Genomic DNA, 72,089 nt, shown 5'->3' with positions numbered 1-72,089 from the left:
GCCGTGCGGGCGTCATATTTATACTTTGACGCACGGCGGCGCAAACAACAGGTGGGAGTCATTTTATTTGATGCACACCGCAGCGTCAAGTCGTAAAGGAAAACGAAGTTAAAGCGACGGAAATGACTGTGGGTCGATTTACGACACCGCAAACCGATAAGCGCCGTTTTTTTTATTGCAATAGCATAAAAAAACACAGCAAACACATACATTTCACAACAGGAGAGCCAAAATGGATCCCAGATGCCACTACAGACCCCAGGAAGATTACAGCAGACCAGGAACCAGCCAGAAGGACCCACACAAGAACCAGGACACTTTTAAGAAGAAAAGAAAGTGTCGCTTTAGTGCAGAGGAGCAGGAAATTCTGGTTAAAGAGGTGACGGAACACCAGCACCAACTGTTTGTCACATCAAAGTTGCCAATCAGTAGGAGAGAGGCTATATGGCAACAAATTGTCGACAAGATTAACAGTGTGGCTGAAGAACGCAGAACTGTCATCGAGTGCAAGAAACGCTGGCATGACTGCAAACGCAGGACCAAGGAAAAGATGGCCAGGAACAGGAGGGCAGCACTGCAGACTGGAGGTGGGAGTCCAGCACACCAGGAGGCCCTGGACCACATGGAGGAGATGGTCGCAGCCGTCATCCTTGTGGAGATCGTCACAGGGATTCAAGGACACGACAGCGCAGACTACCAGGAGACAACGCACATGCAGGGTAAGTTGCATGGGGAATTAAAATGCACAAATGTTAACTGCAAGCGGGGGGATACCGACCACAAAAAGCATGGAAGTCATCATATACATGGAGTGGCATGGGTAAAGGGGCATGGCATGGGGGCATGGCCTGCACAGACAGAAGCTGGGGCACACCATTACACTACACCAACAACAGTCCCATGGGGGCATGCTGTCATGCCAACGATGGAGCAAAGGGAAAGCCACGCCAGGAGGGAAGGCCACTACGTCAAACTGACATCCTGGCACTCGTCAGCCATCATACCCCCTACATTAACTAGGGCCCTATTAGCAATCCTCTAGCCAAACCGACAACTGCAATGTAACTGCGACAACAGTTGCCACTACCACCTCTGCTCTGTGTGCAGGTCAAGCAGCCAATGGCAGTAACCTCCCCATGGATCATACACACCTAAATTAGGGGGTGAGGATGACAACTGCAACAATCCCCAGAAATAGGACAAAGGCCCCAGTACTCTCAAATGACAATGCCCATAGTTATCACAAACATCAGCCAATGTAAACAACATAGGAGCCACACAGCACTAAGGACACACCCATGCTGCATATGTCAGGGTCCATCCTGTGCCTGGGTAACAAGGCAACATCCCAAATGTCATACTGCTCAGACAACAGCACTGAGGAGGGGACACATGTAACTGGTCACTGAAATACACCTGCACAGTCAGAGGACGAAATAGGACACTGATACGACTATCAGGGCAATCCAATGTAACACACATTCCCCAACATCATCAGGACATATTAATAATGTCAACATCCATATCGGATCATAACATTGCCATGCATAGGATATGCCACATGTCAATTACATTTAAGTGGATGTGAACGATCAGGGATTGGGGCAGGTCCAGATTGTTAAGTGTGCTGCCAGGGCCATCAGAACACCCACAGCCAGTGAAAGGTCTCACCATGAGAATGGATGTACACGGAGGGTCGAGTAGGAAAAGAAGGTGTCAATTCTCTATTTGGCAAAAATCAACACCTAGAGGCGATGAGGCTGACAAGTCTGATAACTCAATAACATACATGTGACACACAGGTGGGCCATAGGCCTGAAAGAATGCCCATCTGAAGAACTGGAGAAATTAACACAAAACAAGATCACAAAGTGAATTCATCAAAAGGCAGGCACGCCACATCAAAATTGCCACAACACAGACACACTAATTGTACCCTGTTTCATTGCAGAGGAAGACGGAGCTCCTGCCGATATGCCTGTCCCAGATTTCCCTGATGACATGGATGATGAGCCAATAAACATTCCCCAGGAGACTATCCAAAAGGTCCTTGAAACCCTCCAGACCCCACCTTCTGTCACCAGGAGGAGCACAGAACAAGCAGCCATCGCAGAGGATCCACCCACCACCCCAATTGTAAGACCTGCCAGCTCCAATACAGCTGAGGACTCAGACGACACTGGCACCAGCTTTGAGAGAGCTGTAGTGGGAGTACAGCGGGAGCTGGTCAAGGAGGTGCGGGTGGGGATGCAAAATATGGCAGCCAGCCTAGAGGGGGTGCGTTCGTGCATGATGTCATCTGCAGATCAGGCAGCAGCTATGCAAGCCCTAACATCTGTCTTGCAGGAACTGCAGAAAACCCAGAAGGAAATCAGCACAGCTGTAATACAGTTGACCCAACACCTACAACAGCAATCCTGTCAACGTGTGCACGAATGCAACATTGAACCCCTCAGGGCCGACCTGGCTGCCTACCATCGTGATGTGGCTGCTATTCTCAAGAACCAGCAGGCCCTCCTTGCAGCAGTACTGCCCTTAAGACCTTCACAGGGAGCAGCGACCGGGATGTCCCGAAAATGACCCGGAAGCACTAGTCCCTGCCACATGGCCAACTATTACCAAGGTCCAGCGCTTTGTAACTTGCCAGTCTTGCAACAACTGTACTCAGGCACTGTTCTGCAAACGACTGTATATCTTGTCACCCAGCCCAGTGATTGTCTCTCTCCTACTCATTGGCTAAGTCTGTCCCTCTGCACTGTCTGAAACAGCAACCCCAGCATGACAAAAGCATTTAGGTAAACCCTTGTGTTGGATCACAATGGAAGATATCACTATGATGGACTCACAATCATGGACAATGTACAGATAGCACTACAGCACTTTTCAATAAATAGCACTTACACAACAAATCTGTCTCTGGGTAATGTGACAGATCAACTGTGCAGTAGATAACTGAAATGTGCCTACTGTCAAATTACGTAGCTTTTCAATACAACTGTCCTGATAATATGTAGTTAGAGAAATCTGCACAGTGCCCATGATTGCATCATACTCGGCCCATCCTGAGGGACAAATCTGATGAAGTGAGAATCCATGCACCACCATGCTGTGTTGGACAGAAGAATGCTTCCTCAGGGGATAACTAAGTCATCAAATAGTGGCCGCAAAATGTTTTCACCATGCAAAAATAACACAATAAACATGCCACACTAATCTAAGTAAATACTAAAAAAACTGCACAAATGAAGGTGTCTGAGTTAACATACAAAAAGGTAATCATGCCGAACTGTGTCACAAATGATGTATGAGGGTCATGAAGACAAGAATACAAGATTGCCAATGAGAACTCATCTTATAAGGGTGTGCATGATCATCACACTGCAGTCAGACCTAAAACTGTTTCCCCAATATCAAGTCTTGAAGCACTGTTAGTGACTTTGAAAACACACTTATCAACAGAAACTCATTGGGATCCATATTAACTGTGATTGGTGGTTGCAACAAAGGGTAGACACTTTGCAAGGTAGCTCCGGGCTAGCTGCCAATCGTACAGCTCAGTTGGGATTTGTTTGTAGCATAGGATACAGATGTTATAGTACACAATTGATGTACACTGAATCCAAACCCACCATCAAGTACCATTCAACACATACTATTAAGGGGTAACCAAATATTTATTAAAAGCTAACCATAGATGAGGAAACTGAAGGAAAAATCTTACCTACCTTAATCTACTCTGACTACTCATTACCCACAACTGTCCCTAACTAACCTAAGCTACACTTACTTATCACATGTAACAAAATGTTCTAAACATCTACCCCCCACCCCCCTTATGAGACGGGACACATTGAGGACAACACATACTAACCTAAACACATACTATACTATCCTAAACAAATATATATTTTATTTGTGTTTTTAATTTTTTTTAAATATTTTTTTTAGTTAATTTTTTTTTTACAAACAAGAACCCCAACATAGCCAACACATGTAATAAGTCAAAAAAGAAACAAGCAGGACCCCCCACCCCACACCCCCTAACCCTAACTAAACTAACGGCCTATACTAACCTAACACTAAGCCCGCTAAGCCCACTAACAATAAGAACAAGGAAAGAGGAGGGAAGGGAGGGTATCATGTCCATCAAATCAAGTGTCTAGAGGTTGGCCCTCCGGAGGGTCCTCTTAATATCCTTGACCCGCCGTTTAATGTGCCGCACGTCCCGGCTCAGGTGGCTCACCTTGCGCAGCGCTTTGTCCATCTTATGTTCAAATCTGTTGAAGGCTGAAGGGTCAACAGATAGAGCAGTGGCAGTCTGGGTACCGGTGGAGGAGGTCTGTGTGGGCTGTCCTGCACCAGTGGCAATGCTGGGGCCAGGAAGTCCTGCAGATGTTGGATCAACAGTGGCAGCTGTGGGTGGGGCCACCTGGCTCTGATTGGTGGTTGTTTCTGTGGTGGCTGTGGTGGGCAAAGTAGGCCCACCCTGTGGGAAGGCTCGCCATGCCCTGGAGGCACGTTCATGGCGATATCGCCGGGCCATCCTCCGGAACCCCGACTCCACCATCAGGATGTGCTTGTATCGCATGGCCCGGCGCTGAAATTCACAGACCTGGTCTGGAGTCATGTTCGCTGCTGTGAAGACAAATGCAGATATGCTACATTAGTAACTGCATTGTGTGAAACGGCACAGCAAGTTAATCAGACATTACATCTACTGTACTTGTAACAGCTCATATCACGATACAGAGCATTGAATGTCCCTGAGTAAGTATATGGCAGGCCAGACAACAAAGGTCACATCACACAAAGCACATCCATAACCTACAAGATGGATAACAACTGGCTTTGACTTGCTATCTGACTTCTGACAGTTATCATCTAAGAATCATGCTGCATATCCTCCGCCAAGAGCTGGGCTACAAATGTCAGTGCACGGAAAGCAAAACTAAAGCCACATGGTCTGCAAGTTGTAAACTGACTTTCCAGTATGGTATCAAGTGCCAAACCTGAGTGTGTATACTAGTATGCAACCAAACCGTCACTTATTCACAGGTATGTGTAACATACTGGTAGCATCAGTACTAGGTACCCCATTCACAAACCCATGGCCGTGTTTGAGGGGGGGCGGTGGATACACAACTATAATTTGCCAACAACATGTACACCGAGGAGTGTATAGGCAACTCCACACATGTTTGTCTCTACAGACAGACCACAGGTAAGGTCTATCTACAATTAGGAGTCAGCAAACCCTAGAGAACTCATAGGGTCAGACATGTCAGGAAATGCAGAACTTAGTACACAACATATACTTCCAGTGAGGCCTGACTTACATCAGACCACAGAGTTGCTAGAACACCCATGATCATGAATTACATGCACACCTAGGCCATTACACTCAGGTTCCACAGACTTGATGCACCACATGTGGAAGTACATGCTGCTAGGAGGTTCTACCTACTGTTTCAAACTTACGTAGGTAAATAGGGAAGCAGAGGTCTATTGGAAAGCTATTAGCTCTACCAATCTTAGAGAATGTGGGCCTGACAGGCTGACTAAATAGGGGCTGACTTCCATTGCGACTCTTGGTGATACAAGTGTTATACACATGACTATCCCCTGTACTCACAGTGGGGCCTACAGGGATGGCCTACAAGCCCTACATGATACCATTGGATACGCATTGGCAAACTCAAAACATGTGAGAACTGCATTCCCACTCATGGAACAAGTGAAAAGCTTGCCCAACGCATCACACCGTGCTATGCGTTCAACTCACACGAGTCCATAACCAGCAAACACAACACATAACAGACATATCAACACTTACTGGAGTGGTCAGGGTCCTCAAATGTCGCCACCTCTCCCACAGGTCCACCTGTAAGGTATGAAAGGAAGAAATGTGCTCAAAATCTGTGCACAGTGCAACAATTTCATAAACATATACAATGTGTAGGCTGAATAAGGAAATGGCAGCCATTCAGATATGATGGTACTGCACCTGATATTTCACGGCCAACTTGTACATAGCATCGGTCATCTGTGACAGTTACACACATATTTGCACACATACATTGGCCGTAACTATCATGTGGTTGCAAACATGCCCCATAATTGGTGAGCACTAAAAAATATGAAGTGTAATCGTCTCATCATGTGCATCCAAGAGAAACATCCAACGCCTGGTTACTTGAGGACTGCATTACCAGTCAAACATGCCTTGTGGCCATGACACATTTATTGCACATAGGCCCAATGTACAGAGGGAGGGCCAGGGACTCTTATAAGCCATCCTGTTGTTACAGTATAGTCAATGGATGTGGCCCAGCTATGGTGATTTGCACCAACCATGGAGATGTGAAGCCATGTGCATACACTTGGATTGCCATCCATATTTGGATTGTGGGTCAACTAATTCCAACAAACATCTTAAGATGTTAGCAGAGGGCACCTTACACCTTTTCACAATGTTTTCAAATCAAGAACTGACAGGTATCCAAAAAGATCAAGAAACACAATAATCCCACACATTCATAGTACTTCTGTGAACGCTTTCCTTCCACACTCACCAGACTAACATGAGACCAATGTCTGAGCCACTTTGCTATTATCAATTGACGTGAAGGCAGCATTTATTTTCTGCATCATGTAGTGATTCTAAAGTCAGTCTAGCAATTGCGTCAACATAGTTGGCGTAAATGTTGGTACATATGTACCTCTCTGTCAATAGTACCCTATATAGACATGATTGGCTACTATTTTGTTAGCTGTGCTGACAAAAAGGCCGCACCAATTTCCTTCATGGTAAAGTAACCTGTAAGTTTGCTGAGCACGTGCTACCTGACGGCTAGTAATTGTGATCCTTGCCATAGTGCATCAATGATCCCCTTATATTTCCCCAGCATTACACACAGTCATCAAGTTAGCTGGCAGACATTGCACTAATCCCCTGATGTCACTACAGAGCATTTAATCGTGCACATTAACAATAGTCGTACTCACCAACAGTGCCACCAATCATGATTCCCAGGTGGTCCAAGAGATCCTGCTCCCTGGTGATGAGGTCAGCCCACCGGTGCTTCAGCTGGTGGTCACTCCTCTGGCTGGCATACACATGCTGTAGGTGATGCAGCACCTTTCCCCACCGGATTCTGTGCGCCTCTGTAGGATACTCCTGTATGACCCTGCCCCCTGCCTGGATCATGAGCGGCAAGAAATGTGTCACCAGCCAGATGAAGCCCCCCAACTCCTCTTCCCCCATCCTGCCAAGACGTGGCCTACCAGACATACTTATAGATGACGATAAGGAATAGGGGTAAAAGAAATAGAAAGGGGAAAAGGATGAAAGTAGGGCTAAAAAGACAGAAAAAAAGTAAACCTAAACACTAAAAGAGCCCAACTATCCCCAAACTAACACTACCCACAACAGACTCACACAAACAAGAAAAACACAAGATAAATGGACAAATGTAGACAAAACACAGTACTACAGTATACAAAAAACAATATTTATTTCACAAAAGGACTTTACAGATAGCACACAGGACAAAAACAGCACACAATCTCTAGACAACACTCTCTACACAAACACACAGACTAGAAGGATCATAGACTGCAAAGTGAAAGTGAAAGTACACCCACTGTACATGATCTGTAAACAGGATATCCTATTACACCACTTCCTGTATGAAAAGTCCCGCCTTTTTCGCGTCATGCACAAAACTGTATTTGCGTCATTTTTTTTACGCACAGACATGAATATTAACCCACATCCACATAATGATACATGGACTGTACAAATATCTGGATGCGGGCTAAATTTCACTCCTGTGCGTCAAAAAAAATGACGCAAATACAGTTTTGGTAAACAAAAAATGACGCACACCGCTAGGGACGTCAAAATTACAGTGCATTAACTGGTTTGGAGCATGTTTACTTGATTTTTGGTTAGTTTACATTTGGAACACATCAGAGATTGGCTAATTGAAGACAGTATGGTGTTGATGGTGTATGTTCACATGTGTGACATCATACTGCAGAGGAACATCATCCACTACACCCTTCACAGTATTTTTACAGTTGGCTGACGCAATAGATGGTCATAAGTGTGGCCTACATATAGGTGTGGCACAAATTGTGCATGTTTGGCATAAGGAGAGGATAGCATTGTGACGCACATATGTACAATACCTAAATTCCTTTGGCTCAAAGTGTGTGCTTTGACAACTAATCACATGAAGCATAATTGTACATATGGTTGTATGAATGTGACGTCCATGTGTCCAATCCTATGATGCAAGTCAAATTGAAAATGAGCAAGGGCATGTGTTAGTCGTACATGCAACAACACCCGTAAAGTATACTTCCAAGTTGTAGGGTCACGTAGACACCAGATGTGACATAGCATGCACCAGATGGATGGCAGACGCATGTTCATGTCAATGCTCCACATTTTCTACATCCTATGTCCTAGAGTATTGGTAAGAGCTTCCTAGGCACTAGTTGGTGAATCCCACAGTGAGTCATACACATGCATTGAGGAAGTGGGTACCATGTCGTTTGCACAGACAGACAAGGGTCAATCTCATATGTATGATGAAACCACAGTTGAGGCCATAGAAGTGAGCCCCAGCTATCAAGTGGCTGTGGTGGACAGGATACAAGACAGCACGTGTCCACATATTTCCAGTGATCAATTGCACATAGGTGTCTTGTTCATGTGTGTGGTCCAATGATGATCCTGTAGATTGTTTGGGGGTGTAATTTGTCACAGTTCAGACCAGGACTCATCATGAGTCAGTGGCAGCTATTCCTGTAACTACTGCATATCCTTTGTTGATCAATGTGAGTAAAGTAGATGTGGACATGTGAACCAACATGTGGATGGTCCCACCCTGTCACTAAAGACGTGTAATGAGACAGTCAACAGGGCAACCTTGGTGTGCTGAGTGAGATTATGTCTCAGGTGTCATGTTCCGGCAGGTGTCATTACAGCATTTGTACACAGGTTGGCCTCTGCACTTCCCACTGCATCTGGGAACATCATAGCCTCTGTGCTGTTTATTCTCGCAGCTATTCACCACACACGGCCCATCACTATGTTGTGCGCACTGTGATGCTGTGTGTGAACTGTCATGGTCCTGACATTTGTATATTATTCATGGATATTATCAGGGGTTGCTGGTTGTGCTGAAAGCCCCGTACCCAATCCCTGCCTATGACCCTGGGACACTGTCACACTTTGTCATTCATGCATAAATGCAACCCAGATAAGGGATGGGCCATTAATTTTGCTTTTCCAAGAGGATGTAACTCAAATGGTACAGTTAAAAGGCAGATGATGCTATACAATGTATTTGGGTATGCATGGAAGAAGCCCATGCCCAATGCCCCCTGATGAATGGGAGGTTTGCTTACGCACGTGTGGCACATATGTAGACACAGGGATACTTTAGTGTGACGCACAGACAGTTGCCAGTCAGGCTGACAGAATGCAAGGTGATTCAGAATCCAGTTACTTGACAAGTTACGTAATCAGTGGTCTGACTGAGACTGTATTGAGGACAAAGTTGACAGCTGACATGTCAAACTGTGTACGTCCTGTGTTTTTGAAGGTGACAAATTAACCCAAGGGCTGTGTTACACGGCTTAATTAGTATCAATGGTTGACGGTGTATTTGACATAATGGCAACTCCTATGCTGTTCCAGGCATCATCAGGGGCAGTGCTTTTTTAAATGGGTGGTGTGCATGGTGGTGATCATAGGTGTGGGCTGCATCTGTTTCTCACCAGTCCTGTAGGTGAGACTTGCATTCTAAGGACCAACAGACATTTTCACAAGGGGAAGCAATCTACATTTGCTAACAGGGCTTTGAAACTAGAAGACAGTGTATAAATTGACCTGACGTCCTTGCAGTCAGATGTTCTATGACAATGGCATACCTTAGGAAAGGGTGTAGCACACTGGTTTGCTAATGTTGGTCTGTGTGTGTAGAGGAGGTATTATCAGGGTACACATCTTAGTATTCCAGGGACCTCTTCCGACAGGTGGGTTGTGACCAGGTGCATGGGTGTGTCAGGAGTTAGGAAATGGGCTGACATGTACATGGAATGTCATGTGCGCAATGAATGTCATATGGGTGGCACTTGTGCTGTCTATGTTCTGCTTCTATGGAACTCTAGTCACAGATAGTCCTTGTGTGAGAAAACAGGGCTGATTGCAGAGGCACCCTAACTTTTTGCCCCCATTTTCCACTTTTTGCTGGTGTTTTCCTGACTCTGATGGTGCCCTGGGTACTGCTAACCAGTCCCAGGGCCTGTGCTCTGTGTAAAATCAATATGCAAATTAGGCTAATTATAATTGGCTAAGTTAACCTACCTATAAGTCCCTAGTATATGGTAGGGCATGAAGGTTTAGGGACCACAGTATAGGTAGTGCACCCATAGGTGCACTGCTGAGGTGCCCAGTGTCATTTTAAAGGCAGGCCTGCCTTGCTGGCTGCTTTTAAATTAAAGTTATACGCAAATTCGACTTTGGAATTAAAAGTAGTTCCAAAGTCTTAAACTACCTTATTTTTACATATAAGTCACCCCTAAGGTGTGCCCTATGTGCCCCAGGGCTGGGTGCCATGTAACTATAAGCAGGGACCTTATAAAAATAGTTTTATAAGCTCTGGTGAGGTAAAAACAGCCAAATTTGTTTTTCCCTCATTGTAGTAAATGGCCTTCATAGGCTAGAATGGGGAGACTTTATTTTAATTTTAAAGTCTCTTTAAATGATGCATACCAAGAGTTTGGTATCAAATTAATTGTTGTAATAAATCCTACAACTTCCAGTTGTGGGATTTAATGTAACTTGTTCAGGTAAAGAGTTTTAAACTTTACCTGAAAAGTTGCCAATTTCAGCCCTGCATTGTTTTTGCTGCTGTGCTCTGATTGGCCAGCCTTGAGCAGCCTTGACCAAGCTTCCCTGATGAGGTGTGAAGTGGCCTGGCTTCACACAAAGGAATGTGCCTGTGGGAGGGAATCTCCCCTCAGCAGATGGTGAGGCAGGAAGGGGGAGGGCTGCCAAACTGGTCTTCAAAGGCAGAGAAGGACATTTGGAGCAGCCAGCAACACCCCCACATCCTGCAACCCCAGACAACTAGGTGCCCCCTTGATTAGATTAGGAGAGGGCAGGAGAGGGGTGTGTTTATGTTTTTTAGCCACACCAGTGGGTGGGCTCAGCCAGATGTAACCTCCAAAAATCAGATTCAGCCATGATGGATTTTTTGAGAATGTTGCCTCCTGGGATTGATTTTTGCCACACTTCCCAGGAAGTGGTCATCACAGGGGGAAGGACCCTGCACCTGATTGGAGAACCAGGACCCCCCTGCTTTTCACCCAGGAGCAAGGATAAAACTGTCAGACCTGCACCCACACCTCAGTTCCCTACCACATCCAACAAGGAAGAACTACAGAAGAAGAAGGACTGCCCTGCTGGACCCCTGGCCTACACCTGGAACCTGCACTCAGAAGGACTGCACCAGCTGCACAATTGGGCTTCACCACAAGAAGGACTTTGCCTGGCTTCAACTGGTTCAAGGAGGGACTCCCTGTTTGCTACAGGTGAAAAATTGCTATCCAGAGTCCCCTGCACCAACTCCTAAAGAAAGCGACCAGCTGACCACTGTCCAGTGGCCAAAAATAAGTTTGCGCCAGGTGCATTCTGGGAGTTGTAGTCCGCACCCCCCAAGGACCATCTCAGAACTTCTGGACCCTTGGGGTGAGCTGTGGACCTCAAAAGAACCTTAAAAGGACATCTGGGAGAAGCCCTAGAAGTTTGGCGAAGTTTGGACAACTTTTGTAAAAAAAGCTCCATAGAGGGACCGACCCGCCGCGGCAACTCTAGCCGGCTTGCCTCAACCGCGACCCGGCCTGATTTGCTGGTTCGTCCCGGTAAAGAAAAATCTCCAAAAAAGAGACTAATTCCGAAGGTAAAAAGTTGACCGGGACCTCCCAGCCAGCGTATCCGAGGAGGGCTCCATGGACGTCGGATCAAGATCCAGGTTTACCCCGGTCGAAGGATTTTCACCTCGAAAAAACGACTAAGTCCGAAGGTAAAAATCTCCACCGAGGATTCCTGCATCGCATATCCGGAGAAGGGCTCCAGGAGGTCGGATTGGACTGGCAGGTTCGTCCCGCTGAAGAAAAATCTTCGAAAAAGAGACTAAGGGGGTCATTCTGACCCTGGCGGTCCATGACCGCCATGGCGGAGGGCGACGGAAGCACCGCCAACAGGCTGGCGGTGCTTCCTGGGCGATTCTGACCGTGGCGGTAAAGCCGCGGTCAGAAAAGGGGAGCCGGCGGTTTCCCGCCGGTTTCCCGCCGGTTTCCCGCTGGCCCAGGGTATCCGCCATGGCGGCGCTGCTTGCAGCACCGCCATGGGGATTCCGACCGCCTTCCCGCCAGCCTGTTTCTGGCGGTGTCCACCGCCAGAACCAGGATGGCGGGAACGGGTGCCGTGGGGCCCCTGGGGGCCCCTGCACTGCCCATGCCACTGGCATGGGCAGTGCAGGGGCCCCCTAACAGGGCCCCACAAAGATTTTCACTGTCTGCTTCGCAGACAGTGAAAATCGCGACGGGTGCCACTGCACCCGTCGCACCCCTGCAACTCCGCCGGCTCCATTCCGAGCCGGCTTCATTGTTGAAGGGGCTTTCCCGCTGGGCCGGCCGGCGGTCTTCTGGCGGTCGCCCGCCAGCCCTGCGGGAAAGCCAGAATGGCCGCCGCGGTCTTTCGGCGGGAACCGCTTGGCGGGCGGCGACCGCCGACCGCCGCGGTCAGAATGACCGCCTAAGTGTGAAGGTAAACTTTTAACCGAGGCCTCCCGTGGCCTGTAGCCGAGCAGGGCTCCATCGCGGTCGGCCTTAAACTTTGACTTTGCCCCTGTCGAGGTGCAACCAGATGACCCGATTGGCGCTTTTTGTTTCTAGGTGCTAAAAAAAACCATAATTCTTTAAGAATTCATATCTCCGGTTCCCCTTATCTGATTTTATTCGTTTTGGTGTCATTTTAAAGATAAAAATATACTCTATCTTTATAAATTGGTTTTGGATTTTTAAACTGTTTCCTGTGTTTTATTTAATTACTGTTTTGTGATATTTGAATGCTCTCCTAAGTTAAGCCTTGACGCTCGTTGCCAAGCTACCAAGGGTTGAGCTAGGTTTAATTTACTGAGACCTAACTGGACCTTAGTGGAGGTTAGTGGCCTATTGCTAAGTGTAGGTACCTACCTGCCCTTACCAATAACCCATTTTCCAACACCTCGCAAATATTGGATGCAGTTGGACTAACTGCTGTCAAGGGTCTGGTCAGGCATTCCTGTTAGTGATGCCAAAGCACATTGACTGCCTCATGTATGAGGCTTGTTTTCCCCTTATTGAGTGATGGTGTCATAGTTGTGTGCCATATGCTGCGTTGGACCTTGCTTTCAACATGTATGTGTGAAATAGTTGTGGTCCTCTGCTATTGGCCTTCAAAGGAGATATGTACATGATATATGTCATTAAGAGTGTGTGTGTATGTGACCATTGTATGTTCGGCATCACATTAGCTCTGGGATGTTCCGTGTCCTACTCAGTATCTCAGCAATTCTCCATGAGGCAACACTCTTATTCTGATAAGTAGAGATGAAGGTGTGCAAAAAGGAATAGCCAGACCATGATATGGTGATTATAATAGGTGTTTATTTAAATTTGTTAACTAAAGTGGTGAAGGTGATCATATTCAGAAGAAATTATTTACAATCTGTTGCCGCCTGCATATACCAGCAGCTGTGTTCTGTAGTTCCCCCTCCTCTTGCAGGCCAGCATCCTCCTCTTCCTGCTCTTCAGGCATGTGTGGCTCTGGTTCCAGGAGGGGAATGTTTCTTTTGATACAAATGTTGTGCAATATTGCACATGTGAGGATGATCCTACAGACCATCTCGGGGTAATATAGGAGGCTACCACCAGTGATGTCGAGGCAGCGGATCCTTGACTTGAGGATGCCGAAGGTCCGCTCGACAATGCTGCGTGTCCTCCTATGGGCCTCGTTGTATGCACGCTCTGCAGCAGTACTTGGGTTGCCAAATGGTGTCATAATCCATGGCTGGATGCCATACCCCTGATCAGCTGCAAGAGAAAATGAATGGGATCATGTTGATGTAGCTGGCACTATTGAAAAGACCTTTCATGGCAGTAGTTGTCTTGTGTTGTCTGTGACTCTTTTGTGTACTAATGTGGCATCCTATGCTTGTAGGCTGTACCATCTGCATTGTGTTGTTTCCTTGGCTGAACGAGTGTTTGTCTGCTAACTGTTTGTCAGCAGTATGTTTTGGGATTTGCAGTACAGTGTGCCCTCCCTAGCATTGTGACTTGTGATACAGGTGTCCGTGTGTCTTCACTGGGGGTGAGATGATAGTTCCATGCATAGTTAAAATTGAAAGTGTTGTTAACACGTTCATATCAAAGTACCCTGGACATCCCATACCTTGAAACGTATGCAATGTATTAATGTAAAGGTCATTGGGACACTTACAATTTGCAAGGTGACATTTAGGCAACCACACTCATTGACGTCTTCACATTAGGCTGTACAGTAATTTTCGATGTGTGACAGGTTCAATGGTGACTTAAGAAACATGGCTAGTGATGTCACGACCTCAGTGTGTTCCTGTTGACATGTTGCTGTTGTGGTGTATGTGTTGTGTGTCCTAGAGGGTTGCTGTGCAGTGAGTATATAAGTAAGCTTTTGTACTTACCAACAAGTAGTCCATTGCCATACCGTCCATCCTGGAAGTGTTTATTGATGGTGCAGTGACGGAAGATGAATGAGTCATGTACACTCCCAGGATATTTAGTCACGATGTTGGTGATCAATCCCTGGTGATCGACTATGGCCTGCACTTTGATGGAATGTGTGTGCTTCCTGTTGCGGTAGAGGTGTTCAGTTGCAGCAGGTGGCACAAGGCATACATGTGTGCAGTTGATTGCACCAAGGACGTGTGGGAAGCCACTGATGAGGTAGAACCCCTGTTTTGTTTCCTGCTGCCTCTGCAGTGTGTTAGGGAAGCAGATGTGGCGGGGTGTCAGTCGAATGATGGCATCCAGGACTTTGGGCAAAAAGGCGGAGAATGATGGTTGTGATATTCCGCCAACCAGGGCACCAGTTGTTTGGAAAGAGCCACTTGCCAGCATATGAAGTACGGCAAGCAGCTTTGTTTCTGTTGGGATGGTGCGCGGTGTCACCAAAGTGGGGGCCAACTGCTGTTCAGTGTTGTGCAGCAGCTGCTGAATGGCCTGCCAGTTCAACCAGTACCTCTGTATGATGTTGTGTTCCCTGAGGCCCTGAAGGGTTGTTCTTGGGTGGAATATCCTCTCCTGCTTTCTGCACTGCCTTTGGGGTCCCTGCTGGTGTTGTTGTAGCTGCTATTGTTGCTGCTGGGCTCGGCGTCTGCATGCACGCTGGATTAGTATCACCTCCATGGCTCCCTGTTGCTGCTCTGCTGCTCTGCTGTTTGTTCTGATTAAATACAGGTGTGTTTTCCCCATTTTAACGCCTGCCCTGACCCAGGCGTTAATTTTTGAAGCAAATCGGGCTGTGCGTCATTTTCTGGCTCCGCCTCCCGGCCGCGCGTAATTTTTGCCCGAAAGCATGAATACGACGCACGCCCCTTTAAGCCATTTTTTGGACGGGAACGCCTACCTTGCATATAATTAACGCAAGGCGGGTTGCCACATCCCAAAAATGACGCACACAGTAGAATTTTGTCAGCCGCGGGCTCGGGCGTCAAAGTTTAAATACGGGGAAACGTTTGCACTGATTGTGCGTCAAAAGATTTGACGCACATTCGACGCAGGCGGAGTATAGATATGCCCCTGGATATTCTTACTGATGAGTGTTTAGCACAACATGGTGAGTTATTTAGCAAATCATCACATTCTGTGTCAAATTCCAACAAAAGAAAAATCTGACACTCCCTAAAGGAGAGGATTAACCTTGTTGCAATCAAGCAGAGAATAATTGATGAAATTCGAAAAAAGATGGTGTGATCTACAAGCAAGGACAAAGGAGAGGTGGCAACCAGGCTTAGTGAGGCCTGTGCAACAGGACGAGAACCCCCCACACTTAACTACTACCAACCCCTCTTGAGGTATTGATTGAGTCAACCGTGGAACCTGAAAGTGTGTCTGGCTTCATCAACATAGACACATCCCCTTCACCAGAAACTTCTAAAAGTAATTTTCACACATTACAGTTCTCTTTTCCTAGCACACGATTCGTAAAATACATGTTTACACATGGGTAAATGTTTAGCAATAAATGTTCCTAATGAAAGTGCAAGGCATAGTGGCAAAACTCTATTACACATTTTCGGTGTACTTTAGTATGGAATTATGGGAGATGTAGTTCAACATAGAAGCCAACGTTTTACAAATTTAAAATTTGTTTAAATTTAAATCTAAAGTCCATGATATACATATCTTCCATACTTCATCAGAGTAACATGAAATTGCATGTTTAAATAGATATCCCTGCACAAAGAGATGATAAATTTGAAAGTGAGAATCATGAAGACACAGAAATGGTCATTGATGAAGGTGATGAATCAGACCCCCCGAAATACCCACCCCAGCCACAAATGGTTGGCACTTGTATACAGTCTGTTGGGGAAGCTGTGCAGGCCAGGCACACAAATGAAAAGGAAGAACCAACAGTGAGGACCACACAACTGCACAGTAGAAGTAGTGTGCAGCATTGCAGTATTTTGAGATTACAATCAATAAGAGCTGTCCTGGGGCAAAATCGTGTCAGAGAACAAAGGGGCATATTTATACTCCGTTTGCGCCGAATTTGCGTCGTTTTTTTTAACGCAAATTCGACGCAAAACTAACTCCATATTTATACTTTGGTGTTAGACGCGTCTAGCGCCAAAGTTCATGGAGTTAGCGTCATTTTTTTGCGTGAACACCTTCCTTGCGTTAATGATATGCAAGGTAGGCGTTCACGTCTTAAAAAATGACTGCGATGCATATGCGTCGTATTTATACTCCCGGGCAAAAATGACGCCCGGGAGTGGGCGGGACTAAAAAACCCGCATTTGCGCCGGATTTTAGCGCCTGGGTCAGGGCAGGCGTTAAGGGACCTGTGGGCTCAGAATGAGCCCAGAGGTGCCCTCCCCTGCCCCCAGGGACACCCCTGCCACCCTTGCCCACCCCAGGAGGACACCCAAGGATGGAGGGACCCACCCCAGGGACATTAAGGTAAGTTGTGGTAAGTATTTTTTTTAAAAAAAAATTGTGGCATAGGGGGGCCTGATTTGTGCCCCCCTACATGCCACTATGCCCAATGACCATGCCCAGGGGACAGAAGTCCCCTGGACATGGCCATTGGGCAAGGGGGTATGACTCCTGTCTTTACTAAGACAGGAGTCATGTTAATGGCGTCTGGGCGCCAAAACAAAATGGCGCAAATCGGGTTAAGACGATTTTTTTGCCTCAGCCTGACTTGCTTCATTTTTGGACGCCCAAACGCCATTTTTCCCTACGCCGGCGCTGCCTGGTGTACGTGTTTTTTTTTCACGCACACCAGGCAGCGCCGGTCGGCTAACGCCGGCTAACGCCATTCAATAAATACGGCGCCCGCATGGCGCTTCAGAATGGCGTCAGCCGGCGCTAATTTTTTTGGTGCAAAACTGCGTTGGCGCAGTTTTGCGTCAAAAAGTATAAATATGGGCCAAAATGTCTGCCATTCCCTGAGGCCTAGGAGACCAGGGAGAAAGTATGGTCCCTTTGCCCTCATATCGCTACTCCACTGACACCCCCCACAAGGGCTTGATCTGCAGCCACCAGAGCACACCATGATGTGCTCCTGGTGACCCCACGACGATGCCACCTGGAGTGTAGCCCGGAGGATTTGAGGTGGCGGGGTCTGCTGCAGCATTTCCCCTACCCAGTCTAACATTAAGGAGACAGGCCAGGAGCGGCCACCTGAATAGGGCCCTAAATCACTTCCCTGGCCTCCTGCTTGGCCCTACCCATCACCGATTCGGCCTTTCTGGCCCTACATTGCTGCAAACTGCCCTTGAGGCTGGGCATGTCACTGAAGAGAGAGGCAGAGATAGGGTGTGAGAAAAGGCCTTTTTTGTCATGGTTAGCCCTCACTATTTTGCCTGGTACTTGATTTAGTCTCAAAGTTGTTAGTGTCTAGGGCACCTGCTAACCAGGTTCCCTGGGCCAGATCTCTTTTCCTAATACTGTTGTGAAACATTGGCACATTTGGTAACACCTTTAGCTGCCACTATGAGTCCCTAGTAAATGGTACTGAGGTACCCAGAGCATGGGGTACTAAGGGTAGTCCCCTGACAGCAGCAGCACAGATTGTGCCACCTTCTAGGGTCATGCACCCAGAAGTGCCCAGCACTTCCATTGCAGACTGAGTATTCTGATGCAATCCTAAAAGGCAAACTTAACATGGCACACAGCCTGTGTGCCCTGTCCACTATACACAGCATGCACTATAGGTAAGTCATCCTTCTGGCAGGGCTTCCTTCCTTAACGCAGGGTGCACTGTGCTAAATGTTAGGGCATAGATGCATGAGCAATATGTCCCCACTGTGCCTCTGACAAACATGGGACATATTAAGTGAACAGAGCAGCCATTTTATTACATGTGCTGGACACTGGCCAATACGAGTTTCACAGCTTTGTGATGACTACTCTGAACCCTGGGTTGTTTGGTATCAAACAAATCAGAATTATAAATCCAAACTGGCACCAGTATTGAATTTATTACAAAATGTTCAGAGGGATCACCTAAGAGATGCTCCTATTAAAGCTACCCTGGTATGCTTGCTGGCCGGTCACAACCAGCCTGCCACCACCAGACAAGATTCTGGAACCCTGGGGTGAGAGATCCAACTCTCTGGGACCTACAACAAACCCCTTCCTGGGCAGAGGTGTTATCACACCTTCCCCCAGCAATGGGCACTGCCCTGCTAGTGGGCTTTAAAGGGCTTACTGCCCTTGAAACTCGACCCCCATGCCTGCTGGTAGCAGCAGATGGCCATCCCAATTGCAAACCCCCACTTTTGGCAGGAAAAAATGTGGGAAACCATACAAAGGACAGGAGGAGTGGTCAGCCCCAGCGTGCACCACCCCTAAGGTATTGCATGCAAGGTGACCCCTCCATTTCATTTTCCTCCATCTTGCATGGAAGGAATATAGCCAATCAGGTGTAGGGAAGTGACCTCTGCCCACTGGAAGTAGTCACTTAGTAGGTGTAGCCTCCCACCGGTGAAAACATCATGTGTAAATTATGTCCCTAAATGCTCATTAAAAATAGTATTTAGCGCACATCCCTAGACAAGAGAATAAAATTCCAAGGACACAAGAAGATCAGCAACAGAGAAGATCCAAGGCTCGAGAACTGAAGTCCTGCTGCACCAAGAAAAAGGTGCCAAACCCTGCCTGTTGCAGCCCAGACTCGACAATCGCCACTGAAGGGTTTCTTGGACATTGAACTGACTCTACCAACCCCCAGAGGACGTCCACACTTCAGAAATTGCCAAAGAGTTCCCTCCAGAATGGAGGCATCACTCTCCTGCAACCAAGACCCAATGAAGGCCACTTCACTGACCAGCTGCCGACCCAGGAATCGGATACCGCAGCCAGACTAGACTCCATCTGACAGACCGTGAGGAAAAACACTGCAAGTTTGGTAGCACTGCACCCCCTCAGTGGTCAAACTATGCAAAAGCCCCAGGTACTGGTCACCTAACGTTGGACACCCAGAAGGACAGTCCGCTCCGAACTGAAAAAAAAGACCAGGAGGTAGCCCCTGTCAAGGGACTTCAGAAGCCACCAGGACCTCCCACCAGATTTCCCCTGCTGACCTGCAAGCAACCTTCTAAGTGACCTAGCTCCTGCTTCCAAGACCACCTTTGCACACAGCTCCTGGCTCATTGATCCGCTCTGCACCTGGTCACCCTGTGCCCTCCACCAAAGATCCAGCTGTGCCCTAAATATCCCCCAGCCCTTGCAACTCTGACACTCCAAGAGGACCCACCGGGCTTACCTTTAAGTCCAGCTGTGCTGTGCTTTTCCAAATGGTCTCCCATAGTGGCCTGGCATCTGCTCCTAGAACTTTCTGCAGCTCTTCCAGCTGAAAACGTGAACTGCCTGAACTTCTTCAGCTGGTCCATAGTGCCCACCGATCACCTCGACATACCTGCGAAAGGAGACATTGATAAATGCATTCCTTGATTTTATATGTATTTTTAAAGTATTTCTCTATTGATTCCGATGGTGCGTAGTTAGGCACAAAAAGACTATTTTTTAGAACTTTAAAAATTCATAACGTAAAAAGTACATACCGGATTTGATGATCTTGGTCTTAACATCTTTATAAAAATCTGAAATAGTTTTGTGAATTGGTCTTGAGTTATTCTTTTGAGTATGTGGTCTTATTTATTGATACTGTGAGTACAACAAATGCTGTGCACTTCTCCAAGATTAGCTTAACTGCTCGACCAAGCTACCATAGAAGTGAAAGCATTAGGTGGTCTAGTTTTTACCAAAGTAAACCAATGTGTAGTGGGCCGGGCCCTCTGCACAGTGTGCCTAGTTTTGCATACTATTTAAATGGCCAGACTCCTACACAGGGTGGCCTTGATCACAGATGGCACTGAGCAGAGGTAGACTTAGCACAGAGGACACTCAATGTCCAGGCTCCTGCCTGCATAAATAGTGGATTCCGGGGAACCCAGGAGCATAGGGATATTGGACACCTCACCTGACCTCTTCTCTGCAGCCTGCCAGCACATCTTAGGCTCAAGAATGTCTGATCTGCTACTCAAGCCTTTTATGCCACCTTGAGCCTTAACCTTGTGATTCATTCAACCTTATATATTTGCTAGGGGGACCTTTCCAATGACCACTTCTAGAATCATCCGCTGCCCTGCCACAACCTGATCTGAGAGGCTATGTGGCTTGGCCCTGTCCTCTTCTTCCTTTGCCTCACTTGTTGTGCCTGACTGCTGTGGCAATGGCTTTGAGCAAATCTTTCCTCCAACCTCTCTTCACAGTGGTCATGAGGCGGCAGAGCAGCACCTGTGGCACTGACACCGATATGCCATTAGACACCATCTTAAAGGAATTTACTTCTATAGGGACCCGTCTGTATACAATGGATTAAGAAATGATGGACCTTGTGTAAGGTGTCAAAAATATCAGGGCCAACATGGGCTCCTTTTAGGCTCAGTTGGATCCTATAGATCAGCGCATGACCACAGTCGAGGCTCAACTGGAAGACCTAAAGGTGCTGGCTTTAGATGTCCAGTTCTTCAAAGGACCGGTCACACTGCAACATTAACCATTTTTATGAATCCCTGGAGTACCTGGAATACAAGGATGTCAATTTGTTCCTCCTGGAGATCATCTCCATTACCACTAGCCTGTCTTTTAACCCCCCACTGGAAATCCAGAGACTACCTCCCATAACAATACTTCCACAGATCACACCCCTTAGTTTTTGGCATAACAAAAGCCAACAGATCACGCCCCTTAGTCAGTGGCATAACAAAAGCTCCTGCAGCCCCCGTGGTGCAGAGTGGGCACCAGCTCCGAGGGGCCCTTGACATGACGTGTCTCTTTTGTCAAGGTAACCTCTGGTAAGATCACCCTTCTCCTTGGCATCTGTTCTCTCCCCCCTGTTATGTTATAGGTTATCAAATCCTATTGGGGCTGCACTGGAAATGTCCAACCTGATCATGTTTATGGTTCCATGACTGCACACGTCCTGGTTCATATAGACGTTTGGGGGTACCCCCATCATGGTGAAGTCCAGCCTTAACTGCCCCTACTCTTCCTATGTGCCACTGGCACATAGGTCTCCCTTCTCCCCCCACCTGGCTCATATATTGATCTGCATGAGTCTCCATTTTTTGCCCCTTTGCACCTAGAGCCCTTGCCCCCCTCCACACAGCTTGACAATGGTTACATCTACCCTTTCTCCTGAAGAGCACTGCAACTACCCCTTGGCACCCTCTGTGTCTCTCTGGTGATTTTGATCTGATGATGACAGTCCCTGTAACTCTGCCTGCCCCTATGTCTCCCCCCCACCTGCCATTGCCTCCATCCGGTCTTGCAGAACCCTTCCCAGCCCATTACTGTATCAGCTTCCAGGACACATCAGTGCATGAGCCTCAAAGTGCCCACTCTATCACTCCTGTGCCCTTCCTGTGTCTAATCCCTCTCCTCCATTCAGGCTCCTTTGTCCAACTCCCCCCTATGTCTCACCAGCCCCACACCCTCCCCCCTTCACACACTGGGATGGCTTCTAGCCTTCCCCCATCCTCTTCCTCATCTTTTCGTACTGCAGATTTTACCAGCCTGGCTCTCCAACGCACATAGACATTGTCTCATGACACCTTACTATTTTCGTGCTTAATGTTAATGGTTTGACCTCTTATGTCAAACATAAAATGGTTTAGTCCATCCTAATCTTTAAGCATACAGACATAGCCCTAAATCAGGAGATGCATTTTCAGCAAAGGAATCAGATAAATTCCAGAGGGAATGGTTGGGGAGAGTTGTTTTTAGCTGCCGATCATTGGCTGGCCCTGCACCTGCAAGGTCCAGCATTGCTGTAGCCAGCTCCAAGAAATTCATAAATCCCCTTTCTGTACAGTCACCCTGACTTGGTTGGATGAAGAGGTCTGATATGTGTTCACCAAACATAGGTCCTAAATTAGACGTCGGCAGATGGGTTACTCCTTCACAACAGTGATGGATATCCCCCCACCGAAATCTAAATCCCATAGGATAGAACAGAAACAGGATATTTACTATTGTTATGATGGAGTAACCTATTTGCTGAGTTCTAAATCAGGCCCTTAGAATCAGCACAAGTTGTTTAGTGAGGGCTCTGTCTATGCCTCAAGTGGCGGTAAGTCTGCTTTATTTGCCCATCTCAATCGTACCATTACAGAACTTTGTAATTCCCACATCATACTGGGAGTCATTGGTAAATGACTGTTTTAGTGGGTGCTTGGGTTAGTAACTATGTGTGCAACTGCCTTTGTTAGTGGTGGACACATAAGTGCTGTGTGGATGTGTGAGTGGATGTGGAAGTGCCTCTGCTGCTGTCTGACTGGGTGTGTGTGTGTGGCTGTATGGTTTTGTAAATAGCTATGTGAGTAGGTGTATGGGAAGGTGACTGGGTTTAATCTGGGTGAAAGGGTGTGTAAGTGCATGTGTAACTGACTGTCTGTGTGCAAGTGGCTTTGTTAGTGGTGGATACATAAGTGTTGTGTGGGTATGTAAGTGCCTCTTTCGTTATCTGACTGGGTGTGAAGTGGCTGTATAGTTTTGTGAATAGGTAGATGTGTGGCTGTATAGGTAGGTGCCTGGGTGTATAACTTGGTGTATGGATGGATAGGTGCATGTGTAACTGACTGTCTGAGTGCTGGGTACTTGAATGGCTGTATAGATGTGTGAGTAGACATGACAGTGCCAGCATGGGTGTGTGATGTATTGGTGAGTAAAAAGGTGGACTTTGCTTCTGGGTGTCTGACGTTGGGGATCTGGTACTCTGGGTAGTGGTACCCCACAGCCCTAGAGAGCCGCAGGACCTCCAAACCTGGCCTGGTGGCAGTTCTTGTCCATAAGGGCTGTTGTTCAGAATTTGGCTGGGCTGCTGGGTCCATGTCATTGGTCAGCAGCTGGTCAGTTTTCTGGACTTTGTGGGTCTCTTGCCTGCAGGGTCCCGGAGAGTAATACCTTCACTCTGAGGGAGGTTCTTGGCAATTTTCAAAAGGCTGGAGGTGCTCTGGGATCTTGTGGAGTCCTTCAGGTTTTTGGGCGACACCTTAGCGGTGATGGTCGAGGCCTTAAAGCAGCAGGCAGGGCTTGGTGCCTTTTTCCTTTTACAGCAGGACTTCAGTTTTCATGCCTTTGGTCTTCCTTCTCCTGGTCTTCTTGTGTCCATTAAATCTGAGGTATTGGTCTAGGGATGCCTTCTAAATACTGCATTTTGGGAGCATTAGAGGAGTACCTTGTAGTTGCCAATGGGCTACCTACCTACCTTACAGTGGCTACACCCACTAAGTGACAGCTTCCTGTGGGAAGGGGTCACATCCCTAATCCTGATTGGCTATTTTCCTACCATCCAAGATGGAGGAAAACGAAATGGTGTAATCATCATGCCTGCAACACCTGAGGGGTGGTGCAGGCTGGGGATAGCCTGCCTCCTCCTCCTGTCTTTGCTAGGTTTCCTGCTGGGTTTCCCACCAAAAGTGGGGGTAAAACCATTGGACAGCCATCTGCTGCTAGCAGGAGGGGTCAGATTTCAAAGACGGCCAAGGTACAGGTACAGCACAGGTACAGCAAACACCTCCGCCCAAGAAAGGCTTTGTGTATTGGTTCCTGCTAGCAAAGGCTCTCACCCCAGGAGTCCAGAATCATGTCTGGTGGTGGCAGGGTGGTTGGGACCAGTCATCAAGCATGGCAGGGTTGTTAGGTTTTTCAGCGGGCACATCTGAGGTGCCCTCAAAGTATATTTCATGATAAATCCAACACTGGCATCAGTGTGGGTTTATTATTCTGAATCGTTCAATACCAGAGAACCCAGGGTTCAGAGAGGCCATCATGTAGCTGGGGAACTCGTAATGAGCAGTGTCCAGCACATGCATTTGGTATGGCTTCCCTTCCCTTTCCATTTACTATGTCTAAGAATTAGCAAAGACACAGTAGGGGCATATTTGCTCATGCACCCATATGCCCTCACATGCATTATAGTGCACCCTGCCTTAAGGCTGCAAGGTCTGCCGGAGAGGTGACTAACTATATCTCATGCAGTGTTAGTGGGCATGGTACTCTTAGTGGGTGCCAGGTCAAGTTTGCAACTTTCGATACACCTTGTCATGAATTTGTAATGGCAGACTGCATGCAGCTGGTGTAGAGCCTCTCAGAATGGCACAATCGGTGCTGCAGCTCTCGGGGCCCACTTCAGTACCCATTCCCTAGGTGCCACAGGTACCATTTACTAGGGATTTACAAAGGTGACTGAAGTGTGACACATAGTACAATTTTGGGGAAAGAGGTCTGGCCATGGGAACTTCTTTAGAAGGGACCCAGGGCAGTCACATTTTAAAACCACATAATTTTCCAGCCAAAACGTGTGAGGCTAACCATGTCAAAAGAGACCCTTTTCACACTATTAATTAACATACCATGAGCAAACACCCACATCTAATTTCAAACACATTTATTTACACTGGCTTAATAAAATAACTATATTTTCAGTATAGCAATTCCTCTTCCTTTTTTGCTGCTCTCTTAATGTTCTCATCTAACTTCACTACTATTTTGCATTTTACTATACTGTCTAGAAGCTGCACACTTCCTTTCAGCTTATATACACTCATAGGCCCTCATTATGACAATGGCAGTAAATGCCCCTTACCATTGCGGTGACGGCCACCAACATACCGCTGCAGTGGCGAACATCCGTTCACCATATTATGACACACACACACACAAAGCCGACAGAATACTGCCACACACACAAATCTGCCAGCCCAAAAGTCAGTGGTAAAGTGTTCGCACAAACACCCATACCATTACGCCAACAAAACAATACCCACCATATTATGACCCACAAATCACCACGTCGGATATTCAATGGCTGCAAATCATTGGTGGTACACACCAGCGCACTCAGAATGGCCAAACAAATACAAAACAACACAACATTGGCCTACATGAAAATCAGACACCTGACACTGAAACACACACCATGCCCACTCACTCATAGCACTATAAAACACATACCCACATTACACACAACCCTTTACGAATACCAATAATCACCACAAGACTAACACAAAGACCACTGAGACAACTACACACACACATTACAAAACCCATCCATCCGTCAGGCACCCCACATCCAACACCCCACCATATCACTTAACAACTGCTGCACAATACACACCACACAACACCCATGTCCCCACTAAGGCACCACTGATTCCCTGATGAGAAGTTGCGGATCATGGTGGAGGAAATATTCAGGGTAGAGCCACAGCTGTTTGGAGCACAGTTACAGCAAATATCCATTGCCAGGAAGATGGAGCTATGGCAGGGAATCATGGATAAGGTGAACGCTGTGGGACAGCATCCAAGAACAAGGGATGACATCAGGAAGAGGTGGAATGGCCTACAGGGGAAGGTACATTCCATGGCAGCAAGGCACCAGCTTGCCATCCAGGGGACTGCTGGTGCACCCCCACCTCCTCCCCCACAGCTCACATCATGGGAGGAGCAAGTCTTGGAAATACTGCATCCTGATGGACTCACTGGAGTAGCTGGAGGACTAGACACTAGTGAGTCAATATTTACTACTCATCACCCCATACCTGCATGCCATCACACACCCTAACCCTCACGCCCATCACTCCACTCCATCCCACACGCTGCACCTACGTATCTGACTAACCCCAATGCCAAGCTCTGCAGGCTATACCAATGCATAGACAGCCCTCCCAGCCCTGCATGTACACCCATCACCAAACCATGCACAACATGGAGAACTAACAGTCCCACAATACAACACAATACACAGACAAAGGTGGCAGGGCAGCAGCAACAATAGAGGGGAAGCTAGGGTTGTCACAGACATGAAGTATAATACATCACTTACATCCCCACTGGTGTCCTAGCCATTCTCAGCTGTGAGGAGGTGCCACGACTATCCAGTCCCCCAACAAAAGATGCCCCCAATGATGACAGTAATTCTGGACTTCAGGATCTGGATGAACTACCTGGCCCATCAGGGACTACTGGTCAGTCAGCCACCCCAGCCCACTCACAGTCCACCACAAAGCCTCCCCCATCAGTATCCAACACCACAGCATCCACCCAACGTCCACACATCTCTGCCCCAGGACACGTCAGTCAGCAGTGTACCCACCTGTACAGGGACCGCAGTCCACACCTCACCCTGAAGACAATCAGGGACCTGGGATCAGTGGCAGTGGGCACACCGTTCAGGGGACAGAGGCATAGGAGAAGAGGGACACTGGGAGGACCGCTGTGTGCCGGGTAGGACAGGCCCAGGGAACAGACTCTCCAAGAGGCACTCACTAATGTCCTGGGTTCTTACCAACAATCCTAGGACAAGATGGGCCAGATCCTTATCAAAATGCAGGAGAACAAGCGGCTGCAGAAGGTACACCATCAGTAGATCAGGGAGGATTTGCAGGCCCTCAATACCACCATGGTCTCCATCGCAGGGGTGTTGGCAGATATGGCCAACCTCATGAGGGAATGGACAGCACACCAGCGGGCCCCTGCCACTAGCCAGTCTACTGACCAGCCCATCACTTCCTCTGCAGCTAGTGGGCAGGAGGCCCTGCCACAGGACCCAGAGGCCACCAGCACCCCTCCATCAACAGAAGGTAAACCACTCCGCAAACATTCCCTGCGACCCAGACAAAAGCCAGAGACACTTGCCAAGACCAAGACCACCGCCAGGAAATGAGACCCTCCTGAATTTCCCCCTTGTGTCCCACCCTGTCACCTTGTCCACTTTGAACTGCCTTTGCTCCCCTTCCTATGGCCCCTTTGACACTGGACCTGTGCTACAAACAGACTGGACCAATATCCTGGACTTTCCTCAACCACCACTCCATTCCATTGCACTTTTCCATCAATTATTTTCACTACAATAAACACCCTTGAACACAACTTGAGTGACAGTGTTTTACGTGATGAAAATGTGATTACATGGAAACAGTCTCATCATGTGCAAATGATCTGAACTCTGTGATAGCATAGATGGAGGCATCTGAACCTGGCCTTCAGGAGGCCGAAGGCTCTTTCAATAACTCTCCTGGTTCACCCATGTACATCAGTATAACGATTCTCAGACCCTATCCTGGCATTCCTCACAGGGGTCAGGAGCCACAATAGGTTTGGGTAGCCAGAGACCTTTGCAAGTATTGAGGGACAAACATTAGCCTTACACAATGGTATGGGGTTAACACCAGAAGGCATACACTGGGTGGGGAGTCAGGTTTACCAATTAGCCACACCTTGTGCCTCTGTAGTTGCGCCATCACATTTGAGATGCAGCTATTCCTTAGGACAAAGGTGTCATGCACGTCCCAGGATACTTGGCAGTGACATGGGAGATGTACTGGTCAGCCAGGCACACCATTTGTACGTTGAGTCAGTGGAAACTTTTCTGATTCCTGAACACCTGTTCGTTCTGGCAGGGGAGACAAACGTAATATGTGTACCGTCAATCGCCCCAATAATATTTGGTGTATGTCCCATTGCATAGAATCCTGCGTTCACAGTGCCCAAATCTTCCACCTGGGGGAAAGCAATGTAGCTGCATATGTGTTTCACCAGGGCAGACAAAACCTTTTGCCAGCACGACTGAGAAAATTGGCTTTGACATTCCTGCTGCTAAGCCCACTGTCACTTGGAAAGAACCAGTTGCCAGGAAAGGGAGCACTGATAGAACCTGCACAAGAGGGGGGATCCCAGTGGAGTGACGGATAGCTGATATCAGATCGGACTCCAATTGAGCACACAGCTCTGTGATTGTGGCCCTGTCCAGTCTATAAGTCAGTATTATGTGCCTGTCCTCCAGTGTAGCCAAGTCCACAAGGGGTCTGTACACAAATTCGTATCTCATCCTCCTCTTCACCAGCAGTGATAGGTATCTAAGGGACACAAGAGTGAGTAGGCTGTCACAATTTGAACAATGGAACCACCTCCTCAGTGCACATTGAGCATTGATGTAATGGGACAATGGGACAATGGGAATGTCAATGTATGTCCAAATTGTAGCAATGACACAGTTATGGATTATCCGAATGTTATCTACCACCATGAAGTGGCAACTGCCTGTCCTCTATCTAGGGACAGGTGGAAGTGAGGTAACTCCGCCAACGTTGGGTCATGGCAGAAGGCGGTCTTGCATCACCGTGCAAATCCTCATTGGATAATATGGTCTGGTGGTAATGTACCTGGTGGGCGCTGGGTGATGTGTGTCCCAATGGAACTGGAAATGGTATTTGTGGACCATATGTTTGACAGGCTGGATTGTATGTGTAATGGTGTCCTCCTGTCTGTGTTTCCTCTGCAGGTCAGCACCCATCATAAGAATGGATTGTGGCGTGACATCGCCAAGGACGTGTGGACCTAGGGGGTCTATAGCAGGTGGAGCACCCACTGCAGGAAACAGTGGGAGAACCTGAGACGCTGGGCCCAGAAGACTGCGGAGGCCCAGAGGGTGGGATGCCCCTCGGAAACTGACCCTCCTGATGGCCCGCATACTGGCGGTGGCCTACTCAGAGCTGGATGGGCACTTGAGGGCATCACAGCAGCCACAAGTGGGTGAGTACAGTTGGCGTTACAACTATAATTGGGAGGTGGAATGGGATCCTGGTTGTGAGTGTCAGTTAGTGGGTGTCCCTTAACCCCAGGTCAGAGATTGCAGAGTGATCCAGCTCAAGGGTAATGGTTGTATTGTTAAATCTGGTAACCTAGCTAGGTTGCATTCCATGTCAGACAGGGCTGCAATTGGTGGGGGATGGCTCACATCTTGCTGTGGTACCTAGCCAATGGAATGCCAGTGTGATACATGGGGCTCAATGCAGATCCCTGTGTGTGGCGATAATGTGTATGCTATCTGTGGTGTTGGTGCTGCCATTGACCCAGTGCTCCATTTCCTTCTCCCCCCCTTTTTGCTTCTGTCATCCTGTATATGTGTGCATTAGCATTATCTGGCGGAGGAGCAGGGGCATCAGCATCAGAGGGAGCTGCATCCCACAGGACACAGGAGGCAGAGTCCACTGAGGGAACCAGTGGGATGGAGGACTAGGGGAGCACCACAGCAGAAACAGAAGGTGACAACACTGACTCTGATTCCTCCTCCGATGGAAGCTCCTTGGTGGTGGTGGACACCTCTGGGGCCACCTCAGGTACAGGTGTATACGCCACCCCTGTACCATAACCCCCCTCCCAGTAGCCCCTCACTGAGTTGCCCGTGCCCGCTCACCCAGGAGGGTGGGCATCTCCTTCGCCTGGGCACCACAGGCCCTGCCCCAGTGAGCCCTGCTGCCCTCAGTGAGGAGGCTTTTGGCCTCCTGAGATCCATCTCTGTAGGGCAGTCAACCATTGTGAATGCCATCCAGGGAATGGCATCATAGATGCAGCAATGCAATGCATTCCTGGAGGGCATTCACAGTGTATTAGTGGCCCAACAGAGATCGTTCCAGGCTCTGACCTCCCCTTTGATGGCAGCCATTGTCCCTGTTCCTACTGTCCCCCCTCCAACTACTACTTCCCAATCCCAATCTCCTCAACTCCAACCCACCCCTTGCACACATACAGACAAGCATGCACACAAAACATCACACAAGAATGGCAGAGACAAACACAGGCAACACACTTCAAGCCACAAGCACTCACACAAACAATAGTCAGTTGCACACACAATATCCACTGCCTCCACTCTCTCCCCTCCTCCTCCCTCGCTGTCACATCCACACTCACACCTACATGCACTGCATCAACAGCCACCGCCACTATCATGACACCAAGCAGCACACACACCTTACTTGCAAACACCTCCACAACATCCATCCACACGTTCCGTTTGTCCCATACACACCCTGTCTGCCCCCCTCCTAAGAGACACAAACACACGCACTCAAACACCCAACAGCCATCCTCCTCACATCAGCACACTGCCCATGCACCTGCACCCAAGTTCAGCAGACATACACCTCCAAAAACCACTCCCTCAACCTCCACTCCCATCCCTCATTCCTCACCCCACCCCACTGTCCCTAAGTAGCTTTTCCTTGACCAACTTGACCTCTTCTCCCCCCAATCCCCCATCCTGCCCGCAAGAGCAGGGTCACAACGACCCAACCCAGCACCTCAGCCAAATAGTCCACGGGGACAGTGGAAGCACCTCCTAGTTGTGGAGGCAAGAAAGGAAAGGATCCCACTCCACCGCCCAAGAGAGGGAAAGACCCCACTCCACCACCAAAGAAAGGGAAGGTTCCCACTCCACCAACTAAGAGAGCAAGAGGCCCCCACCAACAGCAAGGAGCCCTCACCTCCAGCTGGGACACAGCAGCCCTTGCCTCCAGCAGAGGGCATGTAGACCACCCTCCAGGGACTGTTGTATAAGGAGCTCCCTCCAGAACCAGTGGGCAAGTTCCCCACCTCAGAGACTGTGACCTTGCAGTTACCAGCAAAGTGAAATGGGCATGAAGCCCCCTGCAGAGCCAGTGGCCAAGTTTCCTACCTCAGAGACTGTGACCTTGCACTCCCCAGCAAAGAGAAATGGGCATGGAGCCCCCTCCAGAACCAGTGGGCAAGTTCCCCACCTCATAGACTGTGACCTTGCACTCCCCAGCAAAGAGAAATGGGCATGGAGCCCCCTCCAGAACCAGTGGGCAAGTTCCCCACTTCAGCTGAGGTGCCCCTAAACCCCCTTCCCCCTGAGGTGCCTGGTCATTCCCAACATGATGCCCCTGCACAGTGTCGTGGGGATTTCACCAGGGAACAAGTTGGATCTTGGACTGTGCCCTGTGGCCATGTGGGCCTTTCGTACTTTGGGTTGGCCATTAGCCCTTTCTGAACAGTGAGTCATACATCTCGTGTCACATGGACAGTATTGTGACATCAAATTACACTATCAGCTCTGGCTAAATGTTGTCCTTTCAATGAGGCTGGTTTTCCTCTGCAGCTGGTTGTGTGTATGGTGTGTGTTGTGTGTGTGTGTGTGTGTCACTCTCCTTTTCCTCCTTCCCTCCCTTGTGTGCTAGGTGGCTGTCCTCACCGGCCTCATCTTCGTCGGCGTTGGTGTTCAAGGTGGAGCATGGCGTAGATGAGCATCTAGAAGACTTAAAGTTCTGGTTCCATGGCGGCGTTGGTTTTCTCTGTGTCTCTGACGGTGAGTTTTTCATCTTCTGTGTTCTGTGTCCACCAGGGTTTTGATGGCATTGGTACCGCCCCAGAACTCCTGGCGGTTTGCTATGTCATAATATGGTGGGCGGTACCTTGTCTTCCGTCTGGCTGTTGATGGCTATGGCTGTGTTAGTGGTGTTTACACCCTGGCGGTTGGTGAGGTACATTGGCTGTTTATGGGAGTTATCACCGCCATGGTCATAATTTGGCAGTAATTACCACCAGGCTGTTGCCTGTGTGACCGCCACTTTAACAGTCGCCGCCATTGTCATAATGACCACAATAGTTTTTTATATACCTTTTGCAGTGCAACCTAATTAACATAGCTGTAGAATCTCTTTACTGGTGTCAAACTTTTTTTTATCTGTTAACATTTGTGTTCCACGGCAAATCTCAAGTCAGAAATATGACAATCCTCCTCCTCCACTCTTAGTAGAAAATAATTCCCATTGGCTTCTCTTTCCACTCTGCTCTCAATCATATTCCTGTGCTTAGCAAATCACAAACCTACTTTAATCTTTTATTTTTGTTATGCCACTAAATGGTCACTATTAATAATCCTTTCCATGTTTCCTTAAAGAAGCCCAGTTCGGTAGGTATTTTGTGCATATCCACTGTGTGGCCCAGTGCGCCCCCGATTGGTCTGTGGTGGATCCGCATGGAAGCCCTTAAAAGCATTCAATAATCTGCTGCCAATGCTTTTCATTTATATTTTCATTTGTAAAATATTGTCAATTTCAAGACATACACTTCCTACTGAGCAATTTCTGTACACAAGACTGCTTTTGAATTTCACACTGCATTCTCTTTTGTTCCCTCACCTCACACTCTTTCAGCTCTGTTTCCATAGTAACCATGTTTCCAATAGTCTCTGCTTACCAGTAGGTCAAAAAGCCACAAGGCTTTCTCCAAAAAGCATACTACCCAGCTGTAGTGTAGGAGATGCATTATACATTTACTCAATGAGGTAGCACTCACTAATTAGCCTGTAGAAAGTAGTCCAGATGGATAGACATTTTTTGCAAAACTGTGGTGTCTTCTTGGATAAATAAGCTGGTTAGGATGCATTCTGACACTGATGGTCATCTTACCGAAATTAAATGTCAACCACCCACTAGTGTGCCGAGGGAGGGTGACCACAGGGCCAGACACTGAGGCCAGCTCACACCACGCATGGCTGAAGGACATGCATGACGTGGGGATAGGATGCCTATCGGGTTTTGGGGAAGGGCCGGGACCTGTGTTCAACACCTCATCATGCATGGCTGAATGCAGTGCATTGTGTGAGGATTGGATGTCTATAGGGATTGGACACCGGGTTGGGGCACAGGCCAGGCTCTGCGGTCAAACACCGCATCCCATAGCCAATAGCCCTGCATTGGTGTGGGCCTGGATGCTGCAGCCTACCCCCAAACAATTTAAAAAACATAGAAATTCACTGAATGTGAAAGGGGTGGTATAGTTACGTCTGAATTTGCATGCACAGAACTATAGAAATTCAGCTGTTATAGTTACAGTTATTTCAAGGAACTATAACTCATGCCCTAAAATAACTATAACTCACCCCCTTGCAATGTGCAGCTAATTACTCCAAATATTACCTTACTGATGATATCTCTATGTCATCATCGATGTAATCACTGCAAAATTAGTAATAAAAGTATTGATGAGGAAACTGTGCATGGCTGGGGTGTGAGTTATAATTATCTTGGGGCACGAGTTATAGCTACTTGAAATAACTATAGCAACTGAATTTCTATGGTTTTGTAAACAGTCTAACCTTTGTAAAACGTTCCTCCGACCTTTTAAAGTAAACAAATATATATATATATATATATATATATATACACACACACAGAGATATATACAGTATAAATTTATTTATGTGTGTATGTGTACATATATATATATATATTTATACACACATATATATGTATATATATCAATTTACACTGAACACAACAAAGGTTACATGGATGATATAGCTGAGATCTCACATGAAAAAAAACATTCAGCAGTTGTAGTTACCTCACCTATTACTCATGCCCCCACAATGCACTGCTTATGACCTTATATATTTCAGCACTCATGACATGATTACTGACGTCACTGATGACATCTCAAATGACATCACTGATGACATTATTGATGTCATCATCCACAAAACAGCTCACACACAGAGGCATTTCACTCACCCACAGAGATACACAAACAATCATCCATTTCAAGACCCTGAAGTAGATCCTGATGTTGAAGAGCACCTTTCCACTTCCAGGAAGGAGAGTGATGTTTGGCAGTGGTTCACCATTTCCTCAGGTGAAAAAAAAGTCTGTGCATGGTTTCTACAATGCAAACTCTGTTGAAAACATCTAATGCATGGAACTGCAAAGACATTTAGCCATGGCACTTTCACAATGTTGAAACACGTCAAAACAATGCAAGCATGTGCATATGTGTGCATATGTTTGCATGGTAAGGGAGATGAAAACAGCTGAAAATGGCACAGGTGCATCTACATCCGAACAAGGATCAGGTCCTTCGCAAATTACTACCGCAGCTACCTCTGCAGAATTAAGAGACATGGTGACACACTGTAAAGTATCACTTACATGTGGTAGTTAAAACATCTAGGGCCAGATGTAGCAAGACTTTTGCACCTCGCAAACTGCGAAAAACGCAGTTTGCGAGGCGCAAAAGGCCAAACGCGATGCACAACCGCAAATTGCGAGTCGGTACCGACTCGCAATTTGAGGCTGCGACTCGCAAATAGGAAGGGGTGTTCCCTTCCTATTTGCGACCGCATCGCCATGTAGAGTTGCTCTAGGACCGCGAATGCGGTCGCAAACCAACTCGCAGTTACCATCCACTTGAAGTGGATGGTAACTCATTCGCAAAAGGGAAGGGGTCCCCATGGCCACTAAAAATATTTTTTCAGAGCAGGCAGTGGTCCTATGGACCACTGCCTGCTCTGAAAAAAACAAAAGCAAATGGTTTCGGAATTTTTCTTTTTGCAGCTCGTTTTCCTTTAAGGAAAACGGGCTGCAAAAAGAATTAAAAAAACTGCTTTATTCAAAAAGCAGTCACGGACATGGTGGTCTGCTGTCTCCAGCAGGCCACCATCCCTGTGAGTGCCTAGACTCGCTATGGAGTCGCAAACTGCGACCCACCTCATTAATATTTATGAGTTGGGTCTTTGCGACCCCATAGCGAGTCGCAGAAGGTGTCTGAGACACCTTTCTGCATTACATTTTGCGAGTTGCAAATTGCGAGTTGCTAGTACTCGCAATTTGCAACTCGCAAAATGTTTTATTGGTACATCTGGCCCCTAATGTGGATTTGTGGAATCCCCTGGTGAGGATCAAGAAATTAGCCAAAATACAGCTTAAATTTGTTTTTTTAGGGGGGGCAAATTTTAAAAAAGTGCTGCAGAATAAATCATCAGTTTTTTCCCGCCAAATGGCATCAACAAAGGGGTTGCAGTGCTAGAATTACCATCTTCCCTGCCTTCAGGAACAGGCAGACTAGAATCAGAAAAATACATTTTTCAACAAAGTTTTGGCATATTACTGGGACATACCCCATTTCTGCTGTTTGCTGTGCTTTCAATCTCCTTCCAGTTAGTGACAGAAATAGGTATGAAACCATTGGTAGATCCTGGAAATCTATACATTTCTGAAAAGACAACATTTTAAATTTAGCAAGGGGCCATTGTGTAAAAAAAAAATTGAAATTGAGTTGAAAAAAACAGCAATTTCTGTGTCCAGAACATAGCCTAAAAACCTATTAAAAAAACTGTGCTTATCAATATGCTTTGGTGCCCACTCAATCTCCTCCCATTTTTGGCCCCTTCCTGTTGCAGGCACTTGACCCACCCACACAAGTGAGGTATAACTTTTATCGGGAGACCAAGTGGAATTCTGGGTGATAGGAAATTTGTGCCGGCACACTGATACCACACAGAAATGTGAGGAAAATATGATTTCTTTAGTTAAATTTGAAGTGTGCAGGGGATTCCTGGTAAGAAAACTTTGAGTATCCACACAAGCCAAACTTTCCTGGGCACCCTCCTGATGTTTAGTTTTCAGAAATGTCTGGGTTTGGTAGGTTTCCCTAGATGCCCGCCAAGCCCAGGACCAAAAAAGGCAAGTGCCCCCACCTTGCAAAAACAGGTAGTTTTGTGATAGATAATTTTGTTGTGTCAACTTTGTGTTTTGGGCCTTCCCTGTCGCGGGCACATGGCTCACCCACACAAGTGAGGTAGCATTTTTATTGGGAGACCAAGACGAACTGTTAATAACTGAAAAGTCAAAAAAACAGAACCTGATGTAAAGCAGTGTCAAGACACCAACGCCTTTACAGTCCATTCACATACCTTTCATACTTGACACACACAAGACCATTCATATCGCCAGCTGGGGGCCCAGCACATTACGACACTCACATCAACAGACAATGGTATTCAATGGCTCATCACCTTCGTATACCCACATGTCTGACACAGTATCACACCAGCTGATGAAGGTGTAGACTGGCATTTGGCTAGCAGTGTATTGTAGTGACCTGCAGCAAGTAAGTACGCACACATGGTCAGTCAAGCGCCAGCTTACACATACCTCCAGCCAATCGCCAGCTCACTCATGCCACAAGCCAAGCACTAGCTCACTCAAACCGTCAGTCAACTGTCAGCCATTGCACACCGCCAGCCAAGCCCCAATCCTCACACACAGCCAGCCATGTACCAGTTCAAACACACTACCATCACATTTTTTTAACAAAAAAGAAAACACAAAACAACTGTAAGTAAATACAAAACTGCAAACACAACAGCTCTAATTAATACATCACACTAATGCCAAATGTTTAACTGAACACAAAATATTAAATTATACTGATCAGGCAACACTCATGGGTGCTGCCAAGAAGTTTTTTTTCTGTGGTACTGTCAAAAACAGCCATGCACACAGGGCCCAGGTTTAGAAGGACAATCATATGACTCTCCTTCCATATGACTCTTCACATAGAGACTCTACATCGCTTACCGTGATTTTGGGTGTAGGAGGAATGTGATCAGGAAAACGGCAAACTTTCCATCTAGCCATATCCTACACCACTCCAACTCCAGGATCACTTACCTGTTCCACTACAACAAGGCTGCCTACCACAGATTCCTGAAACTGACCAAAGTCCTCTTTGACTCTGGTGTTCAATCGTTGAACACACCAAAAGCAATACAGGTTGCTAAATGGGTGGTTAGCCCACATCTTATACCACACGTAAGCCTTACGAACAGCAGTGTAAGGCTCTAACATCTGATCTACTCTATCTGTACCACCAATGTGCTTATTGTAGTCTAAAATGCATACAGGTGTGCACACTTTAGCAACCTGGCCCCAAACAGTCAAAGGTGAACTAGTTTGATCATGGATGGTAGTCGAAATATAGACATGTCTCCTGTCTACATATTTCACAGCTAACAGTTCATCATTATGCAAGACACAGCACTGTCCCCTCTCACGTTTTTTGCACACAACCTCCTTTGGATAACATTTACGGTTAGAGTGGACAGTGCCACAAGCAACTGTGTCCACTTTGAACAATTCATCCCCTGAACAGTAGCACACCAGTGCAGAAGATATCTAGATACAAATGGTGACCTTTGTTAAATAATTGTCTACCAAGTTCCCATATAATTTTCTCACCAACTCCAAAAGTGGACTAATAACTAGGGTGGTCAATAGTGGATACCAGCGTAGACCCAGAAATTATAGACATATCCTTTACTACTATCAGGCAGCATACACGTCTTAATTCCATAACATGTCTTCTTGTTAGGAATGTGCTACCGAAAAACTAAACGAACTTTAAACAGTACCAGTTACTCGTACACAGCTATTTCTTTCCCTTGAACATAGATCTCTGAAAATTCAATCTACAAAGTGATCAAGGACAGGCTGAATCTTAAAAAGATGGTCACAATCAGGGTGATCTTGTGGCAGCGATAAAACATTATCAACAAAATGCAGCATCCAAAGTGGAAACAAATACCGATCACGACCCATGATTGCAGGAAATATGGCTGTTGACGTCAAGGGACTGTTAAAGTTAAACCCAGGAACTTTTTTAACTCTTCCATATTTGTGGGAGTCCACCCGGAAGCTCCAGAGTGGGGCCAAGTCTGGCACTGTTGTCCCTCAAATACTGTTCAACATACAAATTAGTCTACTCAACAATCTCACCCAAAAATACATTATCCATCAACAACTCAAAGAATAGAAAAAATGTTTTCAGTATTCACTCTACACCCTGCAACACCAGTAAAGGCAGGCAACAATGGGTGCACCATGTTTGGGGCAACCCAGAGCTCAGATCTTCCCAAGGGAATCCTTTCAGCCCCCGGCTTATGCACTATGAGCACATCAGTGCCCTCCTCTAAAACAGCACTTCATCCATGCTGAGAGTGGCTTCATCATCAGATGATTCCTCTGGGACAGAAAATTCACTGCCAGAATTCTTCTCTTTCTGCTCTGCCTCAGATGCAGAGTCAGTCTCATAGTCATGATCAGAGGAGGATTCAGAAAGAATACCAACAACCTGCTGAGCGGTAATACTGTGGCTAGCCTTTCTAATAAAAGTATCTTGACAAATACATTAACAACAAGGAACACTGTGTAAAATAAGTAATAAACAAAGTGTGGTTTTATCACAAAGACCTATATACTCACAAACGATATCACACACTTGCCTCAGACAGCTAGACTCACCAGCACCTACACTGCACAGACACAGCATGCACAAACAATATCCCACTAAAAAGGAAAAACAAAATAAAATTACATATAAGACAACACAATTCACATCATTCATACTCATTCATGCATGGCAACAATACTCATTTTGAGTAAACAGTACAAAAGTTTTTCTTTCAAGACACATGCAACTACACAAACAGCAGGTCTTCCACTGCCAAAACCACAAGTCACAGCAAAGGAATCAAAAGCTTTGAACAAGAACAAAAAGGAGAAATAAAATATTGTAATCACAAATGCAAATAATGCATCAATCCACAAACACCCCTACACCAAACTTTCAAAAACTTTCCCTGGTGACTAGTGGTTTTCGGAATCCCTTGGGCCTAACATACAGAGGCCGATCTCCCCTCAAGGGGGGCAGAAATGACCAAGGTTAATGTCCTCCAAAAGGGAGCAACCCTTGCCCACAGGGCCGCCCCAAGCAAAAAATAAACACACAAGACATAATCCCTTGTGCCTAGTGGTTTCAGCCCACCTTGGGGGCAGATGGACCTAACATAAAGAGGGCAATGTGTCCCCAAGAGGGGAAGAAACAGCCAAAATGAATGGCCCCCAAAAGGGAGCGACCCTTGCCCAAGAGGGGGCCCCTCAGACAATACAAAAAAACACAAAATATGTCCTGGTGCCTAGTGGATTCTGCTCCCCTTGGGGGCAGATGGGCCTAATATAAATAGGTCAATCTGCCCCTAAGGGGGGGAAAAATGGCCAAAATGAATGCTCCCCCAAAAGGGAGCAATCTTGCCCCGAGGGGCCACTCCCCCAACAAAATGAAAAAGAAAACGAAATCCCTGGTGTCTAGTGGGCATTCCTGCTGAATGATCGCTTTGCAGCAGGAATGCTCAAAAAGACCTCAGAACAAAGGAAAACCTTTTCTTTTCACCTGATGCCTCTTTGTTCTAAGTAACACCCCGAGGAAAAACTCATCTCTTTCTCTTGGAACGCGCTGGAAGCAAATGGCTTCCAACACATCGGGGGTGACGTCTAATGATGTCGGCATGCAGTGCACACTGATGTCATTATATGCCACGGTGTCAGGGTGGAAGCGGAAGCACTTCCACTGCCATATCTGCCAGGGGGCGTAAAAGGGCATTCCACAGGGGAGCACCAGTGCTTCCCCCATGGGTGGTGCTAAGACAGCTGGGGCCATCCAAAGCACACACCAACTACGGTGCTGGATGTCCCCTGGCATTCACTAGCACCGTAGGGGTTGCAAAGCACCATTGCTGTTTGTTTTTTTTTGTTTTTTTTTTGCTGTTGGTGTTCCAGCACACAGTTTACGTTCAATATGCATTTTCATTAGTATTTCCATTAAAAAAGTAAAAAAACAACTAAAAACAGTGTTTAAAAAAACCTACAAAAATGGTTCTTGTTAGAACCAGCATTTAATGATGATGATTCTGTCTCCTTAACCCCTCGGGTGCCTTGGACGAGGTCACCTTGTCCTACACCCGGGAACTGGGGGGAGCGCTAGTGCTTCCCACGTGCTCCCAACCCACCCCCCCAAGGCAGGGATGGAAGGGGAAGCCCTTCCACCCCCGACCCCCTCCACCCCCCCTGTGACGTCAGTGCGCATCGCGCGTTGACAATCACAGAGGGCCTCCTCCCATAGCGCTGGAAGCTCAGCTTCCAGCGCGATCGAAAGAGAAATGCAAAGCATTTCTCTTTCGATCACGTGGGGGAGGCCCAGAAAGGCTTCAAAGGGAAGGAAAGGAATTTCCTTCCTATTGAAGGCTCTCTGAGCGTTTCAAAAGCCGGATTGCTTGCAATCCGGCTTTTGAAACGCCCACTAGACACAAGGGATTTTTTTTTTAATGAAATGTACATAAGGGAGCGACCCCTTGGGCAAGGGTCGCTCCCAGGGAGGGCATTTTTTTGGAAGGCCTTTTCCGCCCCGGGGGGCAAATCGGCCTATTTTTATGAGGCCAATCTGCCCCAAGGGGGACAGAAAACACTAGAAACCAGGGAGGTTTTTTTTTACGTGAATTTCACGCAAGGGGAGCGACCCCTTAGGCAAGGGTCGCTCCCCTGGGGGAAAATTTATTTTAGGCCATTTGTGCCCCCCTATTTTGATTAGGCCGATCTGCCCCTAACCACTAGTCACCGGGGATTTTTTTTATTTTTTTGTTTTACAGATGGGGAGCGACCCCTTGGACAAGGGGCACTCCCCTGGAGGGGAAAATTGTATTTAGGCCATTTCTGCCCCCTTTGGGGGCAGATCGGCCGATTTTTGCTACGCCAATCTGCCCCCAAGGGGGGCAGAAACCACTAGGCACCGGGATTTTGTTTTTGCGCCAATGTCGCGCAGGGGGAGCGACCCCGTAGGCAAGGGTCGATCCCAGGGAGGGGGTTGGGGGGGTGGGGGGGGCAAATTTATTTTAGGCCATTTCTGCCCCCCCCCCCGGACCGGCTGAGCTAGAGGCCAAAATCCACAGGTAGGCACTTTGCAAAAAACACCTCTGTTTTCTGTGAAAAAATTTGATGTGTCCACGTTGTGTTTTGGGCCATTTCCTTTCGTGGGCGTTAGGCCTACCCACACAAGTGAGGTACCATTTTTATCGGGAGACTTGGGGGAACACTGAGTGGAAGGAAATTTGTGGCTCCTCTCAGATTCCAGAACTTTCTGTCACCGAAATGAGAGGAAAAAATGTTTTTTTTGGCTAAAGTTTGATGTTTGCAAAGGATTCTGGGTTACAGAACCTGGTCAGAGCCCCACTAGTCACCCCATCTTGGATTCCCCTGGGTTTCTAGTTTTCAAAAATGTGCTGGTTTGCTAGGTTTCCCTAGGTGCCGGCTGAGCTAGAAGCCAAAATCCACAGGTAGGCACTGTTTTCTATGAAAAGATGTGATGTGTCCACGTTGTGTTTTGGGGCATGTCCTGTCGCGGGCGCTAGGCCTACCCACACAAGTGAGGTATCATTTTTATCAGGAGACTTGGGGGAACGCTGGGTCGAAGGAAATGTGTGGCTCCTGTCAGATTCCAGAACTTTCTTTCACCAAAATGTGAGGAAAACGTGTTTTTTTAGCCAAATTTTGAGGTTTGCAAAGGATTCTGGGTAACAGAACCTGGTCAGAGCCCCACAAGTCACCCCATCTTGGATTCCCCTAGGTCTTTAGTTTTCAAAAATGCACACGTTTGGTAGGTTTCCCTAGGTGCCGGCTGAGCTAGAGGCCAAAATCTACAGGTAGACACTTTGCAAAAAACACCTCTGTTTTCTGTCAAAAATTGTGATGTGTCCACGTTGTGTTTTGGAGCATTTCCTGTCGCGGGCGCTAGGCCTACCCACACAAGTGAGGTATAATTTTTATTGGGAGACTTGGGGGCACACTGGGTGGAAGGAAACTTGTGGCTCCTCTCAGATTCCAGAACTTTCTGTCACCAAAATGAGAGGAAAATCTTTTTTTTTGGCTAAAGTTTGATGTTTGCAAAGGATTCTGGGTTACAGAATCTGGTCAGAGCCCCACAAGTCACCCCATCTTGGATTCCCCTGGGTTTCTAGTTTTCAAAAATGTACTGGTTTGCTAGGTTTCCCTAGGTGCCGGCTGAGCTAGAGGCAAAAATCCACAGGTAGGCACTGTTTTCTATGAAAAGATGTGATGTGTCCACGTTGTGTTTTGGGGCATGTCCTGTCGCGGGCGCTAGGCCTACCCACACAAGTGAGGTATAATTTTTATCGGGAGACTTGGGGGAACGCTGGGTGGAAGGAAATTTGTGGGTCCTCTCAGATTCCAGAACTTTCTGTCACCAAAATGTGAGGAAAATGTGTTTTTTTAGCCACATTTTGAGGTTTGCAAAGGATTCTGGGTAACAGAACCTGGTCAGAGCCCCACAAGTCACCCCATCTTGGATTCCCCTAGGTCTTTAGTTTTCAAAAATGCACAGGTTTGGTAGGTTTCCCTAGGTGCCGGCTGAGCTAGAGGCCAAAAGCTACAGGTAGGCACTTTGCAAAAAACACCTCTGTTTTCTTTAAAAAAATGTGATGTGTCCACATTGTGTTTTGGGGTATTTCCTGTCACGGGCGCTAGGCCTACCCACACAAGTGAGGTATCATTTTTATCGGGAGACTTGGGGGAACGCTGGGTCGAAGGAAATGTGTGGCTCCTGTCAGATTCCAGAACTTTCTTTCACCGAAATGTGAGGAAAACGTGTTTTTTAGGCAAATTTTGAGGTTTGCAAAGGATTCTGGGTAACAGAACCTGGTCAGAGCCCCACAAGTCACCCCATCTTGGATTCCCCTAGGTCTTTAGTTTTCAAAAATGCACACGTTTGGTAGGTTTCCCTAGGTGCCGGCTGAGCTAGAGGCCAAAATCTACAGGTAAACACTTTGCAAAAAACACCTCTGTTTTCTGTCAAAAATTGTGATGTGTCCACGTTGTGTTTTGGAGCATTTCCTGTCACGGGCGCTAGGCCTACCCACACAAGTGAGGTATCATTTTTATTGGGAGACTTGGGGGCACACTGGGTGGAAGGAAACTTGTGGCTCCTCTCAGATTCCAGAACTTTCTGTCACCGAAATGTAAGGAAAAAGTATTTTTTTAGCCAAATTATGATGTTTGCGAAGGATTCTGGGTAACAGAACCTGGTCAGAGCCCCACAAGTCACCCCATCTTGGATTCCCCTAGGTCTTTAGTTTTCAAAAATGCACAGGTTTGGTAGGTTTACCTAGGTGCCCGCTGAGCTAGAGGCCAAAAGCTACAGGTAGGTACTTTGCAAAAAAAACCTCTGTTTTCTGTCAAAAATTGTGATGTGTCCACTTTGTGTTTTGGAGCATTTCCTGTCGCGGGTGCTAGGCTTACCCACACAAGTGAGGTATAATTTTTATTGGGAGACTTGGGGGCACACTGGGTGGAAGGAAACTTGTGGCTCCTTTCAGATTCCAGAACTTTCTGTCACCGAAATGTGAGGGAAAAGTATTTTTTTAGCCAAATTTTGAGGTTTGCAAAGGATTCTGGGTAACAGAACCTGGTCAGAGCCCCACAAGTCACCCATCTTGGATTCCCCTAGGTCTTTAGTTTTCAAAAATGCACACATTTGGTAGGTTTCCCTAGGTGCCGGCTGAGCTAGAGGTCAAAATCTACAGGTAGACACTTTGCAAAAAACATCTCTGTTTTCTGTCAAAAATTGTGATGTGTCCACCTTGTGTTTTGGAGCATTTCCTGTCGCGGGCGCTAGGCCTACCCACACAAGTGAGGTATAATTTTTATTGGGAGACTTGGGGGCACACTGGGTGGAAGGAAACTTGTGGCTCCTCTCAGATTCCAGAACTTTCTGTCTCCGAAATGTGAGGAAAATGTGTTTTTTTAGCCACATTTTGAGGTTTGCAAAGGATTCTGGGTAACAGAACCTGGTCAGAGCCCCACAAGTCACCCCATCTTGGATTCCCCTATGTCTCTAGTTTTAAAAAATGCACAGGTTTGGTAGGTTTCCCTAGGTGCCGGCTGAGCTAGAGGCCAAAAGCTACAGGTAGGCACTTTGCAAAAAACACCTCTGTTTTCTTTAAAAAAATGTGATGTGTCCACATTGTGTTTTGGGGCATTTCCTGTCACGGGCGCTAGGCCTACCCACACAAGTGAGGTATCATTTTTATCGGGAGACTTGGGGGAACGCTGGGTCGAAGGAAATGTGTGGCTCCTGTCAGATTCCAGAACTTTCTTTCACCGAAATGTGAGGAAAACGTGTTTTTTTAGCCAAATTTTGAGGTTTGCAAAGGATTCTGGGTAACAGAACCTGGTCAGAGCCCCATAAGTCACCCCATCTTGGATTCCCCTAGGTCTTTAGTTTTCAAAAATGCACACGTTTGGTAGGTTTCCCTAGGTGCCGGCTGAGCTAGAGGCCAAAATCTACAGGTAGACACTTTGCAAAAAACACCTCTGTTTTCTGTCAAAAATTGTGATGTGTCCACGTTGTGTTTTGGAGCATTTCCTGTCGCGGGCGCTAGGTCTACCCACACAAGTGAGGTATCATTTTTATTGGGAGACTTGGGGGCACACTGGGTGGAAGGAAACTTGTGGCTCCTCTCAGATTCCAGAACTTTCTGTCACCGAAATGAGAGAATTTGTTTTTTTTTTGGCCAAAGTTTGATGTTTGCAAAGGATTCTGGGTTACAGAACCTGGTCAGAGCACCACAAGTCACCCCATCTTGTATTCCTCTGGGTTCCTAGTTTTCAAAAATGTGCTGGTTTGCTAGGTTTCCCTAGGTGCCGACTGAGCTAGAGGCCAAAATCCACAGGTAGGAACTGTTTTCTATGAAAAGATGTGATGTGTCCACGTTGTGTTTTGGGGCATGTCCTGTCGCGGGCGCTAGGCCTACCCACACAAGTGAGGTATCATTTTTATCGGGAGACTTGGGGGAACGCTGGGTAGAAGGAAATGTGTGGCTCCTGTAAGATTCCAGAACTTTCTTTCACCGAAATGTGAGGAAAATGTGTTTTTTTAGCCAAATTTTGAGGTTTGCAAAGGATTCTGGGTAACAGAACCTGGTCAGAGCCCCACAAGTCACCCCATCTTGGATTCCCTTAGGTCTTTAGTTTTAAAAAATGCACACGTTTGGTAGGTTTCCCTAGGTGCCGGCTGAGCTAGAGGCCAAAATCTACAGGTAGACACTTTGCAAAAAACACCTCTGTTTTCTGTCAAAAATTGTGATGTGTCCACGTTGTGTTTTGGAGCATTTCCTGTCACGGGCGCTAGGCCTACCCACACAAGTGAGGTATAATTTGTATTGGGAGACTTGGGGGCACACTGGGTGGAAGGAAACTTGTGGCTCCTCTCAGATTCCAGAACTTTCTGTCACCGAAATGTAAGGAAAAAGTATTTTTTTAGCCAAATTATGAGGTTTGCGAAGGATTCTGGGTAACAGAACCTGGTCAGAGCCCCACAAGTCACTCCATCTTGGATTCCCCTAGGTCTTTAGTTTTCAAAAATGCACAGGTTTGGTAGGTTTCCCTAGGTGCCCGCTGAGCTAGAGGCCAAAAGCTACAGGTAGGCACTTTGCAAAAAAAACCTCTGTTTTCTTTAAAGAAATGTGATGTGTCCACATTGTGTATTGGGGCATTTCCTGTCACGGGCGCTAGGCCTACCCACACAAGTGAGGTATCATTTTTATCGGGAGACTTGGGGGAACGCTGGGTGGAAGGAAATTTGTGGCTCCTTTCAGATTCCAGAACTTTCTGTCACCGAAATGTGAGGAAAACGTGTTTTTTTAAGGCAAATTTTGAGGTTTGCAAAGGATTCTGGATAACAGATCCTGGTCAGAGCCCCACAAGTCACCCCATCTTGGATTCCCCTAGGTCTCTAGTTTTCAAAAATGTACAGGTTTGGTAGGTTTCCCTAGGTGCCGGCTGAGCTAGAGGCCAAAATCTACAGGTAGACACTTTGCAAAAAACACCTCTGTTTTCTGTCAAAAATAGTGATGTGTCCACTTTGTGTTTTGGAGCATTTCCTGTCGTGGGTGCTAGGCTTACCCACACAAGTGAGGTATAATTTTTATTGGGAGACTTGGGGGCACACTGGGTGGAAGGAAACTTGTGGCTCCTCTCAGATTCCAGAACTTTCTGTCACCGAAATGTGAGGGAAAAGTATTTTTTTAGCCAAATTTTGAGGTTTGCAAAGGATTCTGGGTCACAGAACCTGGTCAGAGCCCCACAAGTCACCCCATCTTGGATTCCCCTAGGTCTCTAGTTTTCAAAAATGCACAGGTTTGGTAGGTTTCCCTAGGTGCCGGCTGAGCTAGAGGCCAAAAGCTACAGGTAGGCACTTTGCAAAAAAAACCTCTGTTTTCTTTAAAGAAATGTGATGTGTCCATGTTGTGTTTTGGGGCATTTCCTGTCACGGGCGCTAGGCCCACCCACACAAGTGAGGTATCATTTTTATCGGGAGACTTGGGGGAACGCTGGGTAGAAGGAAATTTGTGGCTCCTTTCAGATTCCAGAACTTTCTGTCACCGAAATGTGAGGAAAACGTGTTTTTTTAGCCAAATTTTGAGGTTTGCAAAGGATTCTGGATAACAGATCCTGGTCAGAGCCCCACAAGTCACCCCATCTTGGATTCCCCTAGGGCTCTAGTTTTGAAAAATGCACAGGTTTGGTAGGTTTCCCTAGGTGCCGGCTGAGCTAGAGGCCAAAATCTACAGGTAGACCTTGCAGAAAACACCTCTATCAAAAATTGTGATGTGTCAACTTTGTGTTTTGGAGCATTTCCTGTCGCGGGTGCTAGGCTTACCAACACAAGTGAGGTATAATTTTTATTGGGAGACTTGGGGGCACACTGGGTGGAAGGAAACTTGTGGCTCCTCTCAGATTCCAGAACTTTCTGTCACCGAAATGTGAGGGAAAAGTATTTTTTTAGCCAAATTTTGAGGTTTGCAAAGGATTCTGGGTAACAGAACCTGGTCAGAGCCCCACAAGTCACCCCATCTTGGATTCACCTAGGTCTCTAGTTTTCAAAAATGCACAGGTTTGGTAGGTTTCCCTAGGTGCCGGCTGAGCTAGAGGCCAAAAGCTACAGGTAGGCACTATGCAAAAAAAACCTCTGTTTTCTTTTAAAAAATGTGATGTGTCCACATTGTGTTTTGGGACATTTCCTGTCACGGGAGCTAGGCCTACCCACACAAGTGAGGTATAATTTTTAACAGTAGTCTTGGGGGAACGCTGGGTGGAAGGAAATTTGTGGCTCCTCTCAGATTCCAGAACTTTCTGTCACCGAAATGTGAGGAAAATGTGTTTTTTTTAGCCAACTTTTGAGGTTTGCAAAGGATTCTGGGTAACAGAACCTGGTCAGAGCCCCACAAGTCACTCCATCTTGGATTCTCCTAGGTCTCTAGTTTTCAAAATGCACAGGTTTGGTAGGTTTCCCTAGGTGCCGGCTGAGCTAGAGGCCAAAATCTACAGGTAGGCACTTTGCAAAAAACACCTCTGTTTTCTGTCAAAAATTGTGATGTGTCCACTTTGTGTTTAGGGGCATTTCCTGTCGCGGGCGCTAGGCCTACCCACACAAGTGAGGTATAATTTTTATCGGGAGACTTGGGGGAATGCTGGGTGGAAGGAAATTTGTGGCTCCTCTCAGATTCCAGAATTTTCTGTCACCAAAATGTGAGGAAAATGTGTTTTTTTAGCCAAATTTTGAGGTTTGCAAAGGATTCTGGGTAACAGAACCTGGCCAGAGCCCCACAAGTCACCCCATCTTGGATTCCCCTAGGTCTCTAGTTTCCAAAAATGCACAGGTTTGGTAGATTTCCCTAGGTGCCGGGTGAGCTAGAGGCCAAAAGCTTCAGGTAGGCACTTTGCAAAAAACACCTCTGTTTTCTGCCAAAAAATTTGATGTGTCCTCGTTGTGTTTTGGGGCATTTCCTGTTGCGGGCGCTAGGCCTAGCCACACAAGTGAGGTATCATTTTTATCGGGAGACTTGGGGGAACATAGAATAGCAAAACAAGTGTTATTGCCCCTTGTCTTTCCCTACATTTTTTCCATCCAAATATAAGAAAGTGTGTAAAAAGGACGTCTATTTGAGAAATGCCCTGTAATTCACATGCTAGTATGGGCACCCCGGACTTTAGAGATGTGCAAATAACCACTGCTCCTCAACACCTTATCTTGTGCCCATTTTGGAAATACAAAGGTTTTCTTGATAGCTATTTTCACTCTTTATATTTCAGCAAATGAATTGCTGTATACCCGGTATAGAATGAAAACGCACTGCAGGGTGCAGCTCATTCATTGGCTCTGGGTATCTAGGGTTCTTGATGAACCTACAAGCCCTATATATCCCCCAACCAGAGGAGTCCAGCAGACATAACGGTATATTGCTTTAAAAAATCTGACATTGCAGGAAAAAGTTACAAAGTAAAACGTAGAGAAAAATTGCTGTTCTTTTTTCACCTCAATTTCAATATTTTGTTTTTTTCAGTTGTTATTTTCTGTAGGAAACCCTTGTAGGATCTCCACAAATGACCCCTTGCTGAATTAAGAATTTTGTCTACTTTACAGAACTGTTTAGGTTTCTGGGATCCAGCATTGGTTTCACACCCATTTCTGTCACTGACTGGAAGGAGGCTGAAAGCACAAACATTTTTAAAAATGGGATATGTCCCAGTAAAATGCCAAATTTGTGTTGAAAAAGTGGGTTTTCTGATTCAAGTCTGCCTGTTCCTGACAGCTGGGAAGCTGGTGATTTTAGCACCGCAAACCCTTTGTTGATGCCATTTTCAGGGAAAAAAACACAAGCCTTCTTCTGCAGCCACTTTTTCCCATTTTAAAAAAAAACAATGACATTTTCACTGTATTTTGGCTAATTTCTTGGCCTCCTTCAGGGGAACCCACAAAGTCTGGGTACCTCTAGAATCCCGAGGATGTTGGGAAACAAGGATGCAAATTTGGCTTGGCTAGCTTATGTGGACAAAAAGTTATGAGGGCCTAAGTGCGAACTGCCCCAAATAGCCAAAAAAAGGCCTGGCACAGGAGGGGGAAAAGGCCTGGCAGCGAAGGGGTTAATATTGTAGTGCTTTGTTGTTTGTATGCTATTAGGTGTATGACTGTAGACTTTAGTATGTATTAGCAAGTTTGCCTGTGTGTCTGGGTGTGTCAGTGTGCCTGGCTGTCTTAGTGAATGCATCAGTGTATGTCGGTGTATGTCAGTTTATCTAAAAATGTAGGCCAGAGGGTGTTAGTGTAAGCATCAGTGTGCACCTGGGTGTCTAAATGTATGCATGAGTTTGTGCCTGGTGTGTCAGTGTATGCATCAGTGTGTGTTTGAGTGTGTCAGTATTTGCATCAGTATGTGCCTGAGTGTCTAAATGTAGGCATAAGTTTGTGCCTGGTATGTCAGTAAACACATCATAATGTGCTTGGGTGTTTTAATGCATGCATCAGTCTGTGTCTGGGTGTCTTAGTGTATGCATGAGTATGTGCCTGAATATGTTAGTGTATGCACAAGTGTATGCCTCAGTATGCTAGTGTATGCATGAGTGTGTTTTTGAATTTGTGGTTGTTTGCATGAGTGTGTGCCTGGGTGAGGCAGTGTATGAGTCAATGTGTGCCTGGGTGTGTCAGTGTATGCATCAGTGTGTGCTTGGGTGCGTCAACATATGCATCAGTGTCTGCCTGGGTGTTTACTTTATATTTCGGTGTATGCCTGAGTGTGTCAACCTATATGTCAATGTGTGCCTGGATATGTCAGTGTATTCATGAGTGTGTGCCTGGGTGTGTTACTATGGGCCATATGTACGAACACATTTTCTTATAGACACAGAATGGATTAAATCCATTGATACATCTGGCCCTATGTGCGTTAGTATGTGACTGGGTATGTTACTATTTGCAGCAATGTGTGCCTTGGTATGTTAGTGTATACACCAGTGTGTGCCTAGATGTGTCAATATATGTCTGGGTATTTCAGTGTATGTATAATTGGATGCCTGGGTGTGTCAGTGTATAAATCAGTGTGTACCTGGGTGTCTATATGTATGCATGAGTATGTGCATGGATGTGTCAGCATATATGTCAGTGTGTGCCTGGGTGTCTTAGTGTATTTATCAGTTTGTGCCGGGTGTGTCAGTGTATGTAATAGTGTATGGATGAGTGCGTCAGTGTATACATCGGTGTTTGCCTAGATGTGTCAGCATATGCATCAGTGTTTGCCTAGATGTGTCAGTATATGCATCAGTGTGTGTCTGAGTGTGTCAGTGTATGTATCAGTATATGACCAAGTGTCTCAATGTAGGCATCGGTGTGTGCCTGGGTGTGCCAGTATATGCATCAGTATGTACTTGGCCATGTTAATTATGCATCAGTCTGTGCCTGGGTGTCTCAGTGTATGCACAATTGTTTACCTGAGTGGGTTAGTGTATGCACGAATGTCTGCCTTGATGTGTTAGTGTTTGCATGAGTGTGTGGGTATGTCAGTGTATGCAGGAGTGTGTGTCTGGGTGTGTCAGTGTCTATATCATTCTGTGCCTGAGTATGTCAGCATATGGATCAGTGTCTGCCTGGGCCTCTCGGCATATACATCAGTGTTTAGCTAGGTGTATCAATGTATACATCAGTGTGTACCTGGGTGTATCATTGGATGCATTATTATCTGACTGGGTGTCTTAGTATCTGCATTGGGATGTGATGGGGTATGGTATTGTATGTGTCAATGTATGGCTGGCTGTCTCAGTGTACGTATGTCTGTTTATAGGTGTGTCAATGCCTGTATCAGTGTATGGCTGGGTGTGTCCATGAATTCATGAGTGTGTGCCTTAGTGTGATAGTGCATGTACAAGTGTACATGTGGATATATCACATTTCATCAGTGTGTATTAGTGTATCACTATAATAACCTACATCTGGTTGGCTATATTTATGGATGGTCCATGAATGGAGAAATACGTAATTAGTTACCCATATTACTGCAATAAATAGGTTCATAGATCTGTGTAAAAAGAAAGAAAATATAAATAGAGGTTAAAGTTTCAAAGTATTAATTTGCTCATTAAATTTTCATAATCTGTAGTAAAAAAGCTATTGTTTGTATTATAACACAATGTTTTATCAAGGCATTATAAATATCCTTTTGACAATTCATTTTCCTTTTTCACTGTTCTCAGCTTCCATACTTTTACATCATCAATGAAGTGTTGTATAGAGACTCATCACAGAATAAACCATCATACAGACTGTAGAAAAAACATAAGTGCATAGTACTTTATTTTAAATTAACATTACTATGCATCACCCATACTACAAATAAATAGCTAACCGATTTACCTATACTTATTACGTTTTGTAATAGATATATGCATAAGGTAAGTATTTGTACATTAAGATTGTTATAATACAGGTATTATGTATGAAGAGTAGCGTTATTTGAAAAGCCTTTTAAAGACATCACCCTTGGTAAGCCGCATGATGTTGTAGAAAATGGTAATCCATTAAACAGGAGTAGATATGTCAGTGCTCCAATCCTTTTTATAATTTTGTAGCGGTTGTTGCAATATCTCTTTCATTGTGACGTTCTTTTTCTTATTTTTGGTCATCTGCTTTTTTTAAAACAACTTGAATGTTGGAAATAGGTTGAACATCAATAATGATAACACTATTTGTTTCTCTATGAAATATTTGTTTCTCTTAGTTTTTAGTTTGTGATCTCTGTTTCCAATTTTGTGGTATTTCTGTTGTTTTGCTCCAGGAGTAATTGCATTTCAGTATTTGGAATTCCTTATGTAGACATCACACATGGTAGCCCTTATAACTTATTGTATTAAAAATTGACCAAGTGTAGTATTTAATTTTTTCAGTTGCAATCCTAAGATTTTTTGTTCAAGAAAGTGAAGGTAAGAACTTGGTAGTTTATAAGGTAGCCTCTGCTTGAATGTAAGGTTGCTGTCATTACACTGTGTCCATCCAGTTATATATTTTAAGTAGATGCTGTAGTGTCCAAATATAGCACTTAGTCTTTCATGAAAAATAATAGTTATATAGCTATGTGTTGTATCAGAAATTGACAGTTGTCCAGCTTTAACATTTGTAGTTAGTGTTCCAAATTTAGTTCCATCCATAGTGCAACGCTGTGGTATAAGGATGCTATATTAGCCAGTTCTTCTTATATTTAAAGTTGATAAACGATCTGAGTTACATTTTGTGCAGGTGTTATTCTGTGATGCATCTTTAAACAAGTTCTCAAAACTGACAGTTTTACAGTCTGGTAGAATTAAGTAGATAAATCGTTCTGAATCGATTTGTGTTTTTGAAGAAAGAGAACAATTTTAACAGTCTTGCTGCCATAAGTAACTAAGCCCACAAAGATCATCAATAGGTACCATCTATTCTTCTAAGACACAAATAGTACCATCAAGAACTCTTGAGCATCTTCTTGAGGGTTTTGCGTGAAGTGTACAGATCCAGTGGACAGATCTGCAAAATCTCTAATACAAGCTGTAGAACAAGTTTTGTTCTGTAACTGCACAAGTATTGTAAAAAAGTAGAGTTCAGAGTACAATCTATTATCTTTTTTCTGTTCAATTGCATTAACCATATGAGGTAAAGATGATTGAACATTGAGAACTACATTGGCATAGCAGTTGACTCTAGAGGAGTTTTGACAACTGGTAAACAACAATTTTAGCAGCATTGTCAGTATTGTTTTTCTCCAAAACGTTTTTTTTCTACTTCTTTTTTCCAAGGAATGTCCCTTTGAAACCTTTTTTTTTGCTAAGAGTCTAGGCTTTTCGTAAACTTGATACTGTCCTAAATGATGAGCATGTACACTTCACAAAAGGGTATACTCTATCGCACAACTCGAATCAGCATTTATTCTACAATCATCAAACTTTATCACATACAAACTGAACAAAGTTCAAACCTGTGGTAATGCTACATATGACATGCCTTCCTTGAATACGGTATTACCAATGTTAATGAATGCTGGGTCTACACTTGAGATTTGTGGATTGTTACAGCACATGCTAGAGACACAGGTTATTGTTTCCCCCAAACATACAAGTCGTTTACAAGAAAGAAACATGCAACATACCTTTCTATCTATTTTACAAATTTAATTGCTAGGTATACAACCTCATTTCTGTTTGGAAACAATATGCAATCAATCATTTTACCTGGGCATTATTACGTCATTATTCCTCAACATTTAAATTATGCCGCAAAATTCCTCTGCAGTTTTTACAGACCCATAAATATTTTTCTAGTCTCGCAGTTTTGTAAAAATACTTGAATTAATCCAATTTTGATTGTAGTTTTTCAGTCAACAGTACTCACTCCCTGGTGTTCCATTTTATCAATTGCTGTCAGATTCAATATTTCTATTTTTTCCAGTTGGAGTAATTATTCATTAAAAGAAGAAAATTTCCGAAGAGTAGGCAGTAGACACACAATGTAGTTCTACTGTTGAATAAACGTATACATTAGCTGTGCTGCAGAATTGTTTGTTTACATATTGTTTCCTTTGTGGCTAAATCAAAGCATTGTTCTACAAAACAAATGTGAACCAAATTTCTGACACTTATCTCAGTTTTCTTCCTCAGTTTCAGAAAATATAATTACTTTATCAGTTTGGTTTTTATAGTGAATGCGGTGGCAACAAACAAAACACAGTCTGGTTACTTTGTAAACAGTTTGTTGAACGTGGCTATCTCTTTTCCAAATTTTTCAATACTAATCGCTGTCTCCTGTTGCTCTACACCTGAGTCATTACCTCCTCACTGAATATCTTTACAAACCTTTTCTACCTCCACCACAGTATTATGCAAAAAAGCTCTAATCGGCTATCCTAAACATAAAGCTATACGTTTTACATAGTGAAGCCTAATAATATGTTTCACAGTTTTGAAGGATGCACAACTAACGTTCTAAAGTGATGAAAAGTGATTTTACATACTTTCTTTGAAAGACATGCTAGTGAATGCCCTTCACTTAGTTAATGTATTTCCTAACCCTTAAGGGATATAATGCTTGCAGCATTATCATTTTCTGTTTCAGATATCTGCATGAAAATTCTCTTATGAAAGTTTTCATTTAATCAATTCCTAATTGATAGTACAAATAGTTCGACTTGTACAGGGGCCTTTCTTTATTCTGTTCAATGTTAAGACAAAAAGCTTCCTCTTCACATCAAATGCTTTCTCAGTTTATACTCTCAATATGTTGCTTTTTCTTAAGAACGGCACTTTTCCTCTCATGCTTCTTTATCTTTTTCACAAATATTGAATTATTCTGTTATAACGTTTACTCTTAACTCCTTAAACTGTTTTTGTCTCCAAGTCAAAGTCTCTGTTTCTTATTGGTTTTCCTAATTTTAATACCATGCAACTATGTGTGTTTGTCAGTACATTTCAAACTTCCCTTTTTTAATGTTCATTTTTCACTTATTTGACATTGTATGCCATATTTTTTTCAAATAATCCTTAGTACTCTAACCAGCAACTTTCCATCTTATCTTCCTTTTTAACTGTCAGTTTTAACAGGTAGTAGCATTGTTTCTATTTCTTACTTCTTTGTGTTTTGTTAGGCATTGTCATTTTTTTTAATGAAAGTAGCTATCGGGAAAACAAATAAATAATGCATTTACCTCTACAAAATATAGTATAAAATTAAGTACAGTAAATAACTCTACAAGTACATAAGTGGTCTTTTAATTGTCAAAATAGTTGAAGAATTCTCTCAGTATACATCTACAAATATATATATTACTTACTGTATGTATAGGTGTAGGAAAGTCCTCCTTTTTGCCCTGGTCGCCCCCAAACCTTTTGGACAGATACTGGTGGTTACTGACTCTTGGCTGTGCCCTGGGTACTGCTTACCAGTCCCAGGGCCAGTGCTCTGTGTAAAGTGGATGTGCAAATTAGGCTAATTATAATTGCCAAAATTAACCTACCTATAAGTCTCTGGTATATGGTAGGGCATGCAGGTCTAGGGGCCGCAGCATAAGTAGTGCAACCATAGGTGCACTGCTGAGGTGTCCAGTGTCATTTTAAAGGCAGGCTTGCCTTGCTAGCTGCTTTAAAATTAAAGTTACATGCAAATTCCACTTTGGAATTATAAGTACTTCCAAAGTCTTAAACTACCTTATATTTACATATAAGTCACCCCTAAGGTGTGCCCTTAGCGTTGGGTGCCATGTAACTATAAGGAGGGACCTTATAAAAAAAGTTTTATACGCCCTGCTTTGGTAAAACAGCCAAATTCGTTTTTCTCTCTTTGTAGTGAATGACTTTCATTGGCTAGAATGGGGAGACTTTATTTTAATTTATAAAGTCCCCTTACGTGACAGATACAACAAGTTTGGTATCAAATTAATTGTTATGATAAATCCCACAACTTCCCATTGTTGGATTTAATATAACTTGTTCAGGTAAAGAGTTTAAAACTTTAACTGCAAAGTTGCCAACTTCAGACCTGCAGTATTTTGCTGCTTTGCTCTGATTGGCCAGCCTCTGCCAGCTTGGCAAGGCTGCCTTGATGAGGCGTGAAGTGGCCTGGCTCAACCCAAAGAGATGTGCCTGGGGGCGGAGATTTTCCCTCAGCAGAGGGTGAATCAGGAAGGGGGGAGGGTTGCCAAACTGGTCTTCAAAGGCAGAGAAGGACATTTGGAGCAACCCAGCACCTCCCTCACATCCAGCAAACCCTGACAATTAGGTGCCCCCTTGATTAGATTAGGAGAGGGCAGGAGAGGTTTGTGTTTAGCCACCAGTGAGTGGGCTCAGCCAAACGTAACCTCCAAAAATCATTTTCAGCCATGATGAATTTTTGAGTAATGTTGCTCCTTGGGATTGATTTTTGCCACACTTCCCAGGAAGTGGTCATCACAGGGGAAGGACCCTACACCTGACTGGAGAACCAGGCCCCCCCTTTTTTTCACCCAGGAACAAGGATAAAACTGGCAGACCTGCACCCACACCTCAATTCCCAACCAGGAAGAAATGCAGAAGAAGAAGGACTGCCCCGCTGGACCCCTGACCCGCACCTGAACACTGCACTCTGGAGGACTGCACCAGCTGCCCACTTATCTTCACCACAAGAAGAACTTTGCCTGGCTTCAACTGTTTCAAGGAGGGACTCCCTGTTTGCTACAGGTGCAAACTTGCTAACCAGAGTCCCCTGCACCAACTCCTGAAGGAACTGACCAGCTGACCACTGTCCAGTGGCCAAATTGGGGTTTCTGCCAATTGCATTCTGGGAGTTGTAGTCTGCACCCTCAAGGAGCATCTCAGAGCTTCTGGAACCTTGGGGTGAGCTGTGGACCTCAAAAGAACCTTAAAGGAACATCTGGAAGAAGATCCAGAAGTTTGGAGAAGTTTGGAGAACTTTTGGAAAAAAGCTCCATGCAGGGACTGACCCGCCGCATCAACTGTAGCCGGCTTGCCTCAACCGTGACCCGGCCTGACTTGCAGGATCGTCCCGGTGAAGAAAATCTCTGAAAAAGTGACTAAGTCCGAATGTAGGAAGTTGACCGGGACCTCCCAGGCAGTGTATCCAAAGAGGGCTCCAGAGACGTCGGATCAAGATTCAGGTTTGCCCTGGTCGAAGGATTTTCATCTCGAAAAAAAACGACTAAGTCTGAATGCAAAAATCTCCACTGAGGGCTCCTGCTACGCATATTCGAGGAAGAGTTCCAGGTGGTCGGATTGGACTGGCGACTTGGTCCCGCTGAAGAAAATCTCCAGAAAAACAACTAAGTCCTAAGGTAAACTTTTGACTGAGGCCTCCCACGGACAGTAGCTGAGCAGGGCTCCATCGTGGTCAGCTTTAAACTTTGACTTTGCCCTGCTCAAGGTGCCACCAGATGACCAGATTGGCGCTATTTGTTTCTAAGCACTAAAGAGCATTAATTCTTTAAAAATTCATATCTTTGGTTCCCTTTATCCGATTTTATTAGGTTGGTGTCATTTTAAAGCTAAATATAATTACTATTTTTATGGATTGGTTTTGTATTTTTAAACCGTTTCCTGTGTTTTATTTAATTACTGTTTTGTGATATTTGAATGCTTTACACTTTGTCTCCTAAGTTAAGCCTTGTCGCTCATTTCCTAGCTGCCAAGGGTTGTGCTAGGTTTCATTTATTGAGACCTATCTGGACCTACGTGGAAGTTAGTGGCCTATTGCTAAGTGTAGGTACTTACCTGAGCTTACCAATAACCCATTTTCCAACAATAAGACACTGTGGGCCAGATTTACAAGAAACTGGCACATCAGTACTGATGCATTGTCCATGCCCTATGTGACAACACCATGTGTGCGCCTTATTTATAATATGATACACCATGGTGGTCGTTAGGCCAATACCATCAAAAATGTTGACTTTAAAGGACCAAAGTGTAAGGAGGCCCATTTGTTAATATGCTTGCATCATTTTATTGCCTGCTCTGAACTGGCACTATAAATGACACCAAAACTTGTGCAATGAAATTTTGTATATTTCAATGCACCATTTTTGTGGGCCTCCTGATGCTGGACCGCCCCCCTTGCATAGATTATGCCAGACACAGGCATAATGTGGGGGCAAGGGGATGCAAAGGCCACTTTGTAAATATAGCACAACAAAAATTGGCTCCTTGAGCCACATTAGTGGAGAAAGAAATGACGCCAGTGTGGCAGAAGGAGGCACTATGGCCTTGTAAATTTGGCCCTGTGCTCCTACCTTTCTTACTGACAGTTGTCTCCCTCAGTTTATTAGTGCTTGCATCACTGTGTGTCTGGGTATGCATGACTGTGTCTCTTGGTGTCAGTGTTTTTATTAGTCTGTGCCTGCTAATGTCAGTGTGGGTATCCAAGTGTGCTTCAGTATTTCATTATTTGTATCAGTGTTTGCCTGGGTGTATCAGTTTCTTACTGGGTGTATTAGTTTATGTCTTAATGTATGTCTGTGTGTAACAGTGTGTGGATTAGTATGCAACTCAGTATGTTAGTGCATATATTAGTGTGTACTTGGGTATATCAGTTTATGAATGGATATGCATGTAGGAGTGTTAGTCTATGCGTCAGTGAGTGCTTGGGTATGCCAGAGTATAGATCATCCCATGCTTGGGTATGTCAGTGTATACATCAGTGTGTACCTGCATATGTTACTGTATGGAGGAATGTGTATCTGGGTCTGCCAGTCTAAACGTTAGTGTGTGCCTGTTGTAGTGTATGCATAAGTCTGTGTTTGGGTATGTCAGTGTATGCATGAGTGTGTAGCCTGTGATGTGCGTGTATAATTGGGTGCAGAGGTCTGCGAGTTCATTTGTCATTTAGGGAAATTCAAAGATACACGTTACCTTTTAACCAGGAAGCAGTATGCCCTAAGGCCTACCTACAGTCTAGCGGAATGGTAAGTTATTTCTAGGTAAGGGAGACTTTAACGCTTGTCAGGTAGGTTTTTTAACAACACTTCAAGCTAAGCATAAAACTGCAGACTGTGCAGAACTAGTCCTGTGCAGTGGTTAAACCATTTCTCTAGATGGTTAACTACGTTGTTCAATACTTCCCTACACAACTGACTGAGCATATGAATCCCTCTATGGGTGTGCCATCAGATAATTAAGGAAGTATACCAGCATTTCACTGGCTCTTTCAGGAAGTCTATCGGCCTCTAAATGTGTAGGAAAGTGACTATATGAATCAATTCCTGGCTGTGTTGGTGACTAAAGAGCTATGTAAACTTGCGTGCAACTGACTACAATACTGCTGTATACATAAGTGCTGTCTGGATGTGTCCATCAAAGTATAAGCAACTCTCTCAGTGTCTAACTGGGTGTGTGAGTGACATTATTATTTTGTTATTAGGTATATGAGTACCAGCATGGGGGTCTACAAGTGCACATCTAAGTCAGTTAAACTCAGAAGGACATGTTTTGCCTTTTAATCACAAACCACACTGCTCTGTAGCCTACCTACAACCTACCTCAGTTAACTTTAGTGAAGGAAAAGGGAAATTTAAGACTTGTCAAGTAGCTTTTGTAATGCTGGGCGGAACTGATAGTAAAACTGTACACTCAGGCTCACCAGTAGTAGGCTTGAACCATGTTTAAAGGAATACGTGTCTGAATTAGTGACTAGGTTATGAGAGTTCTTGACTAAATATCGGATTGAGTGTATCAGTTGCCAACTACGGGGGAGATTTACAAACATTTTGTGCTGGATCAGCGTCACACAAGATACACTAACCAGCACAAAGTGTTTTTTTCCTAATTTACTTTTCCGGGCAAAATTGCCTTTGTGCTGGAATGTACCCTAAATGTAACTCAAAGCAATGTGAAGTACTGCTTCGCTTTACTTAGCGCCGAGGGGGCATTACATGGGTAGTAAATGGGTGTTCCCATGCAACCACCCATTCCTTTTGATGCAAAATCTTATCTACAAACAATAGTAGACAGGGTTTTGCGCCAAACGTTAATGCCATCTGAAAGCAGGCATTTTCAGGAGAAATCTTTAAATTATCCTTTCTTTTCTGACTTTGATTGTGTGCTGCACTATGCCTCACACTTACAAAGTATGAAAAGTTTTAAAGTGTGTCTAAGCGTAGAATTTTGTACTGGAAGGATATCCTTCTAAAACAAAACCTATGCTAGACTCACCCACACACACTTACACTATGGTGCAAAAGTATGTGTGTGGCACACAGCAGCTGAAATCAGTACCAGTGCTAGAGAGAGGGGAGGAGAGTGCCATATCTTTGTAGAAATGGTACTCTTCTGCTCCCTCCCTGTCACGGAGTGCATCACAGCATTTTTCATTGCTGCGCTGTGCCTGGTGACAGTTTTGAAAATCTGCCCCTCGGTCTCATACTGCAGCATACATAACTGCTGTCTGGATGTGCTCATGAATGTATAAGTGGCTCATTCTGTGTCTGACTGGGTCTGTGAGTGGCTCTACCCTTTTATAAATAGATATCACTCAGGAAGTGCATTAGTAGGAGAGCTGTTTAAAGGACTGCTTCTCTGGATAGGTAATTAGAGTGTGTCAGTAATTCCCTACATGTTTGAGTGAGTGTATCAGTTCAACTATGGATGAGCACTAAATATTTAAGTTAATATGTCAATGTATATCTGCCTCTTTTAGTAAGTATATAGGCCTCTAAATCTGCATGTAAGTGACTATATATATTGTTTGCTGGCTGTATTGATTAGTACAGGGGTGTCTAACTTTGTGTGCAACTAGCTCCAAAACCGCTGTATATATAATGGCTGTCTGGGTGTGTGCTTAAATGTATAAACAACTCACTATGGGTGTGTGAGGGACTCTAACCTTCTGTTATTAGGGATATGAGTGGCATTATGTGTGGCAGAGTGCATAGTGGTCTGTAAGTGCACTTATAAGTCAGTTTAACCCAGAAGGATGTTTCACCTCTACATCACAAAGCACCCTGCTCTATAGCCTACCTACAGTCTAGGTAAGAGTTGAGTTGTGTGCTAAAAGCGTGATCTTCGGCTTTTCAAGTAGCTTTTGTAATGCAAGTACAGCTGACAGTAAGGCCCATATTTATACTTTTTGACGCACAACTACGCCAACGCAGTTGTGCGTCAAACATTTTACCGCTGGCTAACGTCATTCCAACGCGCCATGCGGGCGCCTTATTTATGGAATGACGTTAGCCGGCGCTGCGGACTGGTGTGCGTAAAAAAAAATGACTCACACCAGGCAGCGCTGGCGTATGGGAAAATGGGGGCTGTGCGTCAAAAAATGGTGCAAGTCAGGTCTGAGGCAAAATTCAGGCCTCAAACCGGATTTGCGCCATTGACATGACTCCTGTCTTAGCAAAGACAGGAGTCATGCCACCTTTCCCAATGGCCATGCCCAGGGGACTTATGTCCCCTGGGCATGGTCATTGGGCATAGTGGCATGTAGGGGGGCCCAAATCAGGCCCCCCTATGCCACAAACAAAATCTGAAAAAAATACTTACCCGAACTTACCTTTACTTCCCTGGGATGGTCCCTCCATCCTTGGGTGTCCTCCTGGGGTGGGCAAGGGTGGGAGGGGGTGTCCCTGGGGGCAGGGGAGGGCACCTCTGGGCTCCTTCTGAGCCGACAGGTCCCTTAACGCCTGCCCTGAACCAGGCGTTAAAAAACGGCGCCCATCAGGCTGTGCGTCGTTTTTTAAGGCCCACCCCCTCCTGTACGTCAAAATGATGTCAGAGTATAAATATAGGGCACAGGCCTTAAAGTCATTTTTTGGAAGGCAACGCCTACCTTGCATATAATTAACGCAAGGCTGGTTCCCCCTTCCAAAAAATGACGCACATGGTGGAATTTTGACGCCCGCGGGATCGGACGTCAAAGTATAAATATGGGGCAGGGTTTGCGCCGATTGTGCGTCAACATATACTCAGGCTCACCAGTAGTAGGCCTGAACTATGTTCAAAGGACTGCTTGTCTGAAAAAGGAACAAGGCTATGATAGCAGTTGACAACATATTGGAGGAAGTGTATCAATTGCCAACTACCTGTGATACAACAGCATACAGAGATGGTTTCTGGATGTGTGCATGAATGTATAAATGGCTCTTTTAGTTTTGTGTAGTTATATGAGAGTTTAACATTTGTAAAAGTACAATTAAATACCAAGTCGAGCTGGCAATAATATTGCATACTCTGGCTCCGCAGTACTATGTCCAAACCATGTTTAAAGGACTACTTGCCTGAATGGGCAACCAGATTGCATAAGTACCTCACTACATATTGTAGAGACTGTATCACTACCTGTTGGACTTTTGCTTATGCAGGGTCATCCCCAGTCTTTTTGCCTCCTGCCTCCTATTTTTTTCTGACCTGTCGCTGTTGGCTTTTGAACTCTGAGCACTTTCCCACTGCTAACCAGTGCTAAAGTGCATATGCTCTCTGTGTGAAATTGTATGTGATTGGTTTATCCATGATTGGCATATTTGATTTACTAGTAAGTCCCTAGTAAGGTGCACTAGAGGTGCCAGGGCCTGTAAATCAAATGCTACTAGTGGGCCTGCAGCACTGGTTGTGCCACCCACATAAGTAGCTCTGTAATCATGTCTCAGACCTGCCACTGCAGTGTCTGTGTGTGTATTTATACACTGTAAATTCGACTTGGCAAGTGTACCCACTTGCCAGGCCTAAACCTTCCCTTTTCTTACATGTAAGGCACCCCTAAGGTAGGCCCTAGGTAGCCCCAAGGGCAGGGTGCAGTGTAGGGATAAGGTAGGACATATAGTAATGTGGTTTATATGTCCTGACAGTGAAATACTGCTAAATTTGTTTTTCACTGTTGCAAGGACTGTCTCTCTCATAGGATAATATGGGGGCTACCTTTAAATATGATTAAAGCGTAGATTCCCCTAGAGAGTAGATGGACATGTGGAGTTTGGGGTCCCTGAACTCACAATTTAAAAATACATCTTTTAGTAAAGTTGATTTTAAGATTGTGCGTTTGAAAATGCCACTTTTAGAAAGTGAGCATTTTCTTGCTTAAACCATTCTGTGACTCTGCCTTGTTTGTGGATTCCCTGTCTGGGTCAGTTTGACAGTTGGGTTGTTTTTCACCTCACACCAGACAGTGACACAAAGGGAGCTGGGGTGTAACCTGCATTTCCTGATTAGCCATCTCTGCTAGGAGGGAGGGGTGGAGTGGTCACTCTCATCTGAAAGGACTGTGCCTGCCTCTAACAATGCCGGCTCCAACCCCCTGGTGTGTGTCTGAGGCCTTGCCTGGGCAAGGCAGGATTTCACAAGTAGGTGTGAGTCCCCTTTGAGGAAAGGTGACTTCAAAGACTAAAATGGGTATAAGAAGGGCACCCAAATCTACAGACTTTAGAAACACTTCTGGAATCAAGAGGAACCTCTGCCTGGAGAAGAGCTGTTAGCTGAGGAGGAAGTGCTGCCCTGCCTGTGACTGTGCTTTGTGGAGCTTTCCTGCAGTGCTGCTTCTGCCAGAGTAAGAGGGCAAAGACTGGACTTTGTGTGCCTTCCATCTTGAGAAGAAATCTCCAAGGGCTTGATCTAGAGCTTGCCTCCTGTTGTTTGAAGTCTCAGGGACAGCAAAGACTTCTCTCTGCCAGCACCTGGAGTCTCTGGAGAGACTCCCACTCTGCCCTGTGGTGCCCATCCAGTTCCTGGGACCCTGAAAGGAGAAGCTGGCAGCCTAAGGACAAGAAAATCCACGCACAGAGCGCCGTGCGGGAAAAAGATCGACGCGAATCCGATCTGCGGCTGAAAAACGACGCGCCGCCAGCTCCGCAGCCGAGAAACGACGCTCGCAGGAAACGCGACCGAAGAATCGACGCACGGAGCAGGAGAAACGACGCGCAGCATCGCTGACGGAGGCTGGGAGATCGCAACCTGCGCGGCTGGATCGTCAACTCATCGTGCAGCTGGATTTTTGACTCGAGTACCGCCGTGCGGAGTTATTTCCGACGCACGCCCGCCCGTGCGGGGTTATTTTTGACGCACACCAGGTACATTTTCACTCTAGCAGTGCTAGTGTGTTTTTAAAACTACTTAAAGACTCTTTTTGATTTTTAATTAATAACTTGACTTGTGTATGGTGGATTTTTGTCGTTTTGGTCTTGTTTTGTTTAGATAAATATTTCCTATTTTTCTAAACCTGTGTTGTGTCATTTTGTAGTGTTTTCATTGAGTTACTGTGTGTGTTGGTACAAATACTTTACGCCTAGCACTCTGAGGTTAAGCCTACTGCTCTGCCAAGCTACCAAGGGGGTAAGCAGGGGTTAGCTGAGGGTGATTCTCTTTTACCCTAGAGTGAGGGTCTTTGCTTGAACAGGGGGTAACCTGACTGTCAACCAAGGACCCCATTTCTAACATTGGTGATCAGCGGTCGGGATTTGGACTTGTATTTGTACTTGACATACAGTGATTAAGTGTACACTACTGTTTTGATCTCAGACCACTACGTGACCACATACTACTTGTTTGGTGATCTTTTGCTTTTTCTCTTAAGGACTCCTTTTTGTTCTACTTCCATGATTTTGCTGATTCCTTGACTGATTCTTTTTACTTCATTGGGAACTTATTTTCTGCCTTTGGAACTTTGCACTTGTGACCATCATGTCTCAATCTGGAGATGCAACAGCTGGAGCTGTGTTTGAAATGGAGAAACTGAAGGAGTACTCAGTTGCTCAATTGAAACAGTTCCTTAAAGATCTTGACTGTCCCACTAAGAGCTCCACCAGGGAGGGGGAGCTGCAAAAGGCACAGAGGGCCGGGGTGACAATCAAGAAGGCTGGAGGGCACACAGAGGAGGAGAATGTGGGTGGGGAAGTGCAGAGGATACACAGTGGTGTAGTGGAGGTACCTGTTACGCCTGGGGGGAGGGTCCCCAGGAGGGGTAGCAGGGTGTCGTCTAAGGGTCTGACTCCTAAAGATGTGCAGGACAGACAGGCAGAAAGGGTTCGCTGGTTGGAGGCAGAAAAGTTGAGGATGCAAAGGGAGTATGACAAGTGGGAAAGGGACTTCGAGATACAAAGGATGATTTATGCTTACAAGCTTAAATTGAAACCGCTGGAAGTCATGAGGGCTGAATCCAGCTGGAATGGTGGCAGCAACAATTTTATATCTAGTGTTGCTGAAGAAATGCACATGCCCAGAGATGTGGTGCCCTACTTGAAGGAGGGAGTTAACACACACCAGGAGGTTCAGGGGTATGAGGTAGCTCCAGTGATGCACAGGGTCCCTGAGGTGGATTGGGGAACTGGCATGGGGAGTCATATTCCTACTGGTGGGAAGGACACTCTACTGACTCTAGGTGAGAGTGACAGGGAGAGGGGTTCCCCCCAGGTAGAAGTCCTGGTTATGGAGTGTGAAGACATCCCAGAAGAGTGTGGGTTGAGTGTCAGGGACAGTCAGGTACTGTCTCACCAGTCTCAGGAGGGTGATGTGGGGTGCTTTTTCAAAGCAGAGTCACTGGATGGTTGGGTGAAGGGTACTTTGGTTAATTGATGTGAGGGGCTGAGTGATGTAATTGCTGGAGAGCATATGTCTAGTCCTTATTTTCCAGAGCTATGCCAACACCAGGTGGAGTGTGAGTTCTCTGACCCCAGGGAGCTTACAATGGAGGCAGACCTCTTGGTGAGTACCAGAGAGTCTGAAGAGGCATTTGGGGGTGCTCCTGAGAGGAGTGGTCTAGGCATTTCCCAACCAGGTGAGGTAGGGAAGGATTGTAGTGTCCCAGGTAGGTCCCAGTGTAGTGGGATGGGTGAGGGACCCCATGTCCAGTCTCTGAGGAGAGGGAATGGGGATGGGCTGAGGTCCAAGGTGCCCGAGATCCGGTCCCAGGTCCTGGAGGGTTCCATGAGGGAACACCAGGAGGGGAGCCTAGCCTGTACCATAGGGCCATCTGTTGAGGGAGACCCCACAGTGTCAGGAGAACTTGGGGGGGCGGCTGTAGCCAGCGTCCCACCAGTTCTGGTGTCTGGCAGTACCACTCCTAGTGAGGGGGTGCAGAAGTCCAGACAGAGGGTTGAGAGGGGGTTGCGGACCCCAGTGGAGAACCTGGAGGGTCAGGGGTCAGCTCTGAGAGCAGAGCTCCCCATGAATGACCTTAGTGAGACCATTTCTGGGTTGGGGGGAATCCAGACTCTGTCAGATGGGCAGAGGTCAGGAGACCTGCGCCAGCCAGACTCTTGTGTGGCCCTTCGGGACAGTGTTTCCCTTGAGGGGGGTAAGTGTGCCCCCCTGGAAGTCCTGGTGTGTCAGGCAATGGTTCAACCGCAGGGTGGTGACTCTGGGTTGAATGATCAGGTTCAGGGGGTAAACTCTGACCTGATGGGGGGTAAGTGTGCTCCCAAGGAAGTCCTGGTGCGCCAGGCAGTGGTTCAACCGCAGGGTGGTGACCCTGGGTTGGATGACCAGGTTCAGAGGGTAAACTCTGACCTGGTGGGGGGTAGGTATGCCCCCAGGAAGTCCTGGGTTGCCAGGCAGTGGTCCAGTCTGTGGGTACAGACCCTGGACTGGAGGATCAGGTGCAGGGGGTAAACCCTGACCTGAAGGGGTGGGCAGTTTGCCCAATCACCCCCCCTGGTGTGATTTCAAGGGGTACTCTCCCTGAGGGGGGGTGCAGAACCCTGAGAGTAGGGACAGGGGAGAAAGAGCCTCACCCCTGGCCCTCAGTGCAATCTAAGGGTACAGACCCTGGATTGGAAGGCCAGGTTCAGGGTGTCCCCCCTGACCTGGAGGAAGGGGCTACTGTTAACAGTGCCCATCCCATGTTGTCTTCTGAGGGGGCCACTCCTAGTTGGGGGGTGCAGAACCCCAGAAGGGAGGGCAGGGGGAGGGAAGCCTCACCCCTGGCCCTGGTCCAACCTGAAGGTACAGACCCCAGGTTGGCGGACCAGTTGCAGGTTAACAGCCCTGCACTGGTGGAAGAATTGTGCAGGGCTGCTTCTACAAGCACCCTGACAGTTTTTGACTCTGGGGGTGCCGCTTCTGCAGGGAGGGTACAGAGCCCCAGAGGGGAGGACCAGGGTCAGGTTGTCATCCCTGACCTGGTGGAAGAGAGAGTGGTCAAAGGGTGCCAGGCACCTGGGGCTACCGCCCCCCACTCTCCACAGTCACAGTGGTTAGAGAGGCCTGAGGTCGGGCTCTCATCCCTGACAGTTGTCAGGGGTCACCGTGGCTTGCTGTCCTGGTGGACAGAGTTGCCCCTGGGGGGGGGACGAGAGTCACACCCCGGGGGTGGAGTGGGCAACACCACTGTGTTGGCCCTGGTGGTACTATCTGCCCATTGCAATTCATCTGTGAGCAAAGTAAAGTTAGGTGCTGCACAGATGGTGTCTGTAGATGTGGAGAAGGGTTCCCCATGGGTTAGCTTAGTGGGCCCTGAGAGTATGGACAGAGGGATCCAACTGGAGTCAGGAAGGCGTAGAACTGGAACATGCCCCTGCTGTTGTGGGCCTGGGTCCTTGTTCTATCGCCCCAATCAGGGAAGTACATCAAGGTATTGATTGTTCTCCCCTGGCTTTAGGCTGGTAGTAGGTCGTGTTGGACTTTTGCTTATGCAGGGTCATCCCCAGTCTTTTTGCCTCCTGCCTCCTATTTTTTTCTGACCTGTCGCTGTTGGCTTTTGAACTCTGAGCACTTTCCCACTGCTAACCAGTGCTAAAGTGCATATGCTCTCTGTGTGAAATTGTATGTGATAGGTTTATCCATGATTGGCATATTTGATTTACTAGTAAGTCCCTAGTAAGGTGCACTAGAGGTGCCAGGGCCTGTAAATCAAATGCTACTAGTGGGCCTGCAGCACTGGTTGTGCCACCCACATAAGTAGCTCTGTAATCATGTCTCAGACCTGCCACTGCAGTGTCTGTGTGTGTATTTTTACACTGTAAATTCGACTTGGCAAGTGTACCCACTTGCCAGGCCTAAACCTTCCCTTTTCTTACATGTAAGGCACCTCTAAGGTAGGCCCTAGGTAGCCCCAAGGGCAGGGTGCAGTGTAGGGATAAGGTAGGACATATAGTAATGTGGTTTATATGTCCTGACAGTGAAATACTGCTAAATTCGTTTTTCACTGTTGCAAGGACTGTCTCTCTCATAGGATAATATGGGGGCTACCTTTAAATATGATTAAAGCGTAGATTCCCCTAGAGAGTAGATGGACATGTGGAGTTTGGGGTCCCTGAACTCACAATTTAAAAATACATCTTTTAGTAAAGTTGATTTTAAGATTGTGCGTTTGAAAATGCCACTTTTAGAAAGTGAGCATTTTCTTGCTTAAACCATTCTGTGACTCTGCCTTGTTTGTGGATTCCCTGTCTGGGTCAGTTTGACAGTTGGGTTGTTTTTCACCTCACACCAGACAGTGACACAAAGGGAGCTGGGGTGTAACCTGCATTTCCTGATTAGCCATCTCTGCTAGGAGGGAGGGGTGGAGTGGTCACTCTCATCTGAAAGGACTGTGCCTGCCTCTAACAATGCCGGCTCCAACCCCCTGGTGTGTGTCTGAGGCCTTGCCTGGGCAAGGCAGGATTTCACAAGTAGGTGTGAGTCCCCTTTGAGGAAAGGTGACTTCAAAGACTAAAATGGGTATAAGAAGGGCACCCAAATCTGCAGACTTTAGAAACACTTCTGGAATCAAGAGGAACCTCTGCCTGGAGAAGAGCTGTTAGCTGAGGAGGAAGTGCTGCCCTGCCTGTGACTGTGCTTTGTGGAGCTTTCCTGCAGTGCTGCTTCTGCCAGAGTAAGAGGGCAAAGACTGGACTTTGTGTGCCTTCCATCTTGAGAAGAAATCTCCAAGGGCTTGATCTAGAGCTTGCCTCCTGTTGTTTGAAGTCTCAGGGACAGCAAAGACTTCTCTCTGCCAGCACCTGGAGTCTCTGGAGAGACTCCTACTCTGCCCTGTGGTGCCCATCCAGTTCCTGGGACCCTGAAAGGAGAAGCTGGCAGCCTAAGGACAAGAAAATCCACGCACAGAGCGCCGTGCGGGAAAAAGATCGACGCGAATCCGATCTGCGGCTGAAAAACGACGCGCCGCCAGCTCCGCAGCCGAGAAACGACGCTCGCAGGAAACGCGACTGAAGAATCGACGCACGGAGCAGGAGAAACGACGCTCAGCATCGCTGACGGAGGCTGGGAGATCGCAATCTGCGCGGCTGGATCGTCAACTCATCGTGCGGCTGGATTTTTGACTCGAGTACCGCCGTGCGGAGTTATTTTCGACGCACGCCCGCCCATGCGGGGTTATTTTTGACGCACACCAGGTACATTTTCACTCTAGCAGCGCTAGTGTGTTTTTAAAACTACTTAAAGACTCTTTTTGATTTTTAATTAATAACTTGACTTGTGTATGGTGGATTTTTGTCGTTTTGGTCTTGTTTTGTTTAGATAAATATTTCCTATTTTTCTAAACCTGTGTTGTGTCATTTTGTAGTGTTTTCATTGAGTTACTGTGTGTGTTGGTACAAATACTTTACGCCTAGCACTCTGAGGTTAAGCCTACTGCTCTACCAAGCTACCAAGGGGGTAAGCAGGGGTTAGCTGAGGGTGATTCTCTTTTACCCTGACTAGAGTGAGGGTCTTTGCTTGAACAGGGGGTAACCTGACTGTCAACCAAGGACCCCATTTCTAACATACTACCCAACTAGCTTTGACACAGCTTCATGCATACTTGCTGTCTGGTGTGTGCATGAATGCATAAGTAGCTCTTTCTGTGTCTAACTGGGTGTGTGAGTGAATCTATCCTTTAGTAAATAGGTTTGCGAGTTGCAGTATGAGAGGGAAATTGCATATATAACTAGCCACATCGGTGTGCAAGTGCACATATAAGTCTGTGAAATACAGAAGGACATGCTTAACCTATTAATCACAAAGCACTCTGCTCTGTTGCCTAGCTACAACCTACCCAAGGGGTACCTTTTTTTTATATAATGAAAGGAAACTTGAAGGCTTCTCAAGCAGGATTTCTAATTGAAAGTACAGTCTTTAATTCTTTCTTTGATGATTATTCTACTTTTCTTTATTGTATTCGCAAACCTTCTAAATATGTTCCTTTTTACTTTTTTATCAATATGCTGCTCACTTTTATTCACCTTATATACACACGTGCCTTTACTAAAGCATTTTAAATCAAAGTACATTTTACTACATGTACCTGTTAATTGTGTTTGTTGGTGTGTATGTTTCTTTCTCAGTATCAGTTAGAACTTTTTCTCACTGAAAATGTGCAAAAAACAAGCAGAAAATTGGTACATCTCTTTTATACAAGGCAAACCATTAGGGCAACCTTTTCAACTTTGCTTTCAAGGTTACTCAGTCAGAAAACCAATCACAATTTCCCTATCATATTAAACTTATCTTATACCACTTATGACTGGCTGCTATCATTAATCCTTTCCAACACTCCTCAAAGGATAGCCAAATTTGATAGGGGATTTTGCCAGATCCATGAATCCGCTGTGGCGTTCAGCGCGGCCTTCTGTGTAACTTTGCAGGGGATCCGTGGATCCACGTGGGAGTACAAAATACATTTTTGCTATCTTTTCAAAACCAATGTCATATGCACACCTGCTTTTATCGAAAAATATATTAACACCAAATCAAACTTTAAAATATGTTCTTTCCACCAGAACCATGAATACAGTCTAGTCTTTTTTATTACCCCACCCCATGCTTCTCTAGTTGGGCTATCATGGTAAAATATTCTGCAACATTCTGCTGCAACAATAGGTCACACGTTCCTCACAGTTTCTGAGATCACCATGCTTTCTTCTAAATCAAATGTAGTGTGTGGTTGAATAAAAAAATAAAAAAAGAATATCACAAACACCAATACTTTTTGCAATTTCTCCAAAGCCAATCCGACATCTTCTTACTTTTCTTGCAATATCACTACCTAGCTTCATGCACCAACATACTTACAACAACCAATCAAATGTGTTCTTTCAAATTGTAACTATTAACCTCCATTTCAACTGCATTTAATTTCAAAACTGCCTCATTCAACTGCAGTCTTGTCCTGTGTGGTACACCAGCTTCCTTCCCGAATCCTCAAATTATTGATTGTGGATCATAGCTTTGTGTTTTTGGCTACAAAGACTGCTAGAAAAAGTGGCATTGACAGGGATTTGGGTTTATCTAATGTGGATATTACTTGGATTGGCCAGAGTGGGATAAAGTGGCATCAATTGCTCCTTTTGGTTGAAACCATTACGGATTGCCAACATCCAGACCTCATGATTCTACACTGTTTTGGTAATGGAGGAGGATTGGAAATCCTAATGAAAGATACCTTTGGAAAAATATTGATACTTTTCCCACACACTGCCTTAGACAAACGCAGAAAACCTGTTAATTAAGCAGTTTCTGCATTCCTCGGAGATCATAACATGAGCTTTACAGACCATAATAAATTACGGTTTGATATGGGTGGTATATAAAGAAATTATGGAGTTCATCTAACAGACAAAGGTGAAAGGGTGTTCCTGCAGAACGTGAGAGACTACAACTTGCTTTATGTGTAGTTATCACATACACATCATAAAAACAAAGGCTCTTTTCAATCCTTTTACCATAGATATATTTATTTGTTTTTTTAATTCATATTTTTTTTATTTACTTAGTATCCGCGAATCCATCCATGTTTTTTGAAAACCACAAATAAAACACATTTTTAAAACTTTACCCAAAATTAACTATTGTGTCACATTAATATTAAGTCCCTGGGGTCAGGAAACGTCTTCCATGACCTCCTAATATGCACTCCTGCATACATTTTAGCCCCAAGTACCTTTTCCTGAAACAAACAAAATGACAGCAATGACTTTACTTGTCAGGTTGTGGCCAACCAAGACTGTGTGACTGTCGTTATAGGTGCTAGAGTGTATGTCTAAGTGTGAGAGAGGATGTGATAGTGTCTGTGTGGGTGTGAGAGGGTATGTCTGAATGTCAGAATGGATGTGAGTGTGTGTTCCTAGGTGTGAGAGTTGGTGTGAGAGTGTCTGTCTAGGTGTTAAAGTAGGTATTAGAGTGTGAGCCGGGGTGTGAGAATGGGTGTTAGAGTGCATGCCTGGGTTTGAGAGGGGTGTGAGAGTGTCTGTCTAGGTGTGAAAGTGGGCGTGTTAGTGTGTGTCTGGGTGTGAGCATGAATGTGAGAGTTTGTGTATGTGAGAGTTGCTGTGAAAGTGTCTCTTCAGGTGTGAGAGTGGATGTGAGAATTTGTCTCTGGGTATAGGGGTTGGTGTGGGAGTGTCTCTCTTGATGTGAGAGGGGGTGTCAGACAGTTTGTCTGGATGCGAGGGTATCTCTGTGGGTGGGACAATTGGTCTAATAGTACATATCAGGGTGTAAGAGTGTCTGTCTGGATGTGAGAGTGAA

This window comes from Pleurodeles waltl, chromosome 1_1, assembly GCF_031143425.1.
Source record: "Pleurodeles waltl isolate 20211129_DDA chromosome 1_1, aPleWal1.hap1.20221129, whole genome shotgun sequence".
Taxonomy (NCBI): domain Eukaryota; kingdom Metazoa; phylum Chordata; class Amphibia; order Caudata; family Salamandridae; genus Pleurodeles; species Pleurodeles waltl.
The sequence above is the reverse complement of the archived record's forward strand: the minus strand, read 5'-3'. Positions refer to the sequence as shown.